The sequence below is a fragment of the Lissotriton vulgaris genome, chromosome 6, assembly GCF_964263255.1.
Source record: "Lissotriton vulgaris chromosome 6, aLisVul1.2, whole genome shotgun sequence".
NCBI classification, from domain to species: domain Eukaryota; kingdom Metazoa; phylum Chordata; class Amphibia; order Caudata; family Salamandridae; genus Lissotriton; species Lissotriton vulgaris.
Window position 1 is genome coordinate 155,218,619 of NC_141694.1, and position 72,089 is coordinate 155,290,707.

The window sequence follows — 72,089 nt, forward strand, 5'->3', positions numbered from 1 at the left end:
GCGGACAAACTGCGGGTCCACGGCTGCCTCATTTGGGCAGCTTTTTGTGGTACAGGAGGTGCCTTTACTTGCGGGGTGCTTGCGGGGACATTGGCAATCCCTTTAAAACTTTTTTTGCATGCGAATGGCGGCGGCGACCCACTTGGGTTTTATCGAACCACCAGTCCCAGAAAGCATTGCTTCAGGTTTCACACCTGTGCATAATCACTGAGGGTATTTACTGGTGCCTGCAGCTGCCGTCATGTCACATGTGCTGCCACTGAAGAGGGCGTTGGCCCGAAACGCGTCTGGCAGGAAAGGGACTCTGTTCGCAGCTCGCGCCCTTGCGCTGGCATTAATTCCTACCTGTAAGTGCATTCCCACCTAGGTGGCAACCTTTTCTTCCATTTGTTAGCGGCCGGCCACGGTCGCGGGTTTGCACATCCGCGGACAAACTGCGGGTCCCCGGCTGCCTCATTTGGGCAGCTTTTTGTGGTACAGGAGGTGCCTTTACTTGCGGGGTGCTTGCGGGGACATTGGCAATCCCTTTAAAACTTTTTTTGCATGCGAATGGCGGCGGCGACCCACTTGGGTTTTATCGAACCACCAGTCCCAGAAAGCATTGCTTCAGGTTTCACACCTGTGCATAATCACTGAGGGTATTTACTGGTGCCTGCAGCTGCCGTCATGTCACATGTGCTGCCACTGAAGAGGGCGTTGGCCCGAAACGCGTCTGGCAGGAAAGGGACTCTGTTCGCAGCTCGCGCCCTTGCGCTGGCATTAATTCCTACCTGTAAGTGCATTCCCACCTAGGTGGCAACCTTTTCTTCCATATATATATATATATATATATATATAACACAACTATACTATATATATATATATATATATATATATATATATATATATATATATATACATATATATATATATATATATATATATATATATACTAGCAGCCCGCCCCGGCGTTGCCAGAGGCAGAAGGGGGCTGGGGGCAGCATCGCAGCAGGAGAGGCGTAGCAGAGCAGCCGGGAGCAGCAGAGCGTACTTACAGTGTTTCCTTGCTCCCGGTTTGTTGGTCCTGGCCGCTTCTGCCCACGCTCGTGTCCGCTGATTCTCCGCGCTTGTTTTCTTGGTCCTGGCCGCTTCTGCCGACTCTCCTGTCAGCTCTTACTCTGCGCTCTCCTGGGCATGTCGACGCTCCTCTACTCGCTCCGGACCTTGGAGGGTGTCGCTTCTGCTGTTTCTCCGCACTCGTTTTCTTGGTCCTGGCCGCTTCTGCCAACTCTCCTGTCCTCTCTTATTCTGTGCTCCCCTGGGCATGTCAACGCTCCACTACGCACTCCAGACCCTGGAAGGTGTTGCTTCCTTTCTCCTGTCCGCTTCTCGCAGGGTGTTGCTTCCGGCTTACGCGATCCCCAGTGATGTCAGCACGCATCAGCACGCACGTCGTTAGCTAGCGCTATTTCTAAGGGACTACTTTCCCTTAGAAATTATGTTTCCCTTCTAACATATATATTTTGTTTTTATATACGCTATGTCCTTCTGCTTGCCCTGACGTTTTCAAAGATGTATTGGATGTTTGGATTGGTGGTGTACTTTTCGAGTTTACCTGGCTCAAAAGACACAGTTCTCTCTTTATAATAGCAGTATAGATATATATTGCCTACTGACGGTCGCCAGTAGGTAGTTATAGTTAGGACCTAGTTTCCGTAGGAAAAGCATTTTTTGTGTTTCCAATAACTTTGGCGCCGGTTGACGAATGTTCGCGACATTTTCAAAACAAGTGGCCCGCTCTGGTAAGCTGTTGTCTTGAACGTTTCGGGGTGATTTGTCAAGCCGGGGCCCAAAAAAAGGGGGGTCCCAAAATGCATTTTCCCCATGTAATTTTCCATAGAAACTTTAGACAAAGCTACAGCCCGAACTGTTGGATGGAATTACACCAAATTTGGCAAAAAGGTAGCCCTTGGCTCAGAAAAAGCCATTTTTGTTAAATGGTATGAATCCGTTCAGTAGTTCCTGAGAAATTAGAAAAAGAAAAAGAAAAGGTTTTGAAATCTGGGGCAGCGGTGGGTTTGCAAATCCTCCCGAGCACAAGCTCAATTCTGATTGGCTGCCAACACTCCAAACCAGAACGTCTTGGCAGCCATCTTGTGACTTGGTAACCAAGTCACAAGAAATCAGTAATAAAAAGGTGAAAAAAGAAAAGGGGACAGGATAGAAACACCCTGACCCCCTGGGCCTGCTCAGGGGGTCCCGCAAAGCATTTTTAAAAAAAAAACAGCATAATTAGCATTCGGGTCACAACTCCTGCCGTGAAAATGGAAAGAAACGAAGCAGGAGCTCCCGCGCTTCGTTATTCTTAAGCCCCCGGGTAGACCAGGTCCTGGGGCAACCATTTGAAAAAGTGTGGTATAAGATGAACCGGGTGTGAATTACAATGTGCAATACATTGTGCAGAATGGCAGATTCATTAGCGAGCGCGATATAACACAGGCACTAGCGCCCTGTGTGTTATAACATAGGCATCAAGGCACTCAAGTCCTGTGTGTACTGCAGAGTGTGGAAGCGCACGCTAGATAGGACAATATAACAAATGCGATGGAAAGTGTGGCATGACATATTCACAGGGTGGTGTTACAGTGCACATGGGCTAGAGAGTGTCATAGCATTCATACTAGCTGGTGGCATACAACACAGCAGTGTATGGCACTCAGCGTGCACTGGTAGGTGTAGCCCAGCATTGGGCTCAGCGAGGAGCATGTTGTGGCTTTCAAGTGTGGCTTGCCTCCTTTAGAGAGTAAAATAAAAAGTATTACACATCCTGAGGTGGATGTGTGTTTTATTAACCGTGAGGGGGGTTTCTTGCATAGTTTTGGTAGAATACCCATTGAATGACTATGTATGCGTGTGTATTGAATGTACCCATGTTTGTGTAAATAAACAACAAGGGTGCCTATTTGGAGAGTACACACCGGCGGGGGAGTCGGGATTAAGCATGGTAGAGTTGTCAGACATGTCAGATCTTCACTAGCTGTGTAAACAAATTCCACGTGGATTCATTGTATGCAGATGTGTCTTTTAACGAATGTCACTCAAATCCGTCATGGTGATAAGTACGTACGGCTTCCAGCAGGTTGTAGGTGTTTCTATAAATGGTTGAATACGTACACTTGATTATATAGAGATAGTTGGACCGCTAAACGTAAGCTGCAGATGTATGTACACACGCCTGCTTTACCTAATGTTGAGGTTTTCATGGTTTTTTGTAATATTAACTTTCTAAGAGGCTTATTTACAAGCTCCTTGTGCCACCATACATCCCTTTTTCCCATATTAAAAGTGACGCACCAGGGGCACAAGGGGATTGTAAATAAGCCCCTTAGTGTTTCCAGTGTTGACTCTTCCGTAGGTATGAAACTCGATTAGCCCCTGATCACACAAGTAGTCACAAGAGATTAGAACCCGGATTGGCCACATTGAACTGCATTAATTTCCCCTCTGAGGTGAATTGCACAGCTGTACATTTATTTATTGTATTGAGAGAAGTTAAATTTAGACGCAGAGGGGATAGTGCGTCAGATCACTCGTGTGTGCGTGTGCATATTGTGCGCCGGGGGACTTCACTCTATCAGACACCTCCTTGCAGGATCCCAAGCTCCCCCCCAGCCCTGCACAACCTCAACACCTTAGATCTTTTTTGTCTTTCTAAAGGGATATCAGTGACAAAGCTATTCTGTTCCGAAAGGCTTGTGGTATCATCAAAGAACGACACTAACCCCCTCCACTCCCCCCTTTAAAGAAGCACATACGTTAGGACATAAACCTCTAGTCTACCCCCAAACATTGGGTATGTTAATCTGGACCCTCTTAGCTGCAGGTCACTGCCTGGGAGGGTGGGGAGGAGGCGAGAAAGGAGAGGGGGCGACCTGTGATATCAGCCCTCTCCCGGGACCCTTGAAAGGCAATATTTAACTTGCTTAACACAAGTGTCACACGTGTGCTATCACTCAGTGCAGGCAGAACAATGCGTCAGATACCGGCCCGTGGATGAGGCCCGGGGCTGTGTAACTGAGCTTTAGGTATGACCGGGGTCCGGGTTTGCCAAGGCTTGGTTATCAATGAGTTTCGAATAAGTGCGATGAGGACATAGGGTCAGGAAGCGCTAGACTCTACGCTGCATCTCAACGAGCCATCACTTTGCACAACAGACGCAACAAGTGAGAAAAGGTGCTTGAGGCGCTACACCACAGAGTCTGACCCTTCAAGACACGTGTCAGGATATACAGTGCAAGCCCTCAGCAAGGGCCGGCAGCCCCCTTGACAGACATTCCAATTTGTGTTCATTAGTACCACACACATAGCGCAACAGGGCAGTAACCACTGAAGCGCCGTTATTAGACCGGGTGTTGAAAAACAGCCCTCTCTGCGTGGGTAACGTTTAGGCAGGGGGCAAATACAGAGTCCGGTCCTTGCCCCCACTCCCTGCTCTTCAACCGGCCTGGCTAAGGACTTATACAGTCTCCTGGTCATATACAAAGGACCTGCTCGCCAATAACTTTCCCTCATCAGTAAAGGCCCCGCTTATTAAGGAACAAAATGGTGTCCGCACTTTGGAGCCAATTCCAACCACCTTTCGGGAAAGTGAATGTCATCCCTACTTTCGTCAGGATGCAGGATTTTGGTGTTTTCCCAATCCTTTTCTATATAATTTGCACCTCTCTGATCATGTCATTCTGTTCACCAATAGCGCCAAGAAATCCTTAGAGGTGTAAGCACACTTTACAGGCAATTCACAAACAAAATTAGGCATTAACAAAATTTGGCAAACAGAGTCTGCCTCAGTCTCTTGAGGACCTCCTCTAAGCAACTCCATGCAGCCTGAAATATACCGCAATGTAAATATGCAAAATGCTAGTGCTTGCTGGGATATTAATGTGTCTGATACCATCTCTAACCCTCCATCACGCCACTTACATGCCTCTGGCCCCGCACCATGCTGGACTGTGCTATGTAAGGGCCAGGTGCTGTGAAAAGGAACTACAGGAAATAATAGGCCTGGTCCGAATATACACTATGACGCAACTGTTTGTCATTCAGCCAACATGCCTATGTTGTGTTCAGTATTACTAGTATTTAGGGTTTATTTGAGCTATACATTAAGGAATGACTCTTCCTCATTTAAGAATAAGAGCACATAAAAAGCGCAGTAGAAATGACAATATATATCCGTAAGAACATAGACTGAAAAATATACAGTGAATAGTAGATTAAATAGTTAAAAAGTAAGTATAGGGATAGAGAAAAAATAGCAGACATAATTGAAAAATTAATCAAATCCACATAAAGATGTATAAAACTAAACTGCAAACATGTATTCCTCCAGGTTGTCAATAGTGAGCACGAGGCATTGCCTCTCATTGGTGCCCGCGGTCTGCTCTTTCTGTAAAGGTTTGTGCATTTTTGTTTGCTTTATTTTGATTTGATTTTTACACATTTTCTGTCCTATTGCTGAAGGGCCCGCGTAGACAGAGAGGCAGCTCCCGAAAAGGCGTTCGTGACCTGAAGCCCGGGGGCCGAGAGACGACAATTCTGTAGTGAGGCGAATAAGGAGGTGGAAGTGCCGTTTTTTTGACATATGGTGGATTCCTGTTGAGTGAATAGTTCACTTTTAAAGATGTTTCCGGGGATCGCCCGGACAGCCCTGCTCTGCGCGGCGACAGATTCGCGTGGAGCTAGTGTGGAGCAATCGAAGCATCAAAGCAGTATGGAAACGGTACGAGCAGGGCTTTAAATGGGGGGCCTCGAAAGGGGGCTCTAGGGGACTCTATTTTCGGGCCTTAAAGGTCAAAGGTAGGGTGAGCAGACGTCCCAGTTTTTGTTTGGTGTTACTAGTATGGGTAACATGTCTTGATAGTGAAATACTGCCAATATAGTTTTTTACTATTGAAAGGCTATCTTACCCATAGGATAACATGGGGAATGCTGTGTGACATAATCCAAACCATGTTTTACTAAAGTCTGTCTGTAAATATCAAAAAACGATGTGCCCCGGATTCTGAGAAAGAACTTATAGCCAGCTTCAGTGTGCTAGATGCAGGCAAAATGCCTTCTGGTGATGAATGCATTCTTTATGGTGAAACAGAGATCCAGAAACTGTGTTCAGAGTTTCAGCTGCCAGCAAGAGATACTATCCAAGCTTTTATACTTTTTAAAGATTTTGGTGGAAAGAAAACCCCTGAAGCATTAAAAAAGTTAGTAGTTTGCATGGAAACCGTGCCAGCAAGTAATGCGGATTGCGAGAGAAGTTTCAGCGCAATGAAATTAATTGTTAGTCCAACAAGGGCCTCTCTTCACGGAGAGACCATTTCTTCATGCTTATGGGTAAAACTCAATGGTCCTCCATTTGAAACATTTGACGCAAAGCTGTATGTAAAGAGTTGGCTGGAAAAAGGTAGAAGGTCTGCTGAAGAAAATAGTTGTGAGAAACCCCAGCAAAATAGACACAGTAAATATCTTCAAGGGTTTTGGGAAATCCTGCAATAGATTTCTAAGTAATATAAATAATTTTTACATATTTTTTTAAAGTGTTTGGTATTTTATGGGTTATACTTAATAAATATACTTTTTTGCCTATTTTATTATCCTTTGCTGGATGCGACTTCATGATTTTCTTAAGCACACAATGCTGATTATCTTGATTTAGACCACATCCCTAATCGGATAGGGCACCCCCCTTTAAGAAATTTGCCATGCCCCTTTTAGAGCACCAAAATTATTGGAAGGTTCCCCTGGTTATTAAACACAGGTAGGGGGAGAGTAATGCAGGAAAAATGAGGACCTGTGGTTTGTACTTGACTAAATGGAGTCAGAAATACTGACTAGGACAAGGCAATATAAGGGCAAAGCAAGTTTCTAGGAGGTCCTGGATTAATCACATCACAGTGTAATGGCAATGAAAATATAAAACACTTTCCATCTTTGTATATCCAAACATTAAACAAATCTAACAGGTAAACAAATCCACCAGAAATGTAAGAAGTATAAACACAATTTATTAAAATCCCTCCCTATTAGGGTTACAATCTAAAATAAAATACAATAAAAAGAGTTTTCACATGAGTGAACAAATCTCTATTAAAAAAAGGTCAAAGGACAAAGGTCGACGCTGCGTTACGGTGTTTGTTTGTAATATTTACACCTTCTTCAGGACACTTTGACAGTTCAGTGATAATCTGGTATTTCAAAGTTTCTCTTTTAACCATTTAGAAGACTTCTAAAACAACCGGATGTCTGTATTACATCTGTTCCTTCTGGTTATATAGTACCTGTGATCAATTCACAGCATAGGGTAAAAAAACATGGAGGGGCCACCGGACTTTTCTCTCAGGTTAAATCTAGAGGGGGCGGCTCTGGGTCCTTTCCTGAATTTAGGATCCCACAGCTATATATCCACTTTCATACCGCTGTGTATATTTTGTGGATTGTATTTCATCACCTTCAAAATTGTGATCGGCCTCCCTGCTCCTCTGTGTTGCGAGTCATCCGGATAACCGGAAAGTGTTTTATATTTTCATTGCCATTACACTGTGATGTGATTAATCTAGGACCTCCTAGAAACTTGCTTTGCCCTTATATTGCCTTGTCCTAGTCAGTATTTCTGACTCCATTTAGTCAAGTACAAACCACAGGTCCTCTTTTTTCCTACATTACTCTCCCCCTACCTGTGTTTAATAACCAGGGGAACCTTCCAATAATTTTGGTGCTCTAAAAAGGGCATGGCAAATTTCTTAAAGGGGTGTGCCCTATCTGATTAGGGATGTGGTCTAAATCAAGATAACCAGCATTGTGTGCTTAAGAAAATCATGAAGTCGCATCCAGCAAAGGATAATAAAATAGGCAAAAAAGTATATTTATTATGTATAAGCCATAAAATACCAAACACTTAAAAAAAATATGTAAAAATTATTTACATTACTTAGAAATCTATTGCAGGATTTCCCCAAACCCTTGAAGATATTTACTGTGTCTATTTTGCTGGGGTTTTTCACAACTATTTTCTTCAGCAGACCTTCTACCTTTTTCCAGCCAACTCTTTACATACAGCTTTGCGTCAAATGTTTCAAATGGAGGACCATTGAGTTTTACCCATAAGCATGAAGAAATGGTCTCTCCAAGAAGAGAGGCCCTTGTTGGACTAACAATTAATTTCATTGCGCTGAAACTTCTCTCGCAATCCGCATTACTTGCTGGCACGGTTTCCATGCAAACTACTAACTTTTTTAATGCTTCAGGGGTTTTCTTTCCACCAAAATCTTTAAAAAGTCTAAAAGCTTGGATAGTATCTCTTGCTGGAAGCTGAAACTCTGAACACAGTTTCTGGATCTCTGTTTCACCATAAAGAATGCATTCATCACCAGAAGGCATTTTGCCTGCATCTAGCACACTGAAGCTGGCTATAAGTTCTTTCTCAGAATCCGGGGCACATCGTTTTTTGATATTTACAGACAGACTTTAGTAAAACATGGTTTGGATTATGTCACACAGCATTCCCCATGTTATCCTATGGGTAAGATAGCCTTTCAATAGTAAAAAACTATATTGGCAGTATTTCACTATCAAGACATGTTACCCATACTAGTAACACCAAACAAAAACTGGGACGTCTGCTCACCCTACCTTTGACCTTTGAGGCCCGAAAATAGAGTCCCCTAGAGCCCCCTTTCGAGGCCCCCCATTTAAAGCCCTGCTCGTACCGTTTCCATACTGCTTTGATGCTTCGATTGCTCCACACTAGCTCCACGCGAATCTGTCGCCGCGCAGAGCAGGGCTGTCCGGGCGATCCCCGGAAACATCTTTAAAAGTGAACTATTCACTCAACAGGAATCCACCATATGTCAAAAAACTGGCACTTCCACCTCCTTATTCGCCTCACTACAGAATTGTCGTCTCTCGGCCCCCGGGCTTCAGGTCACGAGCGCCTTTTCGGGAGCTGCCTCTCTGTCTACGCGGGCCCTTCAGCAATAGGACAGAAAATGTGTAAAAATCAAATCAAAATAAAGCAAACAAAAATGCACAAACCTTTACAGAAATAGCAGACCGCAGGCACCAATGAGAGGCAATGCCTCGTGCTCACTATTGACAACCTGGAGGAATACAGGTTTGCAGTTTAGTTTTATACATCTTTATGTGGATTTAATTAATTTTTTAATTATGTCTGCTATTTTTTCTCTATCCCTATACTTACTTTTTAACTATTTAATCTACTATTCACTGTATATTTTTCAGTCTATGTTCTTACGGATATATATTGTCATTTCTACTGCGCTTTTTATGTGCTCTTATTCTTAAATGAGTAAGAGTCATTCCTTAATGTATAGCTCAAATAAACCCTAAATACTAGTAATACTGAACACAACATAGGCATGTTGGCTGAATGACAAACAGTTGCGTCATAGTGTATATTTGGACCAGGCCTATTATTTCCTGTAGTTCCTTTTCACAGCACCTGGCCCTTACATAGCACAGTCCAGCATGGTGCGGGGCCAGAGGCATGTAAGTGGCGTGATGGAGGGTTAGAGATGGTATCAGACACATTAATACCCCAGCAAGCACTAGCATTTTGCATATTTACATTGCGGTATATTTCAGGCTGCAGGGAGTTGCTTAGAGGAGGTCCTCAAGAGACTGAGGCAGACTCTGTTTGCCAAATTTTGTTAATGCCTAATTTTGTTTGTGAATTGCCTGTAAAGTGTGCTTACACCTCTAAGGATTTCTTGGCGCTATTGGTGAACAGAATGACATGATCAGAGAGGTGCAAATTATATAGAAAAGGATTGGGAAAACACCAAAATCCTGCATCCTGACGAAAGTAGGGATGACATTCACTTTCCCGAAAGGTGGTTGGAATTGGCTCCAAAGTGCGGACACCATTTTGTTCCTTAATAAGCGGGGCCTTTACTGATGAGGGAAAGTTATTGGCGAGCAGGTCCTTTGTATATGACCAGGAGACTGTATAAGTCCTTAGCCAGGCCGGTTGAAGAGCAGGGAGTGGGGGCAAGGACCGGACTCTGTATTTGCCCCCTGCCTAAACGTTACCCACGCAGAGAGGGCTGTTTTTCAACACCCGGTCTAATAATGGCGCTTCAGCGGTTACTGCCCTGTTGCGCTATGTGTGTGGTACTAATGAACACAAATTGGAATGTCTGTCAAGGGGGCTGCCGGCCCTTGCTGAGGGCTTGCACTGTATATCCTGACACGTGTCTTGAAGGGTCAGCCTCTGTGGTGTAGCGCCTCAAGCACCTTTTCTCACTTGTTGCGTCTGTTGTGCAAAGTGATGGCTCGTTGAGATGCAGCGTAGAGTCTAGCGCTTCCTGACCCTATGTCCTCATCGCACTTATTCGAAACTCATTGATAACCAAGCCTTGGCAAACCCGGACCCCGGTCATACCTAAAGCTCAGTTACACAGCCCCGGGCCTCATCCACGGGCCGGTATCTGACGCATTGTTCTGCCTGCACTGAGTGATAGCACACGTGTGACACTTGTGCAGATAAGTTAAGCAAGTTAAATATTGCCTATCAAGGGTCCCGGGAGAGGGCTGATATCACAGGTCGCCCCCTCTCCTTTCTCACCTCCTCCCCACCCTCCCAGGCAGTGACCTGCAGCTAAGAGGGTCCAGATTAACATACCCAATGTTTGGGGGTAGACTAGAGGTTTATGTCCTAATTTATGTGCTTCTTTAAAGGGGGGAGTGGAGGGGGTTAGTGTCATTGTTTGATGGTACCACAAGCCTTTCGGAACAGAATAGCTTTGCCACTGATATCTCTTTAGAAAGACAAAAAAGATCTAAGGTGTTGAGGTTGTGCAGGGCTGGGGGGGAGCTTGGGATCCTGCAAGGAGGTGTCTGATAGAGTGAAGTCCCCCGGCGCACAATATGCACACGCACACACGAGTGATCTGACGCACTATCCCCTGTGCGTCTAAATTTAACTTCTCTCAATACAATAAATAAATGTACAGCTGTGCAATTCACCTCAGAGGGGAAATTAATGCAGTTCAATGTGGCCAATCCGGGTTCTAATCTCTTGTGACTACTTGTGTGATTAGGGGCTAATCCGAGTTTCATACCTACGGAAGAGTCAACACTGGAAACACTAAGGGGCTTATTTACAATCCCCTTGTGCCCCTGGTGTGTCACTTTTAATATGGGAAAAAGGGATGTATGGTGGCACAAGGAGCTTGTAAATAAGCCTCTTAGAAAGTTAATATTACAAAAAACCATGAAAACCTCAACATTAGGTAAAGCAGGCGTGTGTACATACATCTGCAGCTTACGTTTAGCGGTCCAACTATCTCTATATAATCAAGTGTACGTATTCAACCATTTATAGAAATACCTACAACCTGCTGGAAGCCGTACGTACTTATCACCATGACGGATTTGAGTGACATTCGTTAAAAGACACATCTGCATACAATGAATCCACGTGGAATTTGTTTACACAGCTAGTGAAGATCTGACATGTCTGACAACTCTACCATGCTTAATCCCGACTCCCCCGCCGGTGTGTACTCTCCAAATAGGCACCCTTGTTGTTTATTTACACAAACATGGGTACATTCAATACACACGCATACATAGTCATTCAATGGGTATTCTACCAAAACTATGCAAGAAACCCCCCTCACGGTTAATAAAACACACATCCACCTCAGGATGTGTAATACTTTTTATTTTACTCTCTAAAGGAGGCAAGCCACGCTTGAGAGCCACAACATGCTCCTCGCTGAGCCCAATGCTGGGCTACACCTACCAGGGCCCGCTGAGTGCCATACACTGCTGTGTTGTATGCCACCAGCTAGTGTGAATGCTATGACACTCTCTAGCCCATGTGCACTGTAACACCACCCTGTGAATATGTCATGCCACACTTTCCATCGCATTTGTTATATTGTCCTATCTAGCGTGCGCTTCCACACTCTGCAGTACACACAGGACTTGAGTGCCTTGATGCCTATGTTATAACACACAGGGCGCTAGTGCCTGTGTTATATCGCGCTCGCTAATGAATCTGCCATTCTGCACAATGTATTGCACATTGTAATTCACACCCGGTTCATCTTATACCACACTTTTTCAAATGGTTGCCCCAGGACCTGGTCTACCCGGGGGCTTAAGAATAACGAAGCGCGGGAGCTCCTGCTTCGTTTCTTTCCATTTTCACAGCAGGAGTTGTGACCCGAATGCTAATTATGCTGGTTTTTTTTTTAAAAATTCTTTGCGGGACCCCCTGAGCAGGCCCAGGGGGTCAGGGTGTTTCTATCCTGTCCCCTTTTCTTTTTTTCACCTTTTTATTTCTGATTTCTTGTAACTTGGTTACCAAGTCACAAGATGGCTGCCAACACGTTCTGGTTTGGAATCTTGGCAGCCAATCAGAATTGAGCTTGTGCTCGGGAGGATTTGCAAACCCAGCGCTGCCCCAGATATCAAAACTTTTTCTTTTTCTAATTTCTCAGGAACTACTGAACGGATTCATACCATTTAACAAAAATGGCTTTTTCTAAACCAAGGGCTACCTTTTTGCCAAATTTTGAGTAATTCCGTCCAACAGTTCGGGCTGTAGCTTTGCCTAAAGTTTCTATGGAAAATTACATGGGGAAAATGGATTTTTTGACCCCCCCCTTTTTTCTCAACCCCGGCTTGACAAATCACCCCGAAACGTTCAAGACAACAGCTTACTAGAGCGGGCCACTTGTTTTGAAAATTTTGCGAACATTCGTCAACCGGCGCCAAAGTTATTGGAAACACAAAAAATGCTTTTCCTACGGAAACTAGGTCCTAACTATAACTACCTACTGGCGACCGTCAGTAGGCAATATATATCTATACTACTATTATAAAGAGAGAACTGTGTCTTTTGAGCCAGGTAACCTCGAAAAGTACACCACCAATCCCAACATCCAATACATCTTTGAAAACGTCAGGGCAAGCAGAAGGACATAGGGTATATAAAAACAAAATATATATGTTAGAAGGGAAACATAATTTCTAAGGGAAAGTAGTCCCTTAGAAATAGTGCCAGCTAACGACGTGCGTGCTGATGCGTGCTGACATCACGGGGGATCGCGTAAGCCGGAAGCAACACCCTGTGAGAAGCGGACAGGAGAAAGGAAGCGACACCCTCCAGGGTCCGGAGTGCGTAGTGGAGCGTCGACATGCCCAGGGGAGCACAGAATAAGAGAGGACAGGAGAGTTGGCAGAAGTGGCCAGGACCAAGAAAACGAGCGCGGAGAAACAGTGGAAGCGACACCCTCCAAGGTCCGGAGCGAGTAGAGGAGCGTCGACATGCCCAGGGGAGCGCAGAGTAAGAGCTGACAGGAGAGTCGGCAGAAGCGGCCAGGACCAAGAAAACAAGCGCGGAGAACCAGCGGACACGAGCGTGGGCTGAAGCGGCCAGGACCAACAAACCAGGAGCAAGGAAACACTGTAAGTACGCTCTGCTGCTCCCGGCCGCTCTGCTGAGCCTCTCCTGCTGCGATGCTGCCCCCAGCCCCCTTCTGCCCCTGGCAACGCCAGGGCGGGCTGCTAGTATATATATATATATATATATATATATATATATATATATATATATATATATATATATATATATATATATATATATATTCACTGAAAAAACCATAGGTTAGAGACCATATATAGTTAGCTGGACATTTTATTGACATAAAACCAATGAAATTCCATAAATAGTTAGTTGCACTAACTATATATCGCGCACCCGCAATCCACTGCTGATGATGTCACATATTACATCATTCATGACATGGTCAGTGACATCATTGATGACATCACTTATGACATCTCAAATGACATCACTGATGACATAACTGATGACATCTCAAATGACATCACTGATGACATCATGACACACCAATACCAGTTACTACATATGCACTCACTGATTCCTACATCTACGCACACATTCACTCATTCACCCATACAATCACTCATACATACAGTCACTCATTATTACAACACTGTCATATGCACTCATACACCTATGCAGACACTCACACACTGCCACTCATCCATGGAGTTACTCACACACCTAGTCAGTCCTGTAAAGAATCAATCACACTTCGATTTCCTCATCTATACAGTTAAACACAGAACACTCTCTTATACAATTACTGATACAAGTACACATTGATCTGCACAGAGTCACACACCTCTCAGCCAGCCACACACACACTCAGTCTTCCATACAAATACTTGGGCAACCAATCTATAACCTATATAGCCACTCATATAGCTACTGATCAACACATGAAGCAGCTTGCACAACAACAGACATATTGATGCACACTTTAGTCACTAACCCATGCATTCAGTAAGACACATTCATTCACTCACTCAGTCAGTCACGCACCTACTAAATCCTTCATCCAGACACTTATACAGCCACTCATTCTTCAATATGCAAAACATATTTAAACTTTACAGAAACACACAGTCACTGGACGATGTCATCAGTGATGTCATCAGTGATGTCACTGACCATGTCATGAATGATGTAATATGTGACATCATCAGCAGTAGATTGCGGTTGCGCGATATATAATTAGTGCAACTAACTATATATGGAATTTCATTGGTTTTATGTCAATAAAATGTCCAGCTAACTATATATGGTCTCTAACCTATGGTTTGTTCAGTGAATTTTCAAGGTTTTGTAAATGCAAATTCCTAACTATCTATGGTCTATAACCTATGGTTTTTTCAGTGAATTTCATTGGTTTTTTAAAAGCTAATATCTATAGCTGTAAAATATATTCTTTATTACGTGACGTATCACGTAGCCACGTGAGACGCCGCATGACGCGTCGCATAACCGTGACGTATCGGCTCTGCAGCGCAAACAAAACCCATAACGTAAGCGCGGTTTTTTAACCTTAATTAGACAAAATCCACACGTGCACATATCTTGAGGCCTTGCAAAGGCACATCAAACAAACAGTCCCTACAATTTTGCCAAGTTTGCTGGAAATCTGTTCTCTTAATTTTTTTTTTACTGTTTCTCTTGGTTTTCCCCTTGTTACGCTTACCGGGACGCTACCCGGTACACGAACCGGACATTCTAAATAGACAAGATGTTAGCTGCCCGGTTCGCATACCGGGAAGCGCCCCTACCGCGAAAAATCACAAATTATTATTTTTCTTTTTTGGCCGCGGGGGACTTTAATATCCCCCTCATCAATCCTAGGGGGTCAGGAAGGGTTTACCTTGCCCCCTTTCCTTCATTTCCCCCTTCGTTTTTCACCACATCTTGTCTCTCAAACCTACCGAGAGACAAGATGGCGGCCGATCCGGACTGTTTACAATGTTGACAGCCACTCAGCTTCTCCACAGACTCCCGTTACGCTGCCGGTTAGCTGCCCGGTTCGCATACCGGGACGCGCCTCTACGGCGAAAAATCGTTTTTGTTTTTTTTTGCCCCACGGGACCCTTTAATATCCCCCACATCATTCCTCGTATGTGGAGCTGCGCGATGGATGAGGACAGGAGTGATGTTTGGGGCTCATGTTAGAGCCTTTGGAACGAGCAGTAATTTGAAAGTGCATCCATCCAGGATATATGGACTACATCTCCCATAAGCACAATGCGTGTTTTCATACAGGGAGATGGTAGACGTCGTGCACTTTACTGCTGGCCCCTGATGAGGAAAATAAATTTCCGAAACGCGTCGGGCCTATTTCAAACACGCAACTGCCCATACCAACTAACGCTTTGGGGAAGGCGCACGCAGGCTCGGGTGCTACCCGCTACTTGGACAACCCCACGGAGCGTAATACATTAGCGGCGGTCCTGCCGCTGGGTAGCACCACCCTGAAGAAACAGGGGCCACGAGACCCTCTATCCAAGGAGTCTCGTATGTGGAGCTGCGCGATGGATGAGGACAGGAGTGATGTTTGGGGCTCATGTTAGAGCCTTTGGAACGAGCAGTAATTTGAAAGTGCATCCATCCAGGATATATGGACTACATCTCCCATAAGCACAATGCGTGTTTTCATACAGGGAGATGGTAGACGTCGGGCACTTTACTGCTGGCCCCTGATGAGGAAAATAAATTTCCGAAATGCGTCGGGCCTATTTCAAACACGCAACTGCCCATACCAACTAACACTTTGGGGAAGGCGCACGCAGGCTCGGGTGCTACCCGCTACTTGGACAACCCCACGGAGCGTAATATATATATATATATATATATATATATATATATATATATATATATATATATATATATGCAAACCCTTCTGAATCACTGTGCCAAGTTACATGATTTATTCCTTTTTTATTGATGAAATGTATTTATGTGATTTAATAATATTGTTCAATACAATGTTGAGTAACTGGTGAGCCCATCGAACTACAAAAATCTTTTTTCACTGTTTGTTATTGGAACCAGTCACGTGGTGATGATGAAATGGAGCACTGGCACTTTAAAAATGAGCAAGTGAATAAGGGACGTTGTCATGTGAGCAAGACTCTGAGGAGCTGAAATGTCATGTGGCATACTCTGTTTCAATAAATGAGTTGCACAGAACTGGTCCGTGTCCGAGGTATCCGAGAAGGCGAGAGGCTGGCATTGGGACGTGGAAAACCGTAATATATATGGCCTGTTGGTTCTGGTTTGGCCATTACACGGGACCCTCCTCATCAAAACGGACGCCGCCATTACTGGAACTACATCTGGGCGTGCCTGGATTCTACATGCTCCGGAAGGAGATTGGCATATGACCCCCTACAACCGCTGAGCATTGGAAGTCCCACGGAGAGTACGCGGGTCGGCGGCTGGTTGGATAAACCACGCTGAAGCCTCCGAAATCGACGGGAGAAACAAGTAAGCGGAATTAAAGAGTGGAGGAGAATTGTGCATACGGTGTCACAAACCTTTACAAAGAACTAGGGTTTAGCTGACTGACACCCGTTAATTATGAATAGTGCAGAGATGTCGGCTGACAACGTCAGGAATCAGGAAGCAGCTGCATTGACCATGTTTTCCGACGACTCACAGGTCCCCGACAACATCCGGGGACGGTCTAATGAGGGAGCTAGCAGTGGCAACAGCATGCTAAGGGACATATTTAAAGTATTGGAGAAAAAATTCAGAAGCGAGCAGGCAAAATAGTGGGAGTCAAAATCCCTTCAACGTTACATTGATGTTAACCGAATACCCCGTGGCCTCCGGCTTCTTACAGCGCCCACTTATGAAGACCCAAACCCGTATTTAAAGATGGAGTGGGCTGAGATAAATTTAGAAGCCTCACGCCGCCAGGTACTCATTCTGATTAAGTACGCTGACATTGACAGGGCAGCGCTCCTTGTTGAAATTGCGGCTTTATATGAACAATTAGAATCCATGGGTAAACAGGAGGAAAGAGCAAGACTGACAAAAGACATGAATATACGTTTAAAAAACAGAAGAGGCGAAAATAATGGAACGAAAGACATTCAAGTTCCAACGGGACCGCAATGATTATGAGTTGGGCCAGATAATTGCGTTTTCAAGGAAGTACGATGCAATGCGGCGACCTGCCCCTAAACCACCTGCTAAATTTAATGGCAATGCGAGACAAAAACAGCCAAGTGATTCGTCTGCCTCAGCACTTAGTTCGGATGTGGAAACTGAATCGGAGACGGACCGTTGCAAGAATGCGGCTACCGGTGCACAGGCCATACCATCGCCAGGGCAAGAAATTAGTTTGTTATGTCTGGAATGGCTGCAGTCATTAAGGCCACGGACTCGGCAAGATTACACCGGCAAAGCTCCAACTACAAACGGACGCAGAGACTCAGGGCGAGGAAGAGGCGGGAGCTATCAAAAACCAAAGAAGGGCAGGGGTCAGTGGGCTGCAAATCAAAAATAATGCAGGGGCAGTCTAACCGAACTGTAATAAACCTGACATCACTCAAACTTTCCAGTGAGGAGGAAATGATTTTGGGTCTAGGCCTCTCCTATGCGCCCCCCTGCAACTTCAAGTACCCGGCAACTAGGTGCGATGTATATAAAGCTATCCACAAATTAAAGTTGCGCAAAGTCTTCACTTTGATAACGACAAATAGGAACAAATGCCCGAACAGCAAGACACATCGTTGGATATTTCGGGGACTCCCGTTCCAGATGAAATAATGGAGCTGTGGAGTATTGATGGGGTGGGGTATATAGAACGTGGCTCTAGAATCCTACCCTTTGGTGAAATGGACAAAGTGGTAAACCGTATTTCCACTCAAACGCCATTTAAACCCGATTCGACATTTACCCCGATTATGCCACGTGACGCCATAGACATATTTCATGAGAACACAGTCAAACAGCTAAAGGAACTGCAAAAGAAAACCTGCATGCAGAATATGAGAATGGACAAACAAACACAGAAATATCGAGCACTAATTGCACGTCTCTCCAAGGATAATAACATCATCATCCGGGGAAGTGACAAAGGAGGAAATGTGGTCCTCATGACCAGGCAACAGTATGACAAGGAAGCATACCTACAATTGAATGACCACCAATGTTATGAACGTATAAACATCACAACATTGAATACGATAAAAATTGAGTTCCACAAGAAATTGATCAGATGGAAAACGGCAAAACTAATATCAGAAGCCGGGTTCAAATATCTGAAGAATGACAACCCTGTAACGCTGTGCCTGTATTTTATTCAAAAAGTCCACAAGTATGTCAACAACCCCCCTGGCAGACCGATCATCTCGGCCAGGGGTGGATTATTGGAACAGACCTCTATATATAGTGACTATTTTCTACAGGGATATGTACGGACTTTGGAATCGTACATACAGGACACGGGACACTTTGTTCAGAAAATACAACATATTACATTGGTGGAGGGAGATTGGCTAGTGGCACTTGATGTCACCGCCCTCTACACAACTATTCTGCACAAAGACGGTTTGGAGGCAGTCAGACATTATTCATCCAGGCGCTCACAGTTGTTTAATGAACATAACAAGATGCTGTTGCAAATGTTGGAATGTTGGAATTTTGCTTGGTGAACAATGTATTCATGTTCAATAACCTCTTATACCGACAGTTACAGGGTGTAGCGATGGGGGCCAGCTTCTCCCCAAGCTACGCATGTTTGCACATGGGAGCCTGGGAGGAGCTGGTCCTCAAAGTGGAACATCAGGAGGCGTTCAGGACACATGTTGTAAAGTGGTATCGTTTCATTGACGATCTTTTTACAATCTGGAGGGGAGTGAGCAACAGGCAATTGGGTTCAATAATGAAATCAATGTTAACAACCTTAACATTAGTTTCACAGCCACACTCAGCCAAGAAACGGTAACCTTTTTAGACACAGAGGTCTATGTCAGGAATGGCACACTTGAGACCAAAATCTATCGCAAAAGTACGGCAGGTAACAGGATCCTGCATGCTGGAAGTGCACATCCGACCCACCTCATGGCTAGCATCCCCTATGGGGAGATGCTGCGCATGAGGATGGTCTGCACTAATGACAAAGATCTCAAGATGGCACAGCAGGCCAGCAAAGAAAGATTTTTGCAGAGAGGCTATTCGGAACACCTTATTGAAAGTGCACAAATAAAATCCATGCAACAGAGTAGACAGGAGTTACTTGCCAACTATTGTGAGGGCAGTGACAATGCAGAAGGGGCCATTTCCACTATCGATGCAGGTCAGGACACCAGATACAAGAAGGTATTCAGAGTCATTACGGGCTACAGCAGGCAACATAGGGCCATATACAACATCATTAATAAGAATTGGCCTATCCTTACTGGTGACCCTAAATTGGCCCCATGTTACCTAAGAGGGCATATTTAACATTCAGTATTGCACCGTCATTAAGGGACCAGCTAGTGAATACTTGTCCTGAGGTCCTGGAAAGGGCAGCCTGGTTGCAGGAAAATAGCAGATTTTACAGGTGTAAAACCTGTAAAGCATGCACGCACGGAGTCAACAAAAAGTCTTTGAAGGATGGCTTTTGCAAACATGAACATCCCATTACCCAGGTGTTAACATTCAAAACAGAATTTGCAATTTATATACTGGAATGTCTGTGCCTGTTGAAGTATGTAGGAAGCACGAAGCTTCCAGTACATAAGCGCATACTTCAGCACTTACGAGCTATAACGAACTAGGACAATACGTACCCGGTGGCACGGCACTTCCGGAACTTCCATCAAAGGAACAACATCAGCCTCAAATTCTATGTTATTGATTCTGTCAAGGCCAGTCGGCGGGTGGGTGATAGGGAGTGAACATGATTTTTGGGATTTGCGATGTAAGTCTTGTTCTCTTTGTATATCGGATAAACACACATACATGCCCCGGCTGGGGTATGAATTTGGAGTATATTAGGAATGGGATACTGACATTCCATCCAGTCCTGCTCTTGCGTATAGGTCCTAATTGTGACTCAACTTTAGGCATACATGAGCTACACGAGAAACATTGCAGTGAGATAACATATACACCACTGTGGGTCTATTTGCATGCTGTTGTTACTGTGCTCTCACAGCATTAGAAGACATAAGGAATATCATATATGATTTTAATAATCACAATCACACGAAATATCACAAAAAATCTAAAAAGAGACACGATTTTTGTGGAGGGAAGGTCATCAGTGACAGACATAAATAAAATATCACATCTATATCTGTCAGGGTCACAAATACCGAATGATGTATATTTAAATTCCATTTCATCTATCACATAATTGATGTTATGAGATTGCAGTCTTAGCCTAAACCTTATGTCAGCAGTCCTGAAAAGGATGTCCATGTTGAGAAGTCTACAATTGTTTACATTAAAGTATTGTTTACATAGCGTATTTGTACACGATATTTCAGGCACTTGCTCTTTATAACACAAGTGTTAATGTTTACATTGCGTTTTTTGCACTTTAAACATATATCTGCACTGAATTGGACATAAGTACTGACATGGTTACAATTGTATTTTTAGAATTTAGACTTGCCTATAGGATAACTGTATTTGTGATTTTAAGATGGATAATCCACATTTAAATGTGATGCCAAACACTCTTTTATATTGATTTTATGAAGATGTTGAACCGGATGAAGTATATTGATATGGGTTGTATGGTATTTTACCGGTATTGCGAACCCTTCTGAATCACTGTGCCAAGTTACATGATTTATTCCTTTTTTATTGATGAAATTTATTTATGTGATTTAATAATATAGTTCAATACAATGTCGAGTAACTGGTGAGCCCATCGAACTACAAAAATCTTTTTCACTGTTTGTTATTGGAACCAGTCATGTGGTGATGATGAAATGGAGCACTGGCACTTTAAAAATGAGCAAAAGAATATGGGACGTTGTCATGTGAGCAAGGCTCCGAGGAGCCGAAACGTCATACGGCATACTCTGTTTCAATAAATGAGTTGCACAGAACTGGTCCGTGTCCGAGGTATCCTTGCAGCGCTGCAAGAAGGCGAGAGGCTGGCATTGGGACGCAGAAAACCGTAATATTAATATATATATATATTCACTGAAAAAAACATAGGTTTCACATCAGTTATAGTTAGCTGGAAATTTTACTGACAGAAAACCATTGAAATTCCCACGTTATAGTTAGTTGGACTCACTATAACTTGCGCGCCTGCAATGCGCTGCTGATGACGTCACATATTACATCACTCATGACATCACTGATGACACCATCCAGTGAATGTGTGTCTTTCTGAAAAATAAATATGTTTTATATATGTATATGTAAATATCAATGGAAGAATAAATGTTTAAATAAGTGTCTTAATAGATGTTTTAAAAAAAAAATTGATTGGTTGACTGGCTTACTAAGTGTATCTTAGTGAATACATATATTAGCGAGTATTGTTTAAATATTTAAATGTTTGTATCAGTGTTTCACTTTGTGTATAAGTGGCTGCATGGGTTGGTGAGTAGCTACATGTGTGTGTATATGGGTTAATAGATGTTTTTTTAGTATCAGTATGAGTGTCTGTATGGTTTGGTGGGGGTGTTACTTTGCACATAGATGCATCAATGACTGACTCACTGTTTGTATGTGTTTTGAAGACAACATATGTGCAGGACTGTATGGGTAGATGAGTGTGTATATGTGTGTGTTAGTGAGTGAATGACTGTCCCACATATGTTTTAATCTAGTATATGTGAGTATTGATGTATATGAGTGAGAGTGAGAGATTGAAAGAGTTCTCGTTTAAATAAGTATGTGTTTCTATAAGTGATTGTTTAAGAGAGTAAGTATGTGTAAGTTTCCTTAGAAGTAAGGTGGTAGTGTGTGTATAGCTGTATATGCAAATAAATGGATGTTCAATAGTTTATTTCCATGTGTGATTATGTGTGTGAGTAACTTTTGGATGACTGTTGGTGTGTAACAGGATGTATAGGTGTATCACTACATATGATGAGTGAGTATATGTATAAGTGACTATATAGAACTGTTGGTGAATGAGTGGATGTGTATCTAGATGGTGGAATTACTGAATTGGTTGTTGTAACTGGTATGGGTATCTCCATTTTTATGAAAATGTTAGTTTCTATTTCTGAATATGTGTTTCAAGGGTTACATTACACTGAAAGGACGTCTGTCACTCTGTCACAAGGATGGTGTCATCAGTGATGTCATGAGTGATGTCACTGACCATGTCATGAGTGATGTAATATGTGACATCATCATCAGTGCATTGGAGGCGCACAAGTTATAGTGAGTCCAACTACCTATAACGTGGGAATTTCAATGGTTTTATGTCAGTAAAATTTCCAGCTAACTATAACTGGTGTGAAACCTATGTTTTTTTCAGTGAATTTAATAGGTTTTTTAAATGCTAATTCCTAACTATAACTGGTGTGAAACCTATGGTTTTTTCAGTGAATTTCATAGGTTTTTTAAATGCTAATTCCTAACTATAACTGGTGTGAAACCTATGGTTTTTTCAGTGAATTTCAAAGGTTTTTTAATGCTAATTCCTAACTATATAAGACCTGAAAGCCCACCAGGAATCTCCAGTATGCACCAGGGGACTGCATTGCAGAGAGGTGTAATGAAGCCACAACCCTTTTTCCACCTCTCTGCAACGCAGCCCCCGTGCATGTTTGAAGAGGGGGAACTAATTCCCCTTGCATACTGGGGACCCCTGGGGGCCAACTAGCCCACCTTGAACCTCCAGTATGCGCCAGGGGGCTGCATTGCAGAGGTGTAATGAGGCTATGCCCCTTGTTACACCTCTCTGCAACGCAGCCCCTGCGTTTGCAGAGGGGGAACTAATTCCCCTTGCATACTGGGGGTCCCTGGGGGCCAACTAGCCCACCAGGAGCCTCCAGTATGCGCCAGGGGGCTGCATTGCAGAGAAGTGTAATGAGGCCACACCCTTTTTACACCTCTCTGCAATGCAGGCCACTGGCGCGTTTGCAGAGGGGGGACTAATTCCCCTTGCATACTGGGGGTCCCTGGATCATATCTCCCCAAACACCGATATTCCGAACGATTGAAAATGACTTTTCTTGAGAAACATTTGGATTTGGATTATCATGTCTTATACTTTGGAATTTTTGAAAGACTGACTTTGAGGATGCTATAAATTACTCAAGTCTGCCCGAATTGTGTGGGTAAAATTGATACCTAGTCACTTTGAATAAGAATGTACTTACGCCTCGTCTAACATTTGGAAGAAATATCTAGTTATATGACAACAGGATACCGACATAACTTGAAGGGAATAAGAACGCCTTGAAGAAGTTCTGTTGTACAGAACGAAATGTTTCGGCTGGCTGTGGTACATAAACTTAAGGAAAATAAAAGCATTTGAATATACACCAAGATTCAGCGCTTCAATAAGGACTCTAAGTGATATGATTTGATTGGACTCATTGTGCAAATGGTACTGTGCCAAACTTTGGAATATTCTCCACTACTCTCTACTACTTACTCTCTCCTACTCCACTACTCTCAAATACTCACTCTCTACTACTCATTCTCTACTACTCTACTACTCTCTACTAATTTCTCTCTATTACTCACTCTTTACTTCTCGCTACTCACTACTCCATACTACTCACTATCTACTACTCTCTACTACTCACTCTCTACTACTCTCTCTCTACTACTCACTCTCTACTACTCACTCTACTACTCACTTTCTACTATTCTCTACTACTCACTCTCTACTACTCTCTCTCTACTAGTTTCTACTACTCACTCTACTACTCACTCTCTACTACTCTCTACTATTCTCTATGCTACTCACTCTCTACAACTCTCTACTACTCGCTCTCTACTACTCTCTACTACTCACCCTTTACTACTCTACTACTCACTCTCTACTGCTCTCTACTACTCACTCTACTACTTATTCTCTACTACTCTCTACTACTCTCTACTACTCACTCTCTACTACTCACTCTCTACTCTTCTCTACTACTCACTCTACTATTTACTCTACTACTCTCTACTACTCACTCTCTGCTACTCTCTCTATTGCTCTCTACTACTCTCTACTACTCACTCTCTACTCTCTATTACTCACTCTCTACTCTCTACCTCTCTACCTCTCTCTTCTTCTCTCTCTACTATTCTCTACCTCTCTACCGCTAACTCTCTACCTCTACCTCTCTACCTCTACACCTCTACCTCTCTACCTCTCTCTACACGCACACATATACACATATATGCATATATATGCATATACATTTATATATATGTATGTGTATGTATATATATAAAAAAAATATATATATATATTTTTTTAAAACAGCTACTTTTTTTAAAAACTGTCATTCTTTTTCCCCATGGTACGCTCCCCGGTATGCTCCCGGGTGCGCGTACCGGGCGCTCCTCCCGCAAAAATCCCCCCCCCCCAATTTTTTTTTTTTTGCCCCATGGGGCCCTTTTATGGCCCCCACATCAAACCTAGGGAGTCAAGGGAGGGTCTACTCTGACCCATTATGGTCAATTCCCCCTTTGTTTTAGCCACCGCTTGTGTCTCGATCCTACCGAGACACAAGATGGTGGCGGCTCCGGACTGTTTGGAATGTTTACAGACACCCGAGTGCCAATCAGCTTTCCGCACGCAGGTCGCGCAGCGAGCACGGTACGCGCCCCGGTGCGCGTACCGGAGCACTGCTATAGATATATATATTTTTTTGAACCTAAATTACTCAAAAGCCACTGGAGCACATATCTTGAGACATAGCAAAGGCACATCGGGATACCAGTCCCTACAATTTTGCCAAGTTTTGTGGAAATCCATTCAGCCGTTCGGGCTAAAAGTGAGGTCGACCGCCCTATGGAAATTAACATGGGAAAACACGTTTTGGGACCCCCCTTTTATCTCGCCCCCGCTTCACGAATCTCCCCCAAACTTTCAAGGAAGGATCGGAGCTCCGCGAGGCAAATTTGAGGAAATTTTCAGGCAGATTCGTCAACCGGCACCAAAGTTATTCCAAATAAAATTTTGAGATTTTGCATTGAAAAAAATCCTAACTATAACTACCTACTGGCGACCGCCAGTAGGTAATATATATATATATATATATATATATATATATTACCTACTGGCGGTAGCCAGTAGGTATATATAGTTAGGACCTGTTTCCATAGGAAATCCCCAACATTCTATTGGGAATAACTTTGGCGCTGGTTGATGAATCTTCGCAAATTTCTGAAAGAAGATGGCTCGCTCCGCTCCGCTCCTTCCCTGAAAGTTTGGGGGGATTCGTCAAGTGGGGGCTGAGAAAAAAGGGGGGTCCCAAAGCGTGTTTTCCCCATGTTAATTTCCATAGGACCTTTAGACTCAGCTACAGCTTGAACCGCTGAAGGGAATTACACCAAACTTGTCAAAATGGTAGTGTCTGGTATGCAGATCACGCTTTTGGTAAAATAGTGTAAATCCCTCCAGTGGTTCCTGAGAAAATTAGAAGAGAAATCAATTATATATCTATAAGCACGCACGGGTGCGCGCACCCCGCGATTTTTCACGATTTTTGGGGGGGGAGAGGGGCTGGGGGGGGGGTTGGAGAGCTTCCCTCTTTCATTTTTATGTTTTTAATTTAATTTTGAGGGTGCCCACCCCTCGTTTTGCACCCCGAGATCACCGCCGCCGCCCGAGCTGCCTTAAGATGGCCGCCGCCTGGTTGTGGGCGGGGCCGGGAGGACGATTTTGAAGTCCCCTGGCAGGTGCCCACCCTGCCAGGGACATTGCCGCCCTAAGATCGAGTGCCCACCTCAATTTATTGTCTTTTTAAAAGAGCCGGTGCCCACCCAGCATTTGCTGCTTATCTCCTGCCTACGAGTGCCTGGAACGGGCCGCCGCGCTGCCCACGACGACCCGGAAGTGTTCAGGCCCGCCGGCCAATCATAGCGCGGCCCTAGGAGAGGTGGCCAGAAGTCCCACCCGCAGTCTGAGGAGAGACGAGGGGCCCGGCACCTGAAGGTGCAGGCGGGGCTCCGTTGTGGAAGAGGAGCCCGCGCCGCCAACCGGAGAAGCCTTACAGAGTTGCCTGGTTCCCCCGCGAGGCTCTCCCGAGTGAGAGAGCCCCCCCCGCCGCCGGAGAAGGACACCCGGTCTGCAGGGGAGCCCCCGCCACAGGTCCAGGTGAGTGGGGGCCCGGGGTGTTGATCCACAAGGGAGGGAGGGCGTCGGGACACATTGCCGGTGTCCGCCCCCCCCCCTGGAAAGTGCTGCACCTTCAGTTTCAGCCCTGAGAGGGCTCCGGGGGCCATTGTCAGTTTGAGTCCCCAGGAGAGGGACTCCACCGATCTGCCCGCATCTTGTGCCAGAATGTTTAGGTTTTGATCACAGCTGTTTAACACGCCTCTAAAGCAGCTAGAGAGCAAAGAGTCAAATGATCATTTTACAGTAAACTGAAATGAATCCCTCCAGATTGCGTTAAACACTTCTTGCATGAAGGACAATTAAGGTACTTTTCCCTCATTAGCAAAATAGACATTTCTAGCTTTGCTCTGCCTTCAAAGTTAAAAAGTGCTTTTTTGATCTTCCTATACTTATTCATTGATTTCAGTGGTGGTCTGGATGGGGACGCTGGTTGACTTGATTCGTGCATTATGTGATAACAGTGGAATTTAGCCATATTTTATGAGGCAGCATGTGTATCTGACTTTGACTGTGAGCTGACAGATTCTTTCACTAGCAGAGCATTTCTTGTTTTCTTTTCAGTTTTTGAAGATGTCCAAACAGACTCTCATTACTAGTGCCCCAGGTAATGTCGAACGAATCAGTAACTAAATTTACCAGCCCGACTGAGATTACAAATTGAACTATAACTACCTACTGGCGACCGCAAGTAGGTAATATATATATATATATATATATATTACCTACTGGCGGTTGCCAGTAGGTATATATAGTTAGGACCTAGTTTCCATAGGAAATCCACAACATTCTACTGAGAATAACTTTGGTGCCGATTGACGAATCTGGCCCGCTCCACTCCGCTCCTTCTCTGAAAGTTTTGGGGGGATTCGAGAAGTGGGGGGGCGAGAAAAAAGGGGGAGTCCCAAAACGGCTACAGCCCGAACGGCTGAACGGAATTGCAAGAAATTTGGCAAAATGGTAGAGTCTGATTTCTAGTTCCCCTTTTTGTTTAAATGGTGTAAATCCCTCCAGTAGTTGTTGAGAAAATTGAAAAAATGTATACATCTAGAGACACGTACCGTGCGCGCATCGTGCGAGCACTTTCCCGTGTGCGAGCGGAATTCTGATTTGCTGTTAGACGTCTCTGAACATTCGAATCAGTGGAAACCAGGAAGTGTTGGCCGCCATGTTTTCTCCAAGGCAGAGCGAGCCCCCCAAAAAAGTGGGAAACATGAAAAGAGGGCAGGGTGGAGACCCCCTAGGTTTTCTCAGGGGGCCCTGAAAGGATTCCGAAGGCCCCCCCCAAATCTTTTTTTTTTTTTAAATCGTGAGGTGCGCGCATGGAGCTCGCACCTCCCGAGGCAAAACAGAGTGAAAAATTAAAAGTGGAGAATGTGAAAAGGGGGAAGGGTAGAGTCTCCCAGACCCTCTAGGCATTCTCAGGGGGTCCCAAAAGGACCAGGAAGGCCAAAATTATTTTTTTTTTAAAACAATAATAAAAAAAAAAATTATCGAGGTGCGCGCACAGTGCTCACACCCTCTAGCCGCCATTTTGTGTAGTTTCACAAGATAGTGAAAAACGAAAGTAGAAAACATGAATAGGGGGCAGGTTAGAATCTCCCTGACCCTCTAGGTCTTGTCGGGGGGTCCCTGAATGACCCCGAAGGACAAAAAAAACCTATTTTTTTCACAAAAAAAAGGTGCGAGGTGCATGCACGGTGCACGCAGAGTGCACGCACAGCGGCAAAAAAATATAAAAAAAATACTGTTAAATTACAAGTTTGAGTGTTGAGATGTTGGTTGGCTCTAAAAAGAGCTGTTGTGTTAATTGGGTGTTTTTTGTACCTACAAGTAAGTACCGATGCAGAGTCTTAGGTTACAGAGGAAGTCTCTGTTCCCGTCATCTGTGAAATGTACACCGTCTCCACTATAAATGCCTTGCATGTTGTAACACAAGTTGTTGTGGTATATAGAACCCATGCCAAGTCTCTGAGGCAAGCAGAAACAGATTTATTCACATGTTTCCTTGCTTTCTCAATTTGCTGACAATATTGGTTGGAGCATTTCCATTTCTGCCTTTGGGTTATATTTGAATATACAAAAGTAGTTTGTGGAAAAAGTGACATAAATTGTCCAAAGGTGTCCTTTAATAGCATTTCCAGACCTACCCCAGTCAAAGTGACTATGTCATTTCCACCACAGTGCACAATTATGAGCTCAGGGTGAGGGAGATGCAAAAAGGATTTTACCAATGGCATCAATTGGTGATATCTTAATCCTCTCTGGCCAATCCACATAGTGTCCACATTTGGTAAATCAAGGTTGAGAAAGCATCTATTTGCTGCATACCTTTCACTACAGAAAATATAACTGTGTCCCACAATCCACACTCTAATCATCTTGAAGTGAGATCCCGTTGTACTCAGATGGGCTCTGGAAATAAAATGGCAGTTTGAAAAGCAGGAGTTTAGAAAAAAAGTGGATGAGATTCAGTGCACTTGAAACAAAATAAGGGATTGGTGGTTTCTGAAACTTGAACATAGAAAGCTAGGGTGCATTTTTCTGTTTTTTGAAAGAAGTAATGCGAATGGTTAAGAAAAGGTCATTGAAAGGAACATTGCACAGGATAAGCTGGTGTATTGCGATGTCAAACACCATTGCTGAGTACATTTGCAACATTGTATGATGAACTTTTCACCTGTGAGTTCATTTAGGTGTTCTATGGAGTGTTACCATGGTAGCAGGCATAGAGAGCAGTGGGGGGAAGGTTGAATATTATGTGACTTTGAAAGTGTTGAAAAGTAGAACCAATTAAAATGTTAGTTTAGTTTTGAACTTCTGTGGGAACAAATTTGATTGGTTAAGTACGCGGATATGTGTGAAAAATCAGAGAGAATCAGGGCCATTTTTTGGTTGCAGTGTCCGAGGTACATTCCAGAGATTCTGCTAAAGAAAATCTGGTGTGTGATTGCCACTGTTCTAAATCTTCAAAATCATTTTTAAAGGTGAGTTATTACTTTGTAAGGGGATATATGTTGTGCAGTTTAAGTTAATAATAAAAATGTTTTCTAATGTGGAAGTTACTCACTTTTCCTCTCTTCATAATACTCTCTGTTTTATTAGGCCTCCTGTAGTAATGATCCACTTAATATAGAAAGAGCGTTGTATGTACTCTTGGGTAGATTTTGAAGACTTGGGCCTTTTTCTTGTTGTATTGTGTCTAATGTTTGTATAAAATGCTGGCAAAAAACTAATGGTGCATATTGGAAATGTATTTTGGAAATGAGTGAGGTTCGTGCACAGTAATGAAGTGCTCATTTATATGAGCTGTGCTCTGTCTCGTAAACAATTTACTGTGGTATATGTTTTTGGGTAAAATGTATGGTTTTAACAATTTTGACTAGGATCACACTGAGTGTCTGTGTAAATTAAAGCATTATATTTGCACCTTTTTCTATAATGTTACCTGTTTCTACTCACAGTTTGCATGTCTTTGCTTATAGGGTACTCTTTATTTTGATATTGTTTCTCATGTGTTGGTTAAATGCTGGTATAGAGATAGTGCTGTAAATTGGAAATATATTTTCTGTGTGCACTATCCATCTCCCTCTGCCTGCACCCTGTGCCTGCAACCTTTCATGTTCATCTGCAGAGGCCTATTATGATATGGCTGCTGGTGTGTGTTAGACAGCGCTACCATGGTAAATCTTTTCTTTGTCTGCTTGTAGTTTGGCACCCTCTGTTTGTGCCATTTTATCTCTGTTTTCAGTATCTCCCCCTCTGTGTGCTCCAAGTTGACTCTGCATGTAGCATTTGTCTCACTGTTTCCAGCATTTGTTCTGTGTTGTACCATTTTATGCTCTGTGTGTACCATGTCTGTGTCTGCTTGCACTATCTGTGTCTCTGCTTGAAACATCTCAACCTCTCTCTGCAGAATCTTTTTTCTGACTACACTATCTGTCCCAATGCCTGCATTCCTGTACCATTTATCCTCTGCCTGTACCAGTTTAGTCTTTGCCTGCATTATCTTATTTTCTGTCTATACCATCCCTTTCCCTGTGCCTGCACCCTCTCCCTGCACCCTTTCATGTATATCTGCAGAGGCCTATTATGATATGGCTGCTGGTGTGTATTAGACAGCGCCATCACGTTAAATCTTTTCTTTCTCTGATGGTAGTTTCACACTCTCTGCTTGTGCTATGTTATCTCTGTCGTCACTATCTACCCCTCTGTGTACTCCAATTTGCCTCTGCATGTAGTATTTGTCTCACTGTTTCCAGAATTTCTTCTGTGTTGTACCATTTTATCCTCTGTGTGCAGCATGTCTGTGTCTGCTTGCAGTATCTGTGTGTCTGGTTGAAACACCTTACCCTCTCTGTGTACCATCTTTTCTCTGACTGCTCCAACAGTGTTTGTGCCTTCAGCCCTGCACCATCTATCCTCTGCCTTTACCTGTTTGGTCTCTGCCTGCATTATCCTATTTTCTGTCTATACCATCCCTCTCCCTGTGCCGGCACCCTCTGCCTGCACCCTCTCATGTACATCTGCAGAGGCCTATTATGATATGGCTGCTGGTGTGTATTAGACAGCGCTACCATGTGAAATCTTTTCTTTCTATGCCTGTAGTTTCTCACCCTCTGCTTCTACCATTTTATATCTGTGTTCACTATCTCCCCCTCTGTGTGCTCCAAGTTGCCTCTGCATGTAGCATTTGTCTCACTGTTTTCAGAATGTCTTCCGTGTTGTACCATTTTATCCTCTGCGTGTACCATGTCTGTGTGTGCTTGTACTATCTGTGTGTCTACTTGAAACATCTCACCCTCTCTCTGCACCATCTTTTTTCTGATTACACCATCTGTCCCTCTGCCTGTAGCCCTGCACCATCTATCCTCTGCCTGTACCAGTTTAGTCTATGCCTGCATTATCTTATTTTCTGTCTATACCATCCCTGTCCCTCTGCCTGCATTCTTGCCTGCACCCTCTTATGTACATCTGCAGAGGCCTATTAAAATATGACTGCTGGTGTGTATTACACACGGCTACCATGTTAAATCTTTCCCTTCTCTGCCTGTAGTCTCTCACCATGTCTGTGTCTGCTTGCACTATCTGTGTCTCTGCTTCAACCATTTCACCCTTTCTCTGCATCATCTTTTCTCTGACTGCGCCAGCTGTCCCTCTGCATGCAGCCCTGCACCATCTATCCTCTGATTGTACCAGTTTACTCTCTGCCTGCATTATCTAATTTTCTGTCTGCACCAATTCTATCCCACTGCCTGCACCCTCTCATGTGCATCTGCAGAGGCCTATTAAGATATGGCTGCTGGTGTGTATTACACAGCGCTACCATGTGAAATCTTTCCCTTCTCTGCCTGTAGTCTAGCACCATGTCTATGTCTGCTTGCACTATCTGTGTCTCTGCTTGAACCATTTCACCCTCTCTGCACCATCTTTTCACTGACTGGACCATCTGTCCCTCTGCCTGCAGCCCTGCACCATCTATCCTCTGATTGTACCAGTTTACTCTCTGCCTGCATTTTTTCATTTTCTGTCTGCACCAACCCTCTCCCACTGCCTGCACCCTCTCATGTGCATCTGCAGAGGCCTATTAGGATATGACTGCTGGTGTGTATTACACAGCGCTACCATGTTAAATCTTTCCCTTCTCTGCCTGTAGTCTTGCACCATGTCTGTGTCTCCTTGCATTATCTGTGTCTCTGCTTCAATCATTTCACCCTCTCTCTGCACCATCTTTTCTCTGACTGCACCATCTGTCCCTCTGCCTGCAGCCCTGCACCATCTATCCTCTGATGTACCAGTTTAGTCTCTGCCTGCATTATCTCATTTACTGTCTGCACCAACTCTTTCCCACTGCCTGCACCCTCTCATATGCATCTGCATAGGCCTATTAAGATATGGCTGCTGGTGTCTATTACACAGCGCTACCATGTTAAATCTTTCCCTTCTCTGCCTGTAGTCTCGCACCATGTCTTTGTCTGCTTGCACTATCTGTGTCTCTGCTTGAACCATTTCACCCTCTCTCTGCACCATCTTTTCCCCTACTGCACCATCAGTCCCTCTGCCTGCAGCCCTGCACCATCTATCCTCTGATGTACCAGTTTAGTCTCTGCCTGCATTATCTAATTTTCTGTCTGCACCAACCCTCTCCCACTGCCTGCACCCTCTCATGGGCATCTGCAGAGGCCTATTAATATATGGCTGCTGGTGTGTATTACACAGCGCTACCATGTTAAATATTTCCATTCTCTGCCTGTAGTCTCGCACCATGTCTGTGTCTGCTTGCACTATATGTGTCTCTGCTTGAATTATTTTACCCTCTCTCTGCACCATCTTTTCACTGACGGCACCATCTGTCCCTCTGCCTGCAGCCCTGCACCATCTATCCTCTGATTGTACCAGTTTAGTCTCTGCCTGCATTATCTAATTTTCTGTCTGCACTAACCCTCTCCCACTGCCTGCACCCTCTCATATGCATCTCTAGAGGCCTATTAAGATTTGGCTGCTGGTGTCTATTACACAGCGCTACCATGTTAAATCTTTCCCTTCTCTGCCTGTAGTCTCACACCATGTCTATGTCTGATCGCACTATCTGTGTCTCTGCTTGAACCATTTCACCTTCTCTCTGCACCATCTTTTCACTGACTGTACCATCTGTCCCTCTGCCTGCAGCCCTGCACCATCTCTCCTCTGAATGTACCAGTTTACTCCCTGCCTGCAATATCTCATTTTCTGTCTGCACCAACCCTCTCCCACTGCCTGCACCCTCTCATGTGCATCTGCAGATGCCTATTAAGATATGGCTGCTGGTGTGTATTACAGAGTGCTACCATGTTAAATCTTTCCCTTCTCTGCCTGTAGTCTCGCACCATGTCTGTGTCTGCTTGCACTATCGGTGTCTCTGCTTGAACCATTTCACCCTCTCTGCCCCATCTTTTCACTGACTGGACCATCTGTCCCTCTGCCTGCAGCCCTGCACCATCTATCCTCTGATTGTACCAGTTTACTCTCTGCCTGCATTTTCTCATTTTCTGTCTGCACCAACCCTCTCCCACTGCCTGCACCCTCTCATGTGCATCTGCAGAGTCCTATTAAGGTATGACTGCTGGTGTGTATTACACAGCGCTATCATGTTAAATCTTTCCCTTCTCCCTGTAGTCTCGCACCATGTCTGTGTCTGCTTGCACTATCTGTGTCTCTGCTTGAAATATTTCACCCTCTCTCTGCACCATCTTTTCACTGACTGCACCATCTGTCCCTCTGCCTGCAGCCCTGCACCATCTATCCTCTGATGTACCAGTTTAGTCTCTGCCTGCATTATCTAATTTTCTGTCTGCACCAACCCTCTCCCACTGCCTGCAACCTCTCATGTTCATCTGCAGAGGCCTATTAATATATGGCTGCTGGTGTGTATTACACAGCGCTACCATGTTAAATATTTCCATTCTCTGCCTGTAGTCTCGCACCATGTCTGTGTCTGCTTGCACTATATGTGTCTCTGCTTGAATTATTTTACCCTCTCTCTGCACCATCTTTTCACTGACGGCACCATCTGTCCCTCTGCCTGCAGCCCTGCACCATCTATCCTCTGATTGTACCAGTTTACTCTCTGCCTGCATTTTTTCATTTTCTGTCTGCATCAACCCTCTCCCACTGCCTGCACCCTCTCATGTGCATCTGCAGAGGTCTATTAGGATATGACTGCTGGTGTGTATTACACAGCGCTACCATGTTAAATCTTTCCCTTCTCTGCCTGTAGTCTTGCACCATGTCTGTATCTCCTTGCATTATCTGTGTCTCTGCTTCAATCATTTCACCCTCTCTCTGCACCATCTTTTCTCTGACTGCACCATCTGTCCCTCTGCCTGCAGCCCTGCACCATCTATCCTCTGATGTACCAGTTTAGTCTCTGCCTGCATTATCTCATTTACTGTCTGCACCAACTCTTTCCCACTGCCTGCACCCTCTCATATGCATCTGCATAGGCCTATTAAGATATGGCTGCTGGTGTCTATTACACAGCGCTACCATGTTAAATCTTTCCCTTCTCTGCCTGTAGTCTCGCACCATGTCTTTGTCTCCTTGCATTATCTGTGTCTCTGCTTGAACCATTTCACCCTCTCTCTGCACCATCTTTTCCCCTACTGCACCATCAGTCCCTCTGCCTGCAGCCCTGCACCATCTATCCTCTGATGTACCAGTTTAGTCTCTGCCTGCATTATCTAATTTTCTGTCTGCACCAACCCTCTCCCACTGCCTGCACCCTCTCATGTTCATCTGCAGAGGCCTATTAATATATGGCTGCTGGTGTGTATTACACAGCGCTACCATGTTAAATATTTCCATTCTCTGCCTGTAGTCTCGCACCATGTCTGTGTCTGCTTGCACTATATGTGTCTCTGCTTGAATTATTTTACCCTCTCTCTGCACCATCTTTTCACTGACGGCACCATCTGTCCCTCTGCCTGCAGCCCTGCACCATCTATCCTCTGATTGTACCAGTTTACTCTCTGCCTGCATTTTTTCATTTTCTGTCTGCACCAACCCTCTCCCACTGCCTGCACCCTCTCATGTGCATCTGCAGAGGTCTATTAGGATATGACTGCTGGTGTGTATTACACAGCGCTACCATGTTAAATCTTTCCCTTCTCTGCCTGTAGTCTCACATCATGTCTATGTCTGATCGCACTATCTGTGTCTCTGCTTGAACCATTTCACCTTTTCTCTGCACCATCTTTTCACTGACTGTACCATCTGTCCCTCTGCCTGCAGCCCTGCACCATCTCTCCTCTGAATGTACCAGTTTACTCCCTGCCTGCAATATCTCATTTTCTGTCTGCACCAACCCTCTCCCACTGCCTGCACCCTCTCATGTGCATCTGCAGAGGCCAAAGAAGATATGGCTGCTGGTGTGTATTACACAGTGCTACCATGTTAAATCTTTCCCTTCTCTGCCTGTAGTCTCGCACCATGTCTGTGTCTGCTTGCACTATCGGTGTCTCTGCTTGAACCATTTCACCCTCTCTGCCCCATCTTTTCACTGACTGGACCATCTGTCCCTCTGCCTGCAGCCCTGCACCATCTATCCTCTGATTGTACCAGTTTACTCTCTGCCTGCATTTTCTCATTTTCTGTCTGCACCAACCCTCTCCCACTGCCTGCACCCTCTCATGTGCATCTGCAGAGTCCTATTAAGGTATGACTGCTGGTGTGTATTACACAGCGCTATCATGTTAAATCTTTCCCTTCTCCCTGTAGTCTCGCACCATGTCTGTGTCAGCTTGCACTATCTGTGTCTCTGCTTGAAATATTTCACCCTCTCTCTGCACCATCTTTTCACTGACTGCACCATCTGTCCCTCTGCCTGCAGCCCTGCACCATCTATCCTCTGATGTACCAGTTTAGTCTCTGCCTGCATTATCTAATCTTCTGTCTGCACCAACCCTCTCCCACTGCCTGCACCCTCTCATGTTCATCTGCAGAGGCCTAATAATATATGGCTGCTGGTGTGTATTACACAGTGCAACCATGTTAAATATTTCCATTCTCTGCCTGTAGTCTCGCACCATGTCTGTGTCTGCTTGCACTATATGTGTCTCTGCTTGAATTATTTTACCCTCTCTCTGCACCATCTTTTCACTGACGGCACCATCTGTCCCTCTGCCTGCAGCCCTGCACCATCTATCCTCTGGTTGTACCAGTTTACTCTCTGCCTGCATTTTTTCATTTTCTGTCTGCACCAACCCTCTCCCACTGCCTGCACCCTCTCATGTGCATCTGCAGAGGCCTATTAGGATATGACTGCTGGTGTGTATTACACAGCGCTACCATGTTAAATCTTTCCCTTCTCTGCCTGTAGTCTTGCACCATGTCTGTGTCTCCTTGCATTATCTGTGTCTCTGCTTCAATCATTTCACCCTCTCTCTGCACCATCTTTTCTCTGCCTGCACCATCTGTCCCTCTGCCTGCAGCCCTGCACCATCTATCCTCTGATGTACCAGTTTAGTCTCTGCCTGCATTATCTCATTTACTGTCTGCACCAACTCTTTCCCACTGCCTGCACCCTCTCATATGCATCTGCATAGGCCTATTAAGATATGGCTGCTGGTGTCTATTACACAGTGCTACCATGTTAAATCTTTCCCTTCTCTGCCTGTAGTCTCGCACCATGTCTTTGTCTGCTTGCACTATCTGTGTCTCTTCTTGAACCGTTTCACCCTCTCTCTGCACCATCTTTTCCCCTACTGCACCATCAGTCCCTCTGCCTGCAGCCCTGCACCATCTATCCTCTGATGTACCAGTTTAGTCTCTGCTTGCATTATCTAATTTTCTGTCTGCACCAACCCTCTCCCACTGCCTGCACCCTCTCATGTTCATCTGCAGAGGCCTATTAATATATGGCTGCTGGTGTGTTTTACACAGCGCTACCATGTTAAATATTTCCATTCTCTGCCTGTAGTCTCGCACCATGTCTGTGTCTGCTTGCACTATATGTGTCTCTGCTTGAATTATTTCACCCTCTCTCTGCACCATCTTTTCACTGACTGCACCATCTGTCCCTCTGCCTGCAGCCCTGCACCATCTATCCTCTGGTTGTACCAGTTTACTCTCTGCCTGCATTTTTTCATTTTCTGTCTGCACCAACCCTCTCCCACTGCCTGCACCCTCTCATGTGCATCTGCAGAGGCCTATTAGGATATGACTGCTGGTGTGTATTACACAGCGCTACCATGTTAAATCTTTCCCTTCTCTGCCTGTAGTCTTGCACCATGTCTGTGTCTCCTTGCATTATCTGTGTCTCTGCTTCAATCATTTCACCCTCTCTCTGCACCATCTTTTCTCTGCCTGCACCATCTGTCCCTCTGCCTGCAGCCCTGCACCATCTATCCTCTGATGTACCAGTTTAGTCTCTGCCTGCATTATCTCATTTACTGTCTGCACCAACTCTTTCCCACTGCCTGCACCCTCTCATATGCATCTGCATAGGCCTATTAAGATATGGCTGCTGGTGTCTATTACACAGTGCTACCATGTTAAATCTTTCCCTTCTCTGCCTGTAGTCTCGCACCATGTCTTTGTCTGCTTGCACTATCTGTGTCTCTTCTTGAACCGTTTCACCCTCTCTCTGCACCATCTTTTCCCCTACTGCACCATCAGTCCCTCTGCCTGCAGCCCTGCACCATCTATCCTCTGATGTACCAGTTTAGTCTCTGCTTGCATTATCTAATTTTCTGTCTGCACCAACCCTCTCCCACTGCCTGCACCCTCTCATGTTCATCTGCAGAGGCCTATTAATATATGGCTGCTGGTGTGTTTTACACAGCGCTACCATGTTAAATATTTCCATTCTCTGCCTGTAGTCTCGCACCATGTCTGTGTCTGCTTGCACTATATGTGTCTCTGCTTGAATTATTTCACCCTCTCTCTGCACCATCTTTTCACTGACTGCACCATCTGTCCCTCTGCCAGCAGCCCTACACCATCTATCCTCTGATTGTACCAGTTTAGTCTCTGCCTGCATTATCTCATTTTCTGTCTGCACCAACCTTCTCCCACTGCCTGCACCCTCTCAAGTGCATCTGCAGAGGCCTATTATGATATGGTTGCTGGTGTGTATTAGACAGCGCCATCATGTTAAATCTTTCCCTTCTCTGATTGCAATTTCACACTGTCTGCTTGTGCTATTTTATCTCTGTCTTCACTATCTACCCCTCTGTGTACTCTAATTTGCCTCTGTATGTAGTATTTTTCTCACTGTTTCCAGCATTTCATCTGTGTTGTACCATTTTATCCTCTGTGTGTACCATGTCTGTGTCTGCTTGCAGTATCTGTGTGTCTGGTTGAAACATCTTACCCTCTCTGTGCACCATCTTTTCTCTGACTGCTCCAACAGTGTTTGTGCCTGCAGCCCTGCACCATCTATCCTCTGCCTGTATCAGTTTAGTCTCTGCCTGCATTATTTTCTGTCTATACCATCCTTCTCCCTCTGCCTGCACCCTCTGCCTGCACCCTCTCATGTACATCTGCAGAGGCCTATTTTGATATGGCTGCTGGTGTGTATTAGACAGCGCTACCATGTGAAATCTTTTCTTTCTCTGCCTACAGTTTTGCACCCTCTGCTTGTACCATTTTATATGTGTCTTCACTATCTCCCCCTCTGTGTGCGTCAAGTTGCCTTTGCATGTAGCATTTGTGTCACTGTTTCCAGCATTTGTTCTGTGTTGTACCATTTTATGCTCTGTGTGTACCATGTCTGTGTCTGCTAGCACTATCTGTGTCTCTGCTTGAAACATCTCACCTTCTCTGTGCAGTATTTTTTTTCTGACTACACCACCTGTTCCTCTGGCTGCAGCCCTGTACCATCTATCCTCTGATGTACCAGTTTAGTCTCTGCCTGCATTATCTCATTTACTGTCTGCACCAACTCTTTCCCACTGCCTGCACCCTCTCATATGCATCTGCATAGGCCTATTAAGATATGGCTGCTGGTGTCTATTACACAGCGCTACCATGTTAAATCTTTCCCTTCTCTGCCTGTAGTCTCGCACCATGTCTTTGTCTGCTTGCACTATCTGTGTCTCTGCTTGAACCGTTTCACCCTCTCTCTGCACCATCTTTTCCCCTACTGCACCATCAGTCCCTCTGCCTGCAGCCCTGCACCATCTATCCTCTGATGTACCAGTTTAGTCTCTGCCTGCATTATCTAATTTTCTGTCTGCACCAACCCTCTCCCACTGCCTGCACCCTCTCATGTTCATCTGCAGAGGCCTATTAATATATGGCTGCTGGTGTGTATTACACAGCGCTACCATGTTAAATATTTCCATTCTCTGCCTGTAGTCTCGCACCATGTCTGTGTCTGCTTGCACTATATGTGTCTCTGCTTGAATTATTTCACCCTCTCTCTGCACCATCTTTTCACTGACTGCACCATCTGTCCCTCTGCCAGCAGCCCTACACCATCTATCCTCTGATTGTACCAGTTTAGTCTCTGCCTGCATTATCTCATTTTCTTTCTGCACCAACCTTCTCCCACTGCCTGCACCCTCTCAAGTGCATCTGCAGAGGCCTATTATGATATGGTTGCTGGTGTGTATTAGACAGCGCCATCATGTTAAATCTTTCCCTTCTCTGATTGCAATTTCACACTGTCTGCTTGTGCTATTTTATCTCTGTCTTCACTATCTACCCCTCTGTGTACTCTAATTTGCCTCTGTATGTAGTATTTTTCTCACTGTTTCCAGCATTTCATCTGTGTTGTACCATTTTATCCTCTGTGTGTACCATGTCTGTGTCTGCTTGCAGTATCTGTGTGTCTGGTTGAAACATCTTACCCTCTCTGTGCACCATCTTTTCTCTGACTGCTCCAACAGTGTTTGTGCCTGCAGCCCTGCACCATCTATCCTCTGCCTGTATCAGTTTAGTCTCTGCCTGCATTATTTTCTGTCTATACCATCCTTCTCCCTCTGCCTGCACCCTCTGCCTGCACCCTCTCATGTACATCTGCAGAGGCCTATTTTGATATGGCTGCTGGTGTGTATTAGACAGCGCTACCATGTGAAATCTTTTCTTTCTCTGCCTGCAGTTTTGCACCCTCTGCTTGTACCATTTTATCTGTGTCTTCACTATCTCCCCCTCTGTGTGCGTCAAGTTGCCTTTGCATGTAGCATTTGTGTCACTGTTTCCAGCATTTGTTCTGTGTTGTACCATTTTATGCTCTGTGTGTACCATGTCTGTGTCTGCTAGCACTATCTGTGTCTCTGCTTGAAACATCTCACCTTCTCTGTGCAGTATTTTTTTTCTGACTACACCACCTGTTCCTCTGGCTGCAGCCCTGTACCATCTATCCTCTGCCTGTACCACTTTAGTCTCTGCCTGCATTATCTTATTTTCTGTCTAAACGATCCCTCTCCCTCTGCTTGCACCCTCTGCCTGCACTCTCTCATGTACATCTGCAGAGGCCTATTATGATATGGCTGCTGGTGTGTATTAGACAGCGCTACCATGTGAAATCTTTTCTTTCTCTGATGGTAGTTTCACATTCTCTGTTTGTGCTATTTTATCTCTGTGTTCACTATCTACCCCTCTGTGTACTCCAATTTGCTTCTGCATGTAGTATTTGTCTCACTGTTTCCAGCATTTCATCTGTGTTTTGTACCATTTTATCCTCTGTGTGTACCATGTCTGTGTCAGCTTGCAGTATCTGTGTGTCTGGTTGAAACATCTTACCCTCTCTGTGCACCATCTTTTCTCCGACTGCTCCAACAGTGTTTGTGCCTGCAGCCGTGGACCATCTATCCTCTGCCTTTACCAGTTTAGTCTCTGCCTGCATTATCTTATTTTCTGTCTATACCATCCTTCTCTCTCTGCCTGCACCCTCTGCCTGCATCCTCTCATGTACATCTGCAGAGGCCTATTATTATATGGCTGCTGGTGTGTATTAGACAGTGCTACCATGTTAAATCTTTTCTTTCTCTGCCTTTAGTTTCGCACCCTCTGCTTGTACCATTTTATCTCTGTCTTCTCTATCTCCCCCTATGTGTGCTCCAATTTGCCTCTGCATGCAGTATTTGTCTCACTGTTTCCAGCATTTCTTCTGTTTGTACCATGTTATCCTCTGTGTGTACCATATCTGTGTCTGCTTGCACTATCTGTGTCTGTGCTTATAACATCTCACCCTCTTTCTGCAGAATCTTTTTTTTGACTATACCAACAGGCTTACTTTTCCAAGAAAACACAATTACAAGATTTATCTAAAAAACAATGTACTGAGAAAAAGAAGAATGCTCCTGGTAAGACAACAATGCATTTTATAAGGAAATTAACCCGATGTAAAATAAATGTGGATAATGTGCAAAAGAAAATAAATTCATCTGGAACTACAAAGAAAAAGCAGACCCCCCCCCAAAAATGGTGGAAAAGTATGTGGCGATGATATTCTGTATAGTAATAGATGAAAAAATCAGTTTGTTCAAATCCGCAGGAGCATGTTTTATAACAGAGTTGTTTTAAATGTATTAAAAAATGTAAAGAATTGTAAAAGGAGACCAGTTTTTGCAAGAAAAAGAAGAACATTGAGAGTATAGTTGATCAGGCTTTTGAAATGAAAAAAAATTATATATTCTAGTATTCAATAGAATTCGTACACTAGACAATGCAATCAATGTTTTGAAATCGAAAAGAAAGTGGAAAAGACTAATTAATAGAACTCATTTTTATGATGTTTTTTCTGGAGAATAGAAGCATAGTTCAAGTTGTGAACCATTTTTTAATGAAGAGAGTTACTTTCAGACTAATGATTTGTTGCATGCACTTGACACCAGTGTTCGAGCATATGAGGTGAATGATGGTTGTCCGATTGAAAAAGAGAAAATTGTGCCTAGAAATGCAGAAGAGGTGTTAGCTGATGAAGTTTTAGGGAGACGTCCTAAGGCTCCAGTGTACACTTGGAATTGGAGTAGTATTTGTAGTGTGCGACAGGATTCAATTGATTTGTTTTGCAATTTCATACGTAAGTATACTAAGAAAAGTCTTAAACAAAAGTTTAAGATGTTGCAAGAATTAGATCCTTGCAGAGTGAGAGAAAAAACAGGTTTGCAAGGGCATTTACTGGCTTGTCTTTCTAGAAAAGTATGTCAGAGTGTTTTTCACCATTTCAGGATATTAGCAGTGCATCATACTGAAGTGAGGAAATTAGTGAGAAGGTTGTATTATGCAAAAAGTCCAGCACTTAAGCTAAAACAGTTAAACAGTGCTCTTTTGCATGGATCTGTATTAGATGTAAAGAACATTTTTGAAGAAATTGAGTTTAGTTACTTTGGTGAAACTGATCCAGTAATAGAAGGTAATGTGGAAGAAAATGTAGAGGATTTTAGTACGGAAAATGTTGACCAATAAATTACAAAGTTTAAGGTCATTTCAGGTGAAAGGCCAAATCTTTCTTGTGTGTGTTGTTGACAAACTCATTATAAGAATCAGACTAGGTTAGTTGATTTATATGTAAAAAGTGAAAAGGAAAATAATATTGAGTGGAAGGATTTTGCAACTTATTTGTTGGGAGAGAATTGTTTTGATTCGGGTTCTGATCAACGTATTTGTAAATATTGTTATAATAAATTAAATGATAACCAAATGCCTGCTAGAGCTGTTCATAATAATCTTGAGTTGGTAAATATTCCTTCTGAATTGATTGATTTAAATACATATGAGTCTATTCTGATTCAATGTGTGCATCCATTTCAGGCTATTGTTTGCATGGAGCCTAGGACAGGGAAACTGCCTCCTTCAGATTCACAGAGAGGATTAAAAGGAAGGGTTGTTTATTTGCCTATAGATTTAAAGACAAATATTGGCACAATTGGTGTAGAAAAAGTGGAAGAGGAACCTCTAGTTATTCTAGTTAATGGCAATCCTACAAAGAGTGAGAAAATCTGGCAAGAACTAGTGGATGTTAGGAAAGTGAAAAAGGCAATGTTGTATTTGGTAAAAAACAATCAGTACTACAAAAATGTATTTGTAGGAGAAGAGGGAGCAACTGAAGAAGAGGGCAGTGATTTGTCAGCTGGGCAAATTGAAAAAGTGGATGAGTCCAGAAGTGAACACATTTATGAATAGGAAGTCCCATTAGTGTATGGGAAGAAAGCTTGGAAGCTCTTTGTTTTCCTCAGTTATTTCCAACAGGTCAAGGTGGACGATATGATGACCGCCCTGTGCAAATTCCAGCATCTGAATACCGGACATCAAGATTATATGCAGAAGATCCAAGGTTTCGGCAATGTATTCCATATTTGTTTGATCTTCTGTTTGAGAGTGACTTGTCTGGACTGTCTTATGCAGTGAACCATATACTAAAAAGTGGAGCACATCTGCAAAATGTTTCAGCAAGGGACTTTATGGATAAATTCCAACAGAAAGACACTGTTTTGGAATCTCAGCTAATTAATCTCATGGCATGTCAGCGTGGTACGAACGAGTATTGGTACTGTCGTCATGGGGAATTGAAATGCATGCTAAGAAACTTTGGAACTCCTACATGGTTCCTTACTCTTAGCTGTGCTGAGTATGCTTGGGAAGACTTACTTGTATTTCTTCGAGAGGCAAATGCAAACATAGAAAATATAGAATACAAGACACCTGGAGAACTGTGCTCTTTGGATCCAGTTAATGTATGCAGGCATTTCAATCATAGATCTGAAGCTATGATGTCTTTTATCACAAACAAACAAAATCCTCCTCTTGGAGAGGTTTTGGATTTCTTTTGGAGAAAGGAGTATCAAGCAAGAGGTGCTCCTCACATACATATGCTGCTATGGCTCAAAGATGCCCCCAAATTTGGAACAGATTCGGATGACACAGTGATGAGTTTTATTGAACAGTATTCAACATGTTCAGTTCCGAAAAGTACAGAACAAAACAATTTAAGACATCAAGTCTTACGGTTTCAAACCAATCGTTGTGGAAAATACTGTCGTCGAAAGTTCAAATCTAAGGTCAAGTTCTACACAAAATGTCATTTTGAAATTTCCACGACCAGTAATATCAAAAGGAAGAGTGAACAATTTTATGTCATCTTTGCGACATACTGTCACAAGAAAATCACCGAAAAATACCTAAAACTTAAGAAGAAATGAAGAATCAAAATACATAAATGACTATAACCCAGTCATTTTGTCCATGTGGAATTCTAACATGGATATTCAATATGTTGCAGACAACTCCATTGCTGTGGCTCGCTTATCATCTGCAAGTCTATACGCGAAATCTAGAACAATCATTTGGGCGAGTCTAGGTCTTGCTGCAACACAAAATCGAGTTTTAAAGTCTGTACAAGAAGTTGAGTATTTAGAAGCGAAAGAGCCAAACAGTACAGATATTTTGAAGACAAATATGTTGGATACATACTGTCCAAATAGAAGTAATCATCTCGAGAACGTTTGTCTATATGAAGTACTGCAAAGCTATACTTTTAGGAGGAATATTACAGAAGATATCAATAAAGGAGTATATACTGTGATTGGATCTGAAAGATGTCTGGTGAAACAAAGAAAAGGACATTTGTTTAATCATCGAAAACTGAGTTGCGAAACTGCTGACAAAAGGGAATTTTACTATTTAGCTCTTTTGCAACTCTTTAAGCCATGGCGTACAGAAGAGGAACTACTTGGAGATTTTCTCAGTTATGAAGAGTAATTCAACACAACTAAAGATACTAGCGAATGTCCTATTTTTGCTACGTATCTGAAAATGTTGAGGGACGAAATACAGCAAGAAGCTACAATTGCAGCAGAGATTGCAAGAGACAGTTCTCGAGATAGTCAGAGTTCTGCTTCGTTGATTCAGGATCCACTAGGAGGACCAATTATCCAAAATGATGCAGCCACTGCCATGGATGAGGTGGAAAGAGCAATGGAACAAGCTCAGGAGGATGTAATAAACTTAGAAGAATTGGAAACACAACTAAATGTTAAGCAAAAACAAATCTATGATGAAGTGACAGAGCAGATTGAGCAAGGTTTATGTCATGACAAAAAAGAGTGCTCATGTACATCATTTAAACCTGTCCGACTGTATGTGAGTGGAGAAGCAGGAACTGGAAAAAGTTTTCTAATTAAAGGAATTGCATTGTGTCTACAGAAAAGAACGGAGTCGTCACTCTCTTGTGTTGTTACCGCTCCAACTGGGTTGGCAGGACATAACATTAAAGGAATTACTTTACATCATTTATTGATGCTGCCAGTAGAGCATGAAAATAAATTAGAATACCACAAGCTATCTGGAGAAGCTTGTTGTGAAGTTTCCAGAGTCCTGAAAAAAATGAAACTTCTCATTATTGTTGAGGTAAGCATAGTATCAAATGTAATGCTTGGCTTTGTGCATTTAAGAATGCAACACATTCTTAAAACAGAGTATGATGTGTTATTTGAAGGCAAAAACATCATTGTTTTTGGAGATATACTACAGCTAACTCCTGTGAAAGGACAACCAGTGGTTAAAATCCTTACACATGAAGATACCAGGAAGTGCCTAGGAAGCATTTGAAATTTTATTATATGGTTATATTTCAAATATAAAGAACTCATTCAAAATATGCGACAGGCAAAGGATGATGATTATAAAAGAATTCTTCAAGATATAAGAATTGGAAAAGTAAGTGAACATGGCAAAGAAGCTTTACAGGCACGTTTACTTTCAACTTTGTTTCCAAACGAAAATATTCTCCCAGAGAATATATATAGAAGAATTGCTGAAAATAAATCAGTGATATGCTTGATGCCAACTCTGCAAGAATGTTCAATCTTCAATAACAAAATGTTAAAGTTAGAAAATCACGGGAGAAACTACGAGCTAGAGACATCCAATTTTCCTTTGCAGGTCCAGCAAAATTCAGGATCACAGACCATGGGCGGACATACTTCTTTTCTAATCCCCATGACTTATAAAGGTATCTAAATGACTCACCACAACAAGAAATGGACTTGTCAGGAGGTCCTTCTTATAAAAGGAAAACAGAGTCTCATGACAAAGGAAACCAAGAATAATAACAGGAGCTACTACCTACAGGTTTGATCTGATAGAGATCCCTACACTCTCAACCTGCCATGCCTACTCATGGATGTCCACCTTTAATTGGCCCTTCAGCTACGTGGCTCACAACCTATAACGTAGTTTTTTCTGCTCCACACTTTGCAACGGTGGTTTATTTGCCTGGTAGGAGAGATATTACTTTTTCTACCTATCTTCTAGTAACGCCTGTCTAGTATAGTCTTGTTGATTTTGTTTTGTTATGCTGTTAACCCTACCAGCTGAAAGAACAATATTCATATATCCTATCCACAAGGTGTACTCCTAGTCACTGTGTTAGTCGTTGGGTTTTACACACATGCTCTTCCGCTGGAGGGAAACTTCTAACTGAACCTTGTTGAGCTTACTTTCTTCTTGAAATTAGTTATATCTAGGAGGTTTACCTAACGTATTACCAAGTTAATACTTCTCACGCTCATAAGTCTAGAGTTATGAGTCGTACAACACTGTTCCAACCATCTATGCACATTCCTGTGTTGAGCTTAGACAGTACTGTTGTCGCAGCTCTTATGTTCGAGTTTTGGGAGGGGAGGGGGGGAGGGAGGGAGGGGGATGGGATGGGGGTGAAGGGTTGGGTGGGCGAGGGTAGGGTTGGGGTGATGGGGGAAACTGTTTGACAAAAGGGGAGTAATTACGGATGTTTCAGTTGTGTTCTTGCTGTGCTCTTTTCTTTTTTCTTCTTACCTTCTCCCTTCTGCTTTACTTTCCACTCTCTGCTGCCACTATGCGCTTTCACTATCTACGGCTCACAAACAGCATGGGTTATTATCTAATATGCGGTCCACTTCACATGCCCGGTTGCAGAAGACGGAAGCGAAACACTTAACTCAGGTGTCTTATGGTGCCTTACCCAACCACATAACACTGTTATATCATGGCTCCAGATAAAGGTTTAGCAGCTTCTCTGAATGTAGTCTCGCTGAACGTTAAAGGGCTTAATCACCCAGTTAAACGTAAAAAAATCTATGACTATCTAGTTAAAACTAAAGGCGATGTAATCCTACTACAGGAGACTAAGCTATCCCTGGAGGATGCTGAGTTCTTCAAACAGCACTAAATCTCCCACACGCTTTGCTCCCCGGCTGCTCACAAAAAGAGAGGGGTGATCACTCTTATTGCTAAAAAATCAAATTTGGCCTTGATATCTCACTCAACCGACTCTGAGGGCAGACTAAGCATTGCTCACCTTCAAAGAGACGAGGACCATATATACTTGGCAAACATATATGGACCCAATACTGATCTCCCTGGATTCTGTGAATACGTTTCAAAGTAATTAGCGATTATTCCCCAAGATTAGCTCCTGGTAGTGTGCAGAGACTTCAACCTCCCGCCTGATCCCCTTCTAGGCAGGCAATCTACGTATGTGCATACCACGCCTCATGCTCTCAGGAAGCGTTGTTACGATTATGTTCTAAATTCCACCTACATGACTCGTGGCGTCTCCAACACCCAGAAGGACGTGACTACACCTTCTACTCCCCACCACACAATTCTTACTCGAGAATAGACTATTTATTGATATCAAACCCCTTCACACACCTTATTGATGAAACGGGTATAGCCCCGATCTTGGTGTCGGACCACGCCTGTATTCACATGAAACTGGCGAGCTCACACACACTTATCCCCCCAAAGCGGTGGCGCCTCAACAAGGAGATCTTGATGGTCCTTGAAAACAAAAAAACTGATAGAGCACGCAATTCAAGAATACTTTGAAATAAACTCCCGCCCAGAATCGGACGTCTCGACGGTATGGGATGCCTTTAAGGCCACAATAAGAGGGACTCTCATAGGAATCAGGTCCCGAATGAACAAGGAGTTGAACTTGGAACTAGACTCCCTAGAAAAAGAAATCAGACAATTGGAGACCTTCCACTCCTCTACCCTAAATGACAAGGCGACTGTCGACCGCCTAACAAACTTAAAATATAAATATAATGCCATTCTCAGTAAGTGCGCAGGGGTATGGATTAATAAATTCAAGGCGCAGAAACTCTGTGAGGGTAAAAAGGCAGGGAAACTCCTGGCGTCCTATCTTAAGCACAAAAGGAAACAATTCCACATCAGCTCTATTAAAGACCAGTCCAACACCACCTTCACCAAACAGAAAGATATCCTCCGCACCTTCCAGTCCTTCTATGAGGATCTCTATAAGAACAAAAATCAATTTGACTTAGAGGAATGCACTAAATACTTAAACTCAATCCACTTACCTAGGTTATCTGAGGCTGATAAGATTAAATTGGGGGCTCCATTCACACTAAAAGAAATTTCGTCAGAGGTTGGAACGCTAAAGAGTAATAAGGCTCCAGGGCCAGACGGCTTTACGGCTAATTTCTATAAGGCTTTTGAAGACCGTCTTAACCCCTTACTCCTCAACCTGTTCCAATCTTTTTCAATTAACAGCAGAATCACCCCCACAATGTGTGAGGCAACAATAATAGTTATACCAAAAGATGGGAAAGACCCATTGCTGCCAAAGAACTATAGGCCAATCTCCCTCATAACCCTAGATTGTAAGATTTATGCGAAAGCACTAGCCTGCAGGTTGAATTCCAATCTTCCATCCCTAATCAGTAGCTCACAAGTGGGGTTCTTAAAGCACCGGCTCACTAACGACAACACAAGACTCCTTTGCCATGTGCTAGAGAAGTCAAAAATCTCAGACGCCCCAGCAGTAGCAATTACACTAGACACGGAAGAGGCATTCAATAGGGTGTCATGGCCCTTTTTTGCGTCAGTGCATGCACATTTTTAATTTGAGAAATGCTTACATTAACATGTTTATGGCGCTGTATGCCTGCCCATCCGCGAGAATTGTCATAAATACTTCTCTCCCGGATCCCTTCCGACTCGAACAAGGTACTAGACAGGGTTGCCCCTTATCACCCGCTCTTTTCCTATTAGTCCTAGAACCACTTTTTCGCGATATACAGCAAAACAACAACTTTAGCGAATTGCATTTGGTGACAGAAGAGTAAAACTAGCTGCTTATGCAGACGACATCTTGGTAGTGACTGAACAGCCAGATGTCTCTATTACAGCACTGATGGAATCTATTGACTCATACTACACACACTCCGGTTATAAGCTCAACCGAGATAAATCGGAAGTTAAACCTCTTAAAATCTACACCTACAAAGAAATTTTGGGCACATCGGGACTCGTTTGGCAAAACAGCTACATCAAATATCTGGGGATTGAATTTGGATGCTCCATCTTAGAGACCATATGGCACAACGAAACCCTGAGACTCGAAAACATTAAAAAACAATTAGATGGGTGGTCACCACGCTTCATCACTTGGTGGGCTAGAATGAGACCATCAAGATGATGATCGCACCTCTGGTAAACTACCTAATCTCCATGCTCCCTCTGATGTTATCCCAAGATTTCCATCAGAAATTAGACAAAGCTCTGTCTAACTTTCTATGGAAAGAAAAAAAAAGCGCGTATCAGCCTTCAAAAACTTAGACTAGATAAGTCCATTGGCGGAGTCAATCTCCCTGATTTCAAAATATATCAAATAGCCGTCTTAGCTAAACAAGGCTCTTATTGGCTGTCCCCATCTCTGGACTATTCACCTGTGTGGTTAGATATAGAAAAAGCTCTCCTGGGAGATATCCACCCATCTCAATCCTGTCAATGAGGGCAAATCAAATCCCTTGCTCGAAATCCGTCTTCACTAACACCAAGCCAGCCCTACTTAAAATTGACAAGCTGATGGACTCGACAATAAGGAAATCTAGATGGGAATCGATTTGGAATAACCCTATCATCACATATAAGGGGAACCACTGTACATCCGTTCTTGTATACGGAGTGGCGTTCTCTTACCCCACCAATTATATGATGGTGCCTACCCTCTGCCCTTTTCAGAAATCCAATCAAAACTCGGGATCAAGTCCTCTGATTTTTATACCTTCCTGAACATAAAAACGGCCATTACAAAAGCGAGTTTGTCTCCTACACCCCCAACCCTTCTTACATTTTTATCCAGCCTAAATAGACTAGGACACCATGTCTCAAGGATATACAAACTGTTAAGCCCACAATCCACCAGACTGAACAAAAAAACTACACAATACTGGTCCTCCATCGCCTCCTTTCCAATCTCTGAACAAGAGTGGTCCACGGCATGGAAATCCTGTATGAGTCATAAAATAAGCCCTACTTTATCACAAACGAAGTTCTGGCTCATGCACAGGGTCTTCTGGACGCCCGCTCGCCTATATGCACTCAAAATGAGCCCTGACGCATTCTGCTGGAACTGCAGAAATGCAGAAGGTAATTTAGAACACCTTGTCCTCCAATGTTACTGCGTCTCATCCTATTGAGACAGAGTTCTCAACTTCATCCACAAATTGTTCAATATCACGCCTCTCAAAGAACTCCCCTATCTAGTCTTTGGATTTGCTAAGGAAACACGACTCTCTGAATCTTACAGAGCCCTGTTGGACCCTCCAATTAATGATGGCAGTTAAAATCATCCTAAATAATTGGAAAGACACCAAAAAGGCTAGTTATGCCTGCTGGCTTAACTGGGTGATTAACCTCCGAGGGGCAGACAACATTACTCTCCAAAACACACACTGGCGACCCTCCTGAAGGAAAATGTGGAACTCACTGGACATCTACTTTAACTCCCACAGACCTCCGTGAAACCTCCAATTCATGTAATCCCCCGAAGTGCCTATACTTTTGGACAAACACACATGGTATATCATCACGGGGTATGCTGTAAAACGCGGTACCGTTTTTGCTGCGTAGTGGTGCACTTTTTTCTTCTTCTTCTTCTCCTTGCTCTCTTTCTTTTACCTGTCTTCACGCTCTTCTTTCCTTTCCTTCCCTTCTCTTTTCTATTCTTTCTGACCTCAGTATCAGCAAGGCCTCTTGGGATAATTGTGTTACTAGACAAATGCCCGGACGCACCTGAATGTACAATGTACCCATGATTCACTTCTCTAATGCCTTTCTGATTGTCATGCTCTCACCAGTTGATACTAATTCAGTTCAGGTTCAGGTGTGCTCTCACCTACATATGGAATGTTTTCATGTCTTCTGCTGTTGTACTGTAATATCCAGTACAATTTCTTGAAATAAAAAAAAGAAAAAAGAAAATCAAGATATTATAAAACTGGAAGCTATTGATAGAATAGAGCATGAAGCAACTACTATTATTTTGTCTGAAAAGTCAAAATTGGATTCTTTAGAGAAGTCAATATCTAAAACTGCTGGTTTGGAAAAGAATCTATATGTATGTTTAAATTGTCGGATTATTGTACAACGTAATTTAAATGTGGAAAGAGGTTTAGTAAATGGAGCAATGGGTCATGTTGTTGATTTTGTGAAAAACCCAAATAGAGATTAAATTGAATTTTTGAAAATCAAATTTGATGAAATTGAAGAAGTACAACAATTGAGTTGTTGTTCTGCTCGATTTTTCCTTGTGAAAGATTTCTATGTCCGTCAAAAACAGTTTCCTGTTTGTTTGGCATATGCGGTGACCATTCATAAATCTCAAGGTTTAAGTGTAGATAGTGCTTTGGTGAATATTGGAAGTACTGTGTTCAAGGAGGGTATAGCATATGTTGCTTTATCTCGAGTCAGAACTTTATCTGGATTGTACTTGATTGATTTTGATGACACAAAGATTGGTGCAGATCTAGATTGTGCAAAAGAATATATTAGGTTGAGAAGAGAATATGCTCCCAATTTACCTCAATATCCTTTATTTGAAAAACGTGTGGTAGGTCGAAAAAGAAGATATGAGAAAAATTGTAGCAAGGTTGTAGAGAAAAGAAGAAAACTAGATGAACCAGTATTTGTAAGCAAAAAGAAAAAGGATTCTGTTGAAGAGGTTGTTGGATTTCAGTTTGAAAGCAGTTCTTGTGTCAACTGCTATGCTAATATAGTGGTTAATGTTTTTTTCCTTCAAACTTTACAACAACAGATTGTTGAAAATCTGGATCAAAGATTTTGTTGTTTGTTGAATTCGGTCTTTGAGAAATGTAGCAGTGATAAAACAAAAATAGAAAGTGTTTCTGATATTCGAAATGTTTTAGACATTTTTTTTGGTGTAAATCAATTTTCAAAGAATATTTAGCAAGATTGTCAGGAATTTCTAATGTATATGCTTGTTGTATTGCAAGATGTAGGTATAGATATTGAAAATCTTTTTGGCCTTTCTTATAAATGGGAACATGACTGTGAGGTTTGTTTGTTTTCAAGTAGCACTGAAATAGACACTGAAAGATTTATATATTTGATAATAATCTAGTTAGAGGAGCAGTGATAAAACAAAAATAGAAAGTGTTTCTGATATTCGAAATGTTTTAGACATTTTTTCTGGTGTAAATCAATTTTCAAAGAATATTTAGCAAGATTGTCAGGAATTTCTAATGTATATGCTTGTTGTATTGCAAGATGTAGGTATAGATATTGAAAATCTTTTTGGCCTTTCTTATAAATGGGAACATGACTGTGAGGTTTGTTTGTTTTCAAGTAGCGCTGAAATAGACACTGAAAGATTTATATATTTGATAATAATCTAGGTAGAGGAGCAAATGAAAACATGGTCTTTACCCAATGTAACTCTGAAATGCTATCAACATTATTTTTACGAAGATATGGACAGTATGTCATTTTGATGGTGCAATGATGAAGACCTGATGGAACAAAATTGACAACTTTATTAAAAATGTTGTGGCTTCTCAATTATGAATTTCAGGAAGAACTTTTGTAACTGCAGAAATTATTTTCCATAATGGTCCTTCTACAACATCAGGACATTACACAGCTTATTTAAAATGTCAAAAAGGCTGGACTAATTGTAATGATACTCAATTGACTTTTAAACAATGTTTGCCTTTTGACTTACGAAATTCTTACCTTGTGTTTTTACAACCCAAATTTTAGGGAAAATTATTGGCCTAGGAAGATTAGTGCTGTTAATAAAAGTTAGTCTGCTGTTAAAAATTACTTTGTGATTGAGGGTGATCAAGATAAAAAAATACTTGTACTTGTCATAGAGGTAGTGTAAGTGTATCACATAGTGAGTGATATCAGCATTACAGGAAATGTTGATCATGAGTGAGCCAGAGGTGTTTTAGACTAGTTATAATTATTGTAGATGTTGTTGACATTTTTGATTCTCTTAAAGAAGTTTATTTTAATGGTATACAGGTCCTTTCTAAGATAAAGAATGAGCAGAGTGTCATCAGCATATGATGTTGAGATTCTGATAGTTTACTGCTTGTTTAAGGTTCTATGTGTATGATAAATAGCATCGGGTGGAGATATAACTATTGTTAGAAGATAAAAAAGATGTTGGAGCTTTTCATTCAGAAGGTCGGGAAATGGAAGTTTAAGAGTACTATTAAGTATTTTCCAAACAAAGGACTTTCAATTTATAGTATTTGGCCCTGTGGAAAGGTATATCAATCAAAAATGAGTATTTCATCCAAATGTTGTTTATATATGTGTCTACATAACTTTACTTTGAGAGTATAAAAAAGAAGTAATAATGTTTTATTAGTTTGTTATTGTTGACACTTACGTAACAAATTTCTGTTTAGAAGAAAATATTTAAGATATGTTTTTTCAAATTTTTACATTATTTATTGAAACGTTGCATGGGTTTTTTAAACATAATCTTTTTGATTGTGTGTTTTTTTTGCCCGCTGTCATATGATGAGTAGTATTGAACTCACTGTTTTTAGTGAAATTCAATATATTCTGAGAACAGAAAAATAAAACATATAACATATTGTACAAGTTATTTTGTATTTTGTATTGTGAATAATATATTATAACTCAATTGTTTATTCTCTTCCACAGATATTACATTTATAAGGTAAGTACGACAAACAAAAAATACTTTTTCATCACTTTTTTACTTCTCTTTCTCTCTATCCTTTCTTCAGTCTCTCTCTTACTCCTTTACCTTTCCTCATCTTACTCCTTTTCTCTCATTTTACCCATTCCTTTAGTCCTTTAGTACTTACTCCCCTTCATTCACCTTTACACTCCTTCTCTCACCAAGCACCAAGATACTCCCTGGAGTGGTAGCGCGCTATATAAGTTTCATCTCACATCACATCACAGTACTCTTCCTTCACCCTCATTCATCTTTTCCAACTCGCTGTTTCCCCTGTCTGTCCCTCACTTGTTTTTTCTATCTTCCTTCATCACTACCCTTGTCTTGGTGTATCGATCAGTGTCTTTTCACTGCCCCTTACTCTCTTTTATTCACATCATCCCTCAGTGACCTTTACTCCCTTCACTTCTTTCACTTCATGACTCCCTTTCGCTCATTCCCCTTTCTTCCATCCATCTCTAAGTCTTTTGCTCTGTGTCAGTCACTATAACTGATTTAGTGCCTCACAGTCTGTTACTCTCCCTCTGTTTCTATCTTTCACTGTCTCCCTCTCTCTCTACCAGTCTTCCTTTTCTTTCCTCTCTCTTTCCATAAATCCTTCTCTCTAGCTTACTTCTTTTTCCTTTCCCTTAATATACTTCTTTTTCCATCACTCCCCTTCCCTCACCTTTATATCCCTTTCCTCACTGCCCTTCATTCAATCTGAGTCCTTTTCCTCCATTTAATGTTCTCTTCTGTCTGCATCACTCTCATTCTATTTCTCCTGCACCCATTCCCTCACTCTCCCTCCTACTCTTTTGCTCACTCCATCTGTCGATTGCCTTCCCTTATTCCCCATACCTCAATCGCTTTTTGTAACTCTCACTCCTTTCAATCCATATCTCTCTTACTCTCTCACTTTCTCTCTCCCTCTCTCCCTCTGTGTTTGTCCCTCACCCTTTCTTTCTTTCCCTTTCTGTTTATTTCACTTCTACTTACTTTTGTATTATGAAATATATATGATAACTCAATTCTTTCTTGTCTTTCACAGACACTATATCTATATCAGAATATTCTATTAAGTTGTCATTATTTATAAGGTAAGTATGACAAAAAAAATACTTTTACTTCATGCTATTTCTTATCTTTATCTCTTTTCCATTCTTTAATCTCTCTCTTACTCCTCTTCCTCTACTCATCGTAGTCTCCTTTTCTCATTGTTATTATTGCCCTTCATTGACTTTTATAGTCTTTCTGTCACTATCAGTACTCTCTCTTCACCCTCACTCACCTTGTTCAACTTCCTCTTTCCCGTGTCTGTCTCTTATTTCTGTTTCCTATCTTCCTCCATCACTACCCTTGAGTTGCTGTATTGCTTAGTCTCTTCTTACTCACCCCTTACTCTCTTTAAATAACATCATCTCTCATTCACCTTGACTCACTCCCCTTCTCTCACTCCTTCACTCTCTTTTGCTCTCTCCCCTTCCTTTATACTCTCCCTCACTCCCCTTTCCTCCATCTGTCTCTAAGTCTTTTCCTGTGTCTCAGTCACTATAAGTGCCTCACAGTCCCTCACTCTCCCTCTCTTTCTCTCTCTCCCTGTGTGTGTCTCTCTCTCTCTACAAATCTACATTTTTCCCTGTGTCTTTCTATAAATTCTTCTCTCTCACTCACTACTTTTTCCTATATCTTAATATGCTTCTTTTTCCCTCACTCCTTTTCCCTTACCCTCATATCCCTTCCTTCTCTATCACTGCCCTTCACTAAATCTCACTCCTCTTCTTCTACTTTATATTCTCCTCTCTGTGCATCACTCCCATTCACTTTCTCCTGCTCCCATTTCCCCACTCCACCTCACCCTCTTTCCCTCACTCTATCTGTTAGTCTCTTTCCCTTACTCTTCTTTCCTCATTCACTTTTGCTAACTCCCATTCCTTTAGTTCTTTAGTACTTACTGCCCTTCATTCACCTTTACATTCCTTCTCTAACCATCAGTACTCTTCCTTCACCCTCATTCATCTTGTCCAACTTGCTGTTTCCCCTGTCTGTCCCTCACTTGTTTTTTTCTATATTTCTCCATCACTACCCTTGTCTTGCTGTATCGATCAGTGTCTTTTCACTGCCCCCTTACTCTCGTTCCTTCACATCATCCCTCAGTGACCTTCACTCACTTCACTTCTTTTACTTTATCACTCCCTTTAACTCATTCCCCTTTCTTCCACCTGTCTCTAAGTGTGTTGCTCTGTGTCAGTCACTATAACTGATTTATTCTCTCACAGTCCGCCACTCTCCCTGTTTCTCTCTTTTAGTGTCTCCCTCTCTCTCTACCAGTCTTCCTTTTCTTTTCTCTCTCTTTCCATAAATTCTTCTCTCTCGCTTACTTCTTTTTCCTTTCTCTTAATATGCTTCTTTTTCCATCACTCCCCTTCCCTCACCTTTATATCCCTTCCCTCACTGTCACTGCCCTTCTCTCAATCTCACTCCTCGTCTTCTACTTCATATTCTCCTCTCTGTGCATCACTCCCATTCACTTTCTCCTGCTCACATTTCCCTTCTCCCCCGCACTCTTTCCCTCACTCCATCCGTCAGTCCCCTTCCCTTACTCCCCTTTCCTCATTCAGTTTTGCTAACTCCCATTCCTTTAGTCCCTCACTCACCTTCACTTCATTTCTCTCTCTCTCTCGCTCTCCCTCTGTGTCACTCAGTCTAACCGCTTCACTTCCTCTCAGTCATTCGCTCTCCCTTTCTTTCTGTCTCCCTCTCTCTCTAGCCCTCACCCTTCTTCTCTTTACCTTTTTTGTTTCCTCTACTCCTACTTTATTTCTCTGTCCCCTTTCCTGACTTTTAATCTCCTTCCTTCTCTCTTGGATTGTGAAATATATATTATATATATATAATAACTCATTTTTTTCTCCTCTTTCACAGATTTTATTTTTACAAAAAATATGTTATTTACTTTTCGTTACTTATAAGGTAAGTTTGACAAAGAAAATATATTTTCTCATCACTCTCTTACTTCTCTTTCCTTTTTTCACTTTCTTCACTCTGTCTGTTACTCTACTTACTCTACTTACTTTGCTCATCTTACTCCCCTACCCTCACTCTCTTTACTCTCATTAATTCACCTTTCTACTCCTTCGTTCACCATCAACACACTTCCCTCACCCTCATTTAACTTCTCCTGCTCCCTCTTTGCTCTCTGTGTCCCTTGCTTCTCTTTTCTTTCTTCCTCCATCACTGCCCTTCTTTTGCTTTATCCATCACACTTTTCTCTCTCCCCCTTCACTCTCTTTCCTTCACACCATCCCTCACTCACTTTTAGTCACTCCTCTTTTGTTATTCTCTCACTTTGTTTCCCTCACTCCCCTTTCTTTATTGCGTACCTCACTCACCTTTTCATTTCATTCCTCAGTCTCTTTCCCTTACTCTTCTTTCCTCATTGTTTTTTGCTAACTCCCATTCCTTTACTCCCACACTCTCTTTTATTTAATTTCTCTCTCCTTTTCTCCCTCTATCTCACTCAGTGTATCCACCTCACTCCCTCTCAGTCACTTGCTGTCTCTCTCTTTCTCTGTCACTCTCTTTCTCTCTTTCTCTCCCTCACCCTTCCTGTCTTTCTCTTTCTGTTTGCTTCACTCCTACTTTATCTCTCAGTCCCCTTTCCTCTCTCTTAATGTCCTTCCTTCTGTCTCATTCTCCTTTCGTCACCCTCATACCCATTCTCTCATTGGTACTGCCTTGCACTCGCCCTCAGTACTTTTTCCTCACTCGTCCTTTTCATTCACTCCCATTTCCTCACTCCCTCACTCCATGTCACTTACTCCCGTTTGTTTATCGCTTTCACCCTCTGCACTTTGTCCTATCTGTATTTATCACCCCTTCACTTTCCTGCTCTCTTTCCCTCACTCCCCCTCACTCTGTTTCTCTCACTCCCCTTCCCTCACTCTTCTTCCTTTACTCCTCTTTCGTCACTCTGTCACTCCTTTAGTGACTTTTTAACTCCCCTTTCCTCACTCACCATACTACCCTTTCCCCTCCCCTACACTCAGCCATTTCAGTCATTCATTTATGCTCTACACATTTATTTAAAAAAAAATGACACAGTGTATGACATATAGCTCTTCGTGGAGAAGTGAAGTGAGTTCTGAAAATAACAGTTTTTTGTCTTTTTCGTTTTGTAGTGTTTTTTGTACTTATTTAACAATTTTATATTTTTTGGGGGGTTTTTTTAACAAAAAAAAAAGTTAACCATAAAGTGCCCAACAGGCACCCAAAAAAATTAAATGAAAAAAATGATTGCCGGGAGCATTGGTGGTTGCGAATTTTCAGCTCCATTAAATTCAGACTTTGCTCTCCACAAAGTACTTCATTGCATTTGTTGCAACGGAGATGCACATCCTTGAAAAGTGGGGGGATGTTGAGTTGTGATGAAGCAGAAGATGCCCCTCCAGATGAAGAGCTGGAGACAGCAGGTGGTAATTGTGTTGCCAAGGCTCTGGTGGATGCCTGTGCATACTGAAGAGGATGAACATTCCTTACATGCCTCAACATAGTATGAATACTAAATGAATACTTTTTATTTGGATTGGCCCTTGACAGCACACTGTTACGGATGGTACAAATAACTTTTGGTGCATTCACCTTTTTTAATCCGTCAGGGTATGTAAAAAAATTCCAGATGAATGACCCCTTTGGTTTTTTTGCAGGTGGCTGGTGTTGCTGCACATCAGAGTCTGAAGAGGAGGAATCCTGCTGTCTCTCTGCCATCTTTTCTTCAAGGAAACTCCAAAGGAGGAACACAGTAGTAAAGGTGCTTCTTCCAAAATAGTGAAAGAGATAGTGAGGGAAGCGGGTGGGGTGAAACTGGAACATAAACTAGTATGCACCAATCAAAAGTGTTGTTTTCAAGTCACATGACTTTGTATTCAAGTCACATGTTTTGACGTGCACGCAACATGCGCACAAACATGCGTGCACCGTGCACGCACGGCCCAGAATTAAATTACATTTTACCCGATTTTTGTAAAAGTTTGAAAACGTGAAAAGGAAGCAGGGAAGAGACTCCCTGACCCCCTAGGCCTTCTCAGGGGGTCCCTGAAGGCCTCCTAAGGTCCCAAATGTTTTTTTTTTTTCAAAGAAATCGTGAGGTGAGAAACAAAAACAAAAGTGGATAATGTGAAAAGGGGGCAATGCCTGACCCCCTAGGCCTTCTCAGGGGGTCCCTAAGGGACCCCGAAGGCCAAAAAAACATTTTGATTTTCTTTTTAAATAGCGTGGCGTTTGAGTGTTTAGATGTTGGTTGTCTCTAAAAAGAACAGTTGTGTTTTAAAAATAGGAGTTTAGAAAAAAATGTGGACGAGATTCAGTGCACTTGAAAAAATAAAATGATTGGTGGTTTCTGATAATTGAACATTGAAAGCTAGGGTGCATAGTATTGTTTTTTAAAATGATTAATACTATTGCTTTAGAAAAAGTCATTGAAAAGAACATTGGACAGGATAAGCTGGTATATTGAGAAGTCAAACACACTTGCTGATTGGTTAGCAACATTGAGTGATGAACGTTTCACCTTTTGAGTTCAGATAGGTGTTCTGTGGAGAGTTACCATGGTAAGAGGCAGAGAGATCAGTGGGGGTAGGTTGAACATTATGTGAGTTTGAAATTGTTGAAATATACAACCAATTAAAATGTTAGTTTGGTTTAGTATTTGCGTGGGAAGAAATTTGGTTATATACGGGGATATGTGTGAAAAATGACGGAATCACAGACATTTTGTGATTGCAGTGTCTGAGGTACATTTGAGAGATTTTTGGTTTACAATATCTGGTGTGTGATTCACACTGTACTAAATCTTCAACAGCATTTTAAAAGGTAAGTAGTTAAATTATAAGGGCAACTATGTTGTACAATTTAAGTTAATAAGAAAAAAGTTTTCTAATGTGGAAGTTTCTCACTCTACCTCTCTTTCTCTCTCTCTCACTGTCTCCCTTTCTCTCCACCACTGTTTTTTTTCCTTCCTCTCTTTTTCAAAAAATCCTTCTGTTTCACTTACTCCTTTTTCTTTTCTCTTAATATGCTTTTTTCTCACTCTCCTTTCATCGCCTTCATATCTCTTCCCCACTTCACTATAAGTGGCATAGAAACTCTTTCACTATCATTAAGTAATCATTTCAGGAAAATTCTGACAGAATAATTTGCTTGGTTGATGTATTTGAAAATATGGGAATACATGTACTCACAAAGTCAGTCAGGCTTTAGGAGATGTAGTGTTAGAAAGTGCTATGCAGTATGTCTGTCAGGCTTTTTAATTCCCAAGTAGTCTCCATGGTGTGTAAAAAAAACACTGGGTGTGCTGTTTAAATGCCATAGAAACTTTTTCTCTAGCATTTACTAATGTTTTCACAGAAATTCTGACAGATTAATTTGCTTGGTTGATGTGTTTGAAAATATGGGAATACATGTACTCATGAAGTCAGTCAGGCTTTAGGAGATGTAGTGTTAGAAAGTCCTATGCAGTATGTGAGTCAGGCCTCTTAATGTCCAAATAGTCACCATGCTGTGAAGTATAAATTCTGGGTGTGCTTTTAAAAAAGGCCATAGCGACCATCTCTCTGGCATGTAGTATTCAATTCAGTGAATTGTAAGGGATATTTGTGTTTGTCTAGTATCACAACTTGAGTCAGTGTACATTTGGGCATATTGTGACAGAATCACTTGCTCGGTGCATGTGTTTGAAGACATGGGCATACATGTAGTCATGGTGTGAGTTAGGCTTTAGGGCATGCAGTGCTTTATATTCCTAGTGTCTGTATGATAGTATGCGCACCGCTTAAACGCAACTGCATTGCTGTAAACTCAGAAATACCAGTGCCACCATGACTTTTTATCGTACCCTAACAGCACTGCACTATCCTGAACCCTGAATCAAATGTAAGGTCATTTTATAAGTATTAATTCTTATAAACAAATTTAAGTGATATAATCATATAAAGTACTTGAGAAATATTTCTGTATAATAATTTGAAAGAATAAAATTGGTGAAAAAGCTAGTTTTATATTATCTATTACTAAAAACAAGAAATTAAAGATTTTTTTTCGTAAGGTATTACAACACATTTTTTAGAAAAAGGAAATGGAGCAAATTTAGGAGGCACTGGAAATAATGTTTGAAATTTCAGCGAGTCTCCTTGAAGATTTGAATAATCCTGTCACTGACAGCAACATTGAAGAAGAGGCAATCGTTGGAGGACATACTATAAGGGATTTTTTTGACGAGTCAATGGACCATGAATTTTTGGAAGTGTTGGACATGTATGAGTTCGAGGAATCATGTCTGGAGATTTCGGACGAAGAAATTCCAGACCAAATAATGTTGGAAGTGCTATTAGATTTTGGAAATTCTGAAAAATAAATTTATATTTAAAAATTAAAAATTATTTGAGAAACGATTCTTCTTTAATTGTAATCGTTGAGCTAGTAGCCAAGTGATTGTGGTAAAAACTAAGTTTTACAGTATAGAGTGCAACATTTTTCTGTTTTTATTCAACTAAGATCACAGTGTGAGTCAGACTTTATTTCACAAAATGGTGGCAGAATAATTTGTTTAGTTGATGTGTTTACAATTAATGCAAAGCATGTAGTCATGGTTTCAGTCAGGCCTGGGAGAGCTGAAGAAATTACTTAGCAAGTGTCTCTGTAGCATGTAGTAATGATGTGAGTGAATTCTCATTTATACTTTCCCATTTCCACCTTGAGCCCCAAAACTCCCTGAACACCACTGCTCTGTCCTAAAACCTAAAACATTACTCCCAGCAATACTCTCTTTCACTGCAGTAATCATTTTTCTGAATTGCAAGGCATACTTTCATGTGTCTAAGATCACAGTGTTCCTTGCTCTCTGTCTCTCTCCCTCTGTGTCCTTTACCCTTGATTTCCTTAACGTCTCTGTTTCTACCACTCCTTCTCTCTCCATCACTCACTTTCCCTCTGTGTTCATTTTTAACCTTTTCTGTCATTCTCCTTCCCTCATCTTTATACCGCTTCCCTAACTGTTATTATCCTTTACTCATAGTCACTCCCCTTTCCCCACTACACTTCTTCCTGTCTGTATCTCACACCCCTTCTCTTTTTCGAATTCTTTCCCTCACTCTCCCTCACTCTCCTTCCCTAATTGGAATCCTTACTCCCCTTCTTTCACTCCAGTTTCCTAACTCCCTTCATCCCCTCACTCCACTTATCTCTCCCTCACTCCCCATCTCTCACTTTATCTTACCCCCTTTTCTTATCCTCATACCCCTTCTCTCACCATCACTCCAGTTCTCTTACTTTAACCCCCTTTACCCTGCTCTACTTCTTCCTCTCAATCTAACTCTCCTTTCCTGTCTCCGTCCTCTGCTCCCCTTCTCTCACTCCCCCTCCCTCACTCTCCTTTCCTTACTGCCATTCCCTTACTCTTACAATCCCCTTACCTTTATTCCCTACCCTTAGTCCCTTTTTTAGTCACTCTTTGACTCGCCTTTCCTCACACACCATACTACCCTTTCCACACTCATTCTATTAGTCCCTTCCTCCCCTACACTCAGTCATGTCCGTCATTCATTTATACTCTACTCATTCATTCAAAAAAAGTATGACCTGGGGCCCGATGTAGGTCGGTCGGTAACGGCCGAAAATCGGTATTTTCGGCCGTTACCGATCGGTATACATGATTTGACATGTAGGTGCACTATTTTACCGAATCGGTAACTTTACCGAATCGGTAAAGTTACCGATTCTGTAAAATACAGAATCGGTAACTTTACCGATTCGGTAAAGTTGCCGATTCGGTAAAATACCGATTCGGTAATTTTACCGATTCGGAGCCACCCATATGTAGGTGGGACTCTTCAGAGTCCCAGGAGCCTTAACGAATCGGTATTTTACCATCAAATCCTATTTGATGGTAAAATAACGATTCCGGTGTGCATGCACATGTGTGCATGCACACCTATGCCATGTGACAGGCAGACCTGCCCTTAGGGCAGGTCTGCCTGCCACATGGCACCCGTGCCTGTTTTGGGGGTGCCAGAGGGTGTCAAAGTGACACCCCCTGCACCCTTGAGAAATTCGGTATTTACCGATTCGGTAAATACCGAATCGGTAATGTCCATTCATTCCTATGGGCTTCAAAGCCCATAGGAATGAATGGGCATTACCGATTCGGTATTTACCGAATCGGTAAATACCGAATTCATCCGATTCGGTATTCCAGCACATCTGGAATACCTACATATCGGACCCATTGATTTACCGATTTTAAATTACCGAATCGGTAAAATTCGGTAATTTAAAATCGGTAAATCAATTTTACCTACATCGGGGCCATAGTGTATAAGAGATATAGCTCTTCATGGAGAAGTGAAGTGAGTTCTGAAAAGAACTGTTTTTTTTGTCTTTTTTAGTAGTTTTTGTGGAGTTATTTAACAATTTTATATTGTTTTTTTTAACGAAACTAAAAAACCGTTAACTAAAAAGTGCTCAACAGGAACAAAAAAATTAAATGAAAATAATTATTGCCGGGAGCATTGGTGCCTCGTAATTTTCAGCTCCATTAGATTTAGACTTTGCTCACCATAGCAAAGAGTTTCATTGCATTTGTTGCAACAGAGGTGGACCTTGCTGAAAAGTGGCTGGATATTAAGAGCAGAGTCCTTTGACTTCTTGGCAGGTAACTGGTGTTGTTGCACATCTGAGTCAGAGGAGGAGGAATCCTGCTGTCTGTCCGCTATCTTTTCAATTCACGAACAAAAAAAAAAGTCCAAAGGAGGAACACAGCAGTAAAGGTGCTTCTTCCAAAAAAGTGAAAGAGAAAGTGAGGAAAGTGGGTTGGGTTTTTGAAGATTCTGGAAAAGAAACTACTAATAACCAATCAAAAGTGTTGTTTTAGAGTCACATGACTGTTTTCAAGTCACATGTCTTGATGTGCACGCACGGTGCGCGCACGCACGGTGCGCGCACGCATCGCAAATGAATTACATTTTACCCGATTTTTGTAAAACTTGAAAAGGAGGCAGGGAAGAGACTCCCTGACCCCGTAGGCTTTCTCGGGGGGTCCCTGAAGGCCCTCGAAGGGCAAACAAAACTTTTTTTTTAAATCACGAGGTGCGCAAACGGTGCTCGCCCCCCTTAGCTGCCATTTTGTGTTTCTGAAGCAAAACAGAGCCAAAAACAAAAGTGCATAACGTGAAAATAGGGCAGGGTAGAGACTACCTGACCCCCTAGGCTTTTTCAGGGGGTCCCTGAAGGACCGACAAGGGCAAAAAAAACATATATTTTTTTTTAAATCACGAGGTGCGAGCACTGTGCTCGCACCCCGAGGCACAAGACTATGAAAAATAATAGTGGAGAATGTGGAAAGGGGGCAGGGTAGAGACTCCCTGACCCTCTAGGCCTTCTCAGTGGGTCCCTGAAGGACCTCAAAGGGCAGAAAAAACATTTTTATTTTTTTAAACCTGCGAGGTGCACGCACGTTGCGCGCTCGTCAGGAAAAAAAAGGAAAAAAATTACAGTTAAATAACAAGTGTGAGTGTTTAGATGTTGGTTGGCTCTAAAAAGAGCCGTTGTGTTAATTGCTATGTATATATATAAACTGTATATATATTTATATTCACTGAAAAAACCATAGGTTTCACACACGTTATAATTAGGAATTAGCATTTAAAAAACCTTGCAAATTCACTGAAAAAACCATAGGTTTTACACACATTATAGTTAGGAATTAGCATTTAAAAAACCTTGCAAATTCACTGAAAAAACCATAGGTTTCACACACGTTATAGTTAGGAATTAGCATTTAAAAAACCTTTCAAATTCCCTGAAAAAACCATAGGTTTCACACACGTTATACTTAGCTGGACATTTCACTCATACAAAACCATTGAAATTCCCCCGTTTTAGTTAGTTCAGCTAACTATAACTTGAGCGCCCGCAATGCACTGCTGATGATGTCACATATTACCTCACTCATGTGCAAAGTGGTAGTCCTTGGTTCAGACTAGTACTTTTTGCTTAAATGGTGTAAATCCGTTCAGTATTTCCTGAGAAAATTACAATAAAAAATACATATATATGTATGACCTCGGTGGATCCGCGCATCTTATGCGTACTCTAAGCCCACCGTCCAGATGACGCACTGAATGCTAATTGGCTGTCAAGTGGTTGTTAACATTTAAAACCAGGAATTGTTGGTAGCCATTTTGTGCCTTGGTAGAAGGGAGGATCTAGAAAATAGTGGGACAAGTGTTTAAAAGTTATAAATGGGGCATGTAAGAAATATTTTGATCCTCTAGACCTGCATATGGGGTCCCACAAGGACCCCTAGGGTACCCCTCAATTTTTTTTGGGGGGGGGAAACTGAGAAATGTGTGTTGGGTGAATGGATCCGCCCCAATAAAAATAAAAAAAGGAAGCGGGGGCTCCTGTGCTTGTTTAAGCATCAGTTACCTGGGAGGGCCAAATCCCAGGGTCTAACATATTACAATGTAGGTGTTTTCAGTGGGAAGGTAGGTTTTTCTATGAGAATATAAAAAGGAAGAGGGAGGTATGACAACAGCGTTGTAATTACAAGGCAGCCCTGGATTTGAGGACCAATAGGAAACTCTCGCTAATTGCAGTTTATGTCGTATCCTAACATCTGTTCTGAAGTAGACTTAAGCATGTTTAATATGCGATGTGGCAGATTTATAAGTTCCTTGCGTCACTATTTCATCACTTTTAACATGGCAAAAAGGACACGAAAGTGGTGCAAGGGGCTTGTAAATCTGCTACACAGTGTTTTTAGTTTGCTTTCCTTTCTGCCATGTAGAGGATCCTGGGTAAATATAACGGTTTCTGTACAGCCAGTACCTTTCGACCCGACTCCCAAATTGCTTACTGGCTGTTAACATAGTAACAGTTCATGAAACACTTAAGTGAGCAGACAGGATACAAGTTCACCACACAATGTTGCTAATCGAAATAGTTACTGTGCTGGAGTTTTAAAATGTTTCCATAGGAACCGTTAATCCCAGGTACAGACTCTGGTAAAGAGCTGGTAAAGAGTAGCCTCAGTATCATACTTCTAGTTATAAACATCATTTCTATTTTAATTATTTAATGTTTTGTAAGCATATGATTATTACACTAAATAATAGTGAAATGTTGTCAGAAAATAAGACGTATATACTTTTTTTATTAAAACAACAATAAATAACTAGAAATGTAACTTTAAAATAACAATATAATAAATAAGTAGAAATATAACTTTAACATAACAATATAATAAACAAAATGTTTGTTGGACTCCAATGCAAGGAAGGTAGGTAACCTGCAAAATAAAAATGAAAATAAGTGTTTAAAATTAGATCGATGTGACTGAATGAGGTCAACGATCACAAATTAAGGTAACACTTGGCAATATTAGTTAATTTTCACGTCTGTAGTGTGCCTGATACAGTTCACCTCTCTTAAAGGCCCGCGTTCAAGAGGTGTCTGTACGAAAGTGCCTACTGCGTCAGATTTACAGTATGCACCAACAGGTCTTTAAAATGATTCAGAGATGAGACAGAATTAGGTGAGAGATCACGTCATTATGCAGGACAATATTCTTTATTTGGAATGCATTTATTCAGAAGCATTGTGTATCTAGGCCGCTCTGCTTACCTTGTGTAAACACTGTGGCGAACAGAGTTCACAACTTCAACTCAGCTTTGGTTGTACACTGCAGACTATATTAAATTCAGCCTTGCTTTTTTTAGCGGCAGAATGGACAGCAGCGTCCATAAGTTTAAAACAGAAACAGAAACAATGTGAAAGAGAGTGAGAGAGATAAAGAGAGAAAAAATGACATTAAAAGAGAGAGAGAAAGTTATAGATGGAGCAGTTAATACTGAAGAAAATATTCGTAGCTCACCTTTTTGCCTCCTTTTTGTGTCCACGCACGTGCCGGTTCATAGTGCAGCCTTTAGTTTAGTGATCTGATAGATATGATAGAGTTAGTAATAGCAGAGTACATACAACTGCACCAGCATATTTTTGCTTTAGGTGTTTGTTCATTTAGGATACTGTATTTCATCAACTCCCACTGCAAGGAGGTGTCTGTGCGCTCTTTTTCTCCCACAATACTATACCCCATGCACTCCCACTGCATAGCGGTGAGTTCTCATTACTGCGTACCCAGACTGTTGCACCCCATTGACTTCCAGAGTCGGGACGTGAGTGCTTTTTCCTGCACAGTCTGGGGCATATTCACAAGCTCCTTGCACCACTTTCGTGTCACTTTTCTCATGTTAAAAGTGATGCAAAAGTGGCTCAAGGGACTTGTAAATCTGCCCCTCAGTTTGTTGCAACCTATCTCTTCTCACTGCCCGGAGGTAATTGTACATTTCTAAGCAGTTAAGCTGATACACACTACCCACTCTCTCCGCCCACAGGTGACTTGTCGTGGCTTCGGAAACAGTCTTCTTTGCTCACCTTGTGCAATTGGCGTGATTCAAAGAGGGTGCACCACGTGTCGAAGCAGCCTTCTCAGACGTTGTTACGATGGCCATGCATCATCGCAGAATCCTCGAACTTTGAGCTTTGGGGGTGTTGGGGGGACACCAATTTGTGAAACACAGCCTGTAAGATAAAGAGGAAGTAACATTGTGCGTCATGTCTTTATCAAAGGAGAGAGGAAGTGATAGAGTAACTGACAAGAATATTCGCAGGTCACCTTTCTGCCACCGGTGTGACTATGACCACGCGCCGGGACATAATGCACCTTAAATTTCTACATCTAAACGATAGTAAAAGAAAGATGTTATGATTGGTAATTGATACTATCTTAATGTGGAGTAGAATTACATCGCCCTTTCACACACCTTCCTTCCCGCATTTAAAAAACAACTATTTGTACAGTTCCAACTTGTGTAATAAGCTTCGATTTTTGAAAAATTACTTTAGTAGTAATGATTTTTTATCCGGTTGGGAAAGCAAGTGGTGCGCAGTGATGCACGTGGTTTCGATCATCACGAGCGTCGGACATTTGACAGATTATAAAAACTTTCCTGCTATTGGAAAAAAAATATGAATGCAATAAGATACGGTATATAGGTCTGCGTACTCCTAAATCGATGCGCCGTCTTTTTGTATCCAGTCTGCTGCACCCCATGTACTCGCTCCGCTGTGCACCCAGTCCTCACTGCTCATCTTTTCATGGACAGGGCACCTTCTACATCATGCAGTTGTGTATAGCTTCTCACCGGTAGCCTTGGCAATGTATATATTATTGTTGATGTGCGAGTTCCTTCCTTTATGCATAGTTGGTTGCCACATCTCTAACATTGAGCTAGTGTGCTGTTGAGGGGATATATTTTTTTGGGCAGGTCCATTGTCCTGTTTTGCACTGCCTCTGAGGTAGTAGAGGGGGAGGGGTTAGGAGGGATGGTTGTCGTGGTGGTGGCGCTGGGTGTTGTGATTTTGTTGGGTGTCAGAAGTGTATAATTAGTACCTCTATCACATATTGCTCTTTAAATATGGGTGTGAGTTGGATGTAATTCACGCAGTATATAGTCGACATCCTTACACTAGTTAAATGTTGATGTTAATTGTTTAGTGGTAAGTGGAACTATTGCCTGTTTTTTTAGGTAGCATTGCAGATTTGGTTTCTTGTTGAAGATATGGGGAAGTGGTCAACATTATAATTAGGAATTGTCATTTAAAAAACCTTCGAAATTCACTAAAAAAACATATGTTTCTGGCAGGTTATAGTTAGGAATTATCATTTAAAAACCTTTGAAATTCACTGAAAAAAACATAGGTTTCAAGCAGGTTATAGTTACGAATTATAATTTAAAAAAACCTTAGAAATTCACTGAAAAAAACATAGGTTTCAGGGGTGTTATAGTTATCTGGATATTTCACTCATACAAAACCATTGAAATTCCTCTGCTATATTTAGTTGTACTAACTGTAACTCTCGAGACCGCAATCCACTGGTGATGATGTCACATGTTACATAATTCATTACATGGTCGTTGACATCACTGATGATATCACTGATGATATCTCAAATGAGAAATGACATTGTGTGGTGAACTTTTGACCTGTGTCCTCTGTTAAGAGTTCCATTAACTGTTTCTAGGGTAATAGGCAGAAGGCAGATTGGGGGTAGGGTTTAAATTTATGTCCATTGGAAAGGGTTGAAATGTGTAACCAATAGAAATGTGTGCTTGCTTTCGAATTAACGTGGGAAGGAATGTGATTTGATTTTTAGGTGTATATGTATACAAAATGAGAGGCAAACTTTGCCATTCTTTGGTTTTGGTGATGGGTGTGCAGAACAGAGATTCTGTATAAGAAGCTCGGCTGTGTGACTGACATAATTCTTAATCTACAAAACAATTTGATAGGTGAGTTAATAATTTGTGAAGGTGCATTTTGATTTTAATCAGACTAATGTGTTTCTCCTGCTAAAGTGTAGGGAATACTTTTTATTTCTCCAGAATCTTTTTTTGAGTATATGTGCATTTTGAAACTATTCTAAGATAATCATTTGTGTATTTCATGTGTTTGCAGACAGATAACTGTGCTGTTCTCATGTTTTGGTAGAATTAGAAAACAATCTTTTTTATGTATTTGTTTCTACATTAAAATGCAGTACTCCTTCTAGACTATGAAATATGTTTTGGTAAAATGCAAGGGATAGTGTTGTTTGTCTAGAATCAAAGAGTGAGTCTGTGTGCATTTAAGAATCACTGTGAGAGAAGCATTTTGGTACTTCATGTGTTTGCTGAAATGTAATTAATTAAAAACATATTGTGTTCTGACATTTTGGTAGAATTAGAAAATAGTCATTGGTTATGTGTTTCCGAAATGATTTTCGTTTTAATAGTAAAATGCAGTAATGACATATGTGGAATGGATGCTTGATGTGTTTGCAGGCACATAAGTACATGTACTGTTGCAGTGAGCCAGGCTTTAGGGCATGTAGTGTTTGAAACTCCTATGCACTATGCAAGTAGTAGTGTAACCATCTTCACACTTGTCTTTCAGGCCTACATCTCCCCAGTCAGTATCTATACACTCCATTCATAAGACGTACTGTTATTTGTCTAGAATCACACGGTGAGTCAGTGTCCATTTAGGAAAATTGAGAGCGAATGATTTGGTTGGTTGATGTGTTTGCAGACATATAAGTACATATACTCCTGCAGTGAGCCAGGCTTTAGGTCATGTTGTGGTTGAAATTCCTATGCATTATGCAAGTAGTACTGTAACCATCTTCACACTTGTGTCTCAAGCCAACATTTCCCCAGTCAGTATCTATAGTCAAGTCAAGTCAAGTCAGAGAATTTATATAGCGCACTACATACCCAGAGGGTCTCAAGGCGCTTAGAAGGGGAGGAGGATTACTTGTCAAATATCCACGTTTTAAGTTGCTTTCTGAATGCTAGGTGGTTCTGGGTAAGGCGAAGGTAAGCAGGGAGTGAGTTCCATGTTTTAGCAGCCAGGTATGAGAAGGATCTGCCTCCCATGGTGGTCTTGTTGATGCGAGGTACAGTGGCGAGGGCTTGGTTGGAAAAACGTAGTTGGCGGGAGGGGGTGTAGAAGGACAGTCGAGAGTTGAGGCAATCTGGTCCGATGTCGTAGAGTGATTTGTGTGCGTGGGTTAGCAGACGGAAAGTGATCCTCTTATTGACGGGTAGCCAGTGGAGGTCTTTAAGGTGACCAGAGATGTGTTCGTTGCGTGGAATGTCTAGTATGATCCTGGCTGAGGCGTTTTGGATTCGTTGGAGTTTCTTCTGGAGCGGTAGTGCCTGCGTAGAGGGTGTTTCCGTAGTCCAGTCGGCTCGTGACCAGAGCATGGGTGACTGTTTTCCTTGTTTCGGTGGGGATCCAGCGAAATGTTTTTCTGAGCATGCGAAGAATGTTGAAGCAGGAAGAGGATACGGCGCTGACTTGTCTGTTCATTGAAAGTGAAGAATCCAGGATGATGCCTAGGTTCCGTGCGTGGTCTGTCGGGATGGGTGCTTTTCCAAGGGCTTCCGGCCACCAGGAGTCGTCCCATGCAGAGGGGGATGTACCTAAGATGAGGACTTCTGTTTTGTCTGAGTTCAGTTTCAGACGGCTTTGTTTCATCCATTCGGCAACTTCTTTCATTCCTTCGTGTAGGTTAGTTTTGGCGGTGCTGGGGTCATTGGTGAGAGAGAGGATTAGTTGAGTGTCATCCGCGTAAGAGATGATGTTGAGGTTGTGTTGGCGGGCGATGGCCGCGAGGGGGCTCATGTATACGTTGAAGAGGGTGGGGCTGAGTGAGGATCCTTGTGGTACGCCACAGATGACTTCAGTGGCCTCGGACTTGAATGGAGGGAGGCGGACTCTCTGGGTTCTTCCGGTGAGGAACGAGGTGATCCATTCAAGAGCTTTTCCTTGGATTCCGATGTTATTGAGGCGTTGTAGAAGGGTGCTGTGGCAGACTGTGTCGAATGCTGCAGAGAGGTCGATGAGGATGAGGGCGACTGTGTCTCCATTGTCCAGTAGAGTTCGAATGTCGTCTGTTGCTGCGATGAGGGCGGTCTCAGTGCTGTGTTTTGCTCGGAAGCCAGATTGTGAGGAGTCAAGGGATTTGTTGGCTTCGAGGAAGGCGGCGAGCTGGTTGTTGACAGCTTTCTCGATGACTTTGGCCGGGAATGGAAGGAGCGAGATGGGGCGGTAATTTTTGAGTTCGGTGGGGTCCGCTGTGGGTTTTTTCAGAAGGGCGGTGAGTTCAGCGTGTTTCCAGTCTTCCGGGAAGGTGGCGGAGTTGAAGGAGCAGTTGATGACGTCTCGGAGGTGCGGTGCTATGACGGAGTCCGCTTTGTTGAAGATGTGGTGAGGACATGGGTCTGTGGGGGATCCTGAGTGGATGGAATTCATCAGGCGGATTGTGTCCTCAGTGGAGATTGGGTTCCAGTCGTTAAGGGTGTTCACGGGGGGAGAATGTTCAGCAAGTGGTA